General features: G+C 38.5%; 1 protein-coding gene across 1 annotated transcript; it reads left to right on the forward strand.

Moving 5' to 3' along the window:
• The first annotated feature begins 32,194 nt into the window (after positions 1-32,194).
• LOC121881282 lies at positions 32,195-38,756 on the forward strand. Its single transcript, XM_042388986.1, has 6 exons — positions 32,195-32,831; positions 34,410-34,542; positions 35,768-35,985; positions 36,094-37,173; positions 37,277-37,445; positions 38,116-38,756. Exons 3-6 carry the CDS (start codon positions 35,775-35,777, stop codon positions 38,240-38,242), a joined length of 1,587 nt encoding a protein of 528 aa, XP_042244920.1. The 5' UTR covers positions 32,195-32,831; positions 34,410-34,542; positions 35,768-35,774; the 3' UTR covers positions 38,243-38,756.
• The last annotated feature ends 33,333 nt before the right edge of the window (positions 38,757-72,089 follow it).

Here is a 72,089-nt window from a genome sequence, read left to right on the forward strand (position 1 = left end):
TCATTAATACATTGTTTAAAACTTTTATTTACAATGGCCCAAAACATATTAAGGAAATGCTCTTCAATTTAAAAAATGCTACATATTGTAAACAGCATACAAAAGTGATAAGAAAAACCTGTTTTAATATTTGTTTTGCATTTTGCATTTCTCTTACTGCTGTGTTTTTGTATTTGTGTGCTTTGCGATTTGCAGTAGTTTTGGATTGGGAATGCAAATCTTTAATGTTTATGCTTTTTCATTTGGGAGTACAGATGGAAATTAGCTATTAGCTACATCAGGTACAATAAATGTATTATGTATTATCCCCGTTAAATAAACAATAAAATAAAGACAATAAAAATGTGTTTTGTCCTTAGGGGCCACTATACGTATTAGCTATAAAACAAAAAAAGTATTGCCCACAGTAAGCTTTGGTAGAAAATTAGTTCTTTGATGGATAGGAAGTGTTTTACTTTATTCCATGAGCTGATGTTTTAGCAGCATTGTGTATTGTTCAGAGCTTAAAGGAAAAAGCTAAACATTATGTTTATTGCTTCCCAGGCAATTGTATATAATCATCTGTTTACAGGATGTAATAAAGAGAGGAAGAGGTATTTAACCCACAGTAGGTTGCATTTAGTTACTTTACTAGAGCTACCTTATCAATCCTTTATTTGTTTTAGCCTCGCCTGGATATTAAGGGACAGGTGAAATAGTTACAATAAGTTAAATATCTTTACTCCATAACTGGTATTTTTCAGATTTTCTAATTGGACTACTTTTCAGATTGTTCTATTGTCTCATTGTCTTATTTTCATATTGTCTAAATCTCTCTAATCTTGAGTGTGTTTTTTTATTATTGTTTTTATCATTGTGTGGCTTTTTCTGCATATGAAGATTTAAGTAGTGGAGTTTACCTTGTAGAACACATAATGTTGCAGACTTGAATAATTTCAGAGTAAGGCTTGCCAAATATTTTGTATGAGTATTGTTTTCAAATGATGTTTTTTTTTTTTTTAAACAGATGATTTTATACACCTGGTTTCCCCAGAAGCCATAAATATGATGTCATGCTGTACCCTTTCAATTCTGAAGACAGCTCACTGGTGTAGAAACATCAGTTTATTGAAAAAACTCAACACTGGATCATTCAAAGTGCAGATTTCTCTGCAAGTTATACTCTGCCTATATTCATCAGCAAGTGTTTGCCGTGATTTTATTAGTATAATCCAAGGTAGCAAGGCTTGCATTCATACCACAGCTGGATGGCAAATTCTAATTTAGCTGCATGTATCACCATTTAATATTACAGTAAGTTAACTTCAACATCTCTCCGTTTATACTGTATTTGATGTATATGCTGGCCACTTTCTGATGCAAGAACGCCAACAAAATGTAATCAGCGATGCAGTATACAGTGTAGTGATGAACAGTACTTTAGACCAAGTCAAGTAAATTATTGACCTGAGTTAATACAGTAAATGTAACTCATTATTCTGCAGTAGCCTGTAAGTTCATCTTGTTGCATAATGCAGCGCAATGAGGAAAAAGGAGACCAGCATACTAAACGGTGCTCCTCTGTCTCCATGTGATTCTGATTAACTAACATGGTGAGTGCTATAGTTTCTCTACAACTGCCAGGAATATACTGCAGATTTAGAATATGACTTCATCCAGATTATTCTAAATAGAATATGGCACTCATATTTGCCACCTAATGAATAGACTACTTGTATGGTTATCTTCAATATGAAAGGGTATATTGGTGTGCATTTAAACGTAGCCGAGTATATGAAAAGGACAACTCTTCCTTTCTCTGCTCTTTCTTCAATTCCCTCTTTCCCTCCTTCCTTCTCTTTTGGCTTAATGGGAAGCATCTATCACAATGAAGCCTGCACCTTCTTTTACACACACACACTTACACTCAAAATAGCTCTCTGGTGGTACAGCACAGTGTGAACAATATGCATGTGTAACCCCACTATTTCCTCTGTGTAATGTCTGCTACAGCATGGTTCCCATCTGTAAGTGGTACATTGTGTGTTATAAGCAATGAGCTACAGGGCAAGTTCATTTATAGTGGATCTTCACTCTGTCAATCTGCAAGTCACACACACACAAACACACACAGTATGCACAAAGGCCATCAATAACAATAGTGTGTGTTTTATTGGGTATATTGTGATAAATTAGATGACTTTGTCCATTGTTTGCCCTGTAGGCAACAATTACCTTTAACATGACTCACATGGAGCAACACAAGGATATAGTGGTCTATTAAATCCAGTATATGAGAGGATCTGCATTTAATGAGATACGTTTATTTTATGTGTCTGTGTGTGCCTTGTTAAGTCTAGTTTATATTGTACCTGCATAATTTTTAAAGGAATAGCTTATATTATTTTTTTTGCTGAGCAAACCTTAAGAAGCTACAGGCGAAACATGTTGTTTCATGGTGGCTTCATGGTGATTCTTGGAGATTAAATTTTATTTTTTATACAGATTAAACAAACGTGATATAAAGTCTTAATAACAGTACATTTTGTTAATTTTGGACATGGGCCAGGCTAGCCATTTCCCTCCTGCTTCCAGTTTTTATACTAAGCTAAGGTAAGCTAACTGGCTGCTGGCCATAGCCTTAAGGCTAATTTATGGTTGGTAGCTTGGCACTTTTCATAAGTGTCGCTCGACAGAAATTAAAGAGTGGCTCAATGTTTTCAATTAATACTTCAGCGAAAGATTTCAGTTGTATCCATGGTAACCAGACGCTATCCTCCATCCGGCTTGTTTAGTTACATTATATCATCCCGACCGGTATATAGCTACATAGTATCCTTCTGGCAGCTTGTTTGTTTTGTATCTATATTTGTGCTACTTTGTATCCTTCTGTGTCTTTACATTTTGATAATGGAGAGATTTGATGAAATCAGTGAGTTAAGTGAAGAGGGAGAGATTTTAAATTTACCTCTACTGATAAGTGTGTCCATTGAACCAAACAAGGGAGCTACAGGGCAAATATATTTTGGGTCAACAAATGCTAGACATGGATGAGGAGATGCACTTTCAGTATTTTTGGATGTCTGCCAACTGTTTTGATGATCTGGTCAACTGGATGCTTCCCTGTGTCGCTCACACCAGAACACACAAATCTCCAGTAGATGTGTCAGAGAGGCTAACTGTGATGCTGAGGATCCCGGCCAGTGGAGGCCTGCCACAGAGTATTGCTGCGAGTTACAGGCTCGGATCATCCACAATTTCACTGATTGTGTCCAAGGTTTGCAAAGCTATAGGGCAGGTGTTGCAGTCTGAGTTTGTATGTTTCCCATCAAGGGCTGGATGGACCAACACAGCCAAAGACTTCTGGAGAGTCTGCCCCAACTGTGTTGGTTGTATAGATGGCAAGCACATCCAAATCAAGGCACCACCATCTGCTGGTAGTGACTCCTTTAATTACAAAGGGACCCACTTGGTGGTACTCATGGGAATGTGTGGCACCCAGTATCTACTCACAATGGTGGACATAGGTGCGTATGGCAGACAGAGTGACGGAGGGGTGTTTCAAGACAGCCACTTTGGCCAGAGTCTTCTCCAGGGTCAACTCAATCTACCCCCGCCAGCTGATTTGCCAGGAACCCAATTTCCCATCCCACACGTATTTTTAGTAGATGCTGTGCTGCAGTCCACCTCATTTCAGCACCATGGATAGCACAGCATAGGCCTCCATTTGCACACCCTGCAAAAACAATGTAGCTTATTCTGCTCTGCTGTTTTAAATGTTCTCTTTTTGAAAGCCATTTCACCCATGAACAATATGGTGATGACGGTATATCAGTATTTTGGGCAAAATCCCTCTCACTTAGGGTCTACTAAGCTGTTAAACACAGCCAGCTTCTCTGCTTGTAAGGTAAAATCTTTCTGCATATAATGACAGAGGTGCGACACCGCACGAGTAGTCACAGTTTGGTGCCCTCCTATCTTCAACAACACAAAAGAGTAGAAAGATGGGTCTTAATTCAAATTTAGTCAATGGTTAAACCTGATTTATACTGCCATGTGGAAGGAGATTCATGTTCAATATCTCTTAAAAACAAAATAACACTTATTTTAATGTGGATCATTTCTGTTGCCCCTTGTGTGTAATTTGGGGGCTCGAATGGGTTTTGTGTTAAAGGGATAAAGATATTTCATATAAAGTTAAATTTCTCCTGTGTGTTCATCTTCAATATACAGGTTCCAATTTGGAAGAGCCAGAAAAAAAAATACAATTACAGGCATTCTAGGGCAAGGGGGATGACAGAAAACACCTTTGGGATCATGGCAGCACAGCAGAGGATCCTGGGCCACAAGAAATAACTCAAAGACTTTTTTTATAACACCACAAGGTCAGGTGGCAGGAGGCACACATTAGAAGAGGTCTCCTGCACTGTAAATGTAAATGCTAATGTTGAACTCTAAATTATTGTTATTTTATATTGTAATTGAAAAGTATGATCATATAACTTAATAGTAATGATGTATATAGTAATGTAAATAGTAGTAGTATTTCAGTTGGATAGTTTTTTGTCATTGTTATTTCTAAATGTTAATGCTAGTGTTTATTTTATTATTATTATATTATCATTATTATAGAAATCACAAAAGAATGATGAAATAAATAGTGTATTTAATCAATATATAATAATGTTGTCCTTAAAAACACAAGATTTTTTTTTTTGTGCAAATTGTGCACAGATGAATATGATGATGGCCATGCCATAACAAAATTCTCCAGGTGCACAATATGAAAGGGTTTGGTGACACTTTTTTCTGTGTAAAATTTGTCATTTCTGTCAAGTGACACTTATCAGAAGTGTCAAGCGACCTACCATTAATTAGCATTTAGGTTGCATTTAGCCTGACATTAGTCCTATATGAAAAAGCGCCCTCTCATTCATTCATTCGAATGGGATTCCCATGCAGAGGGCTCTGACAAAAAGGGTAGTCCTTAAAGAAAGTTGAACCCGGCTTAACTTTTGCAGCACTGCAATGTGATGTCATTCTGTAAGGTGCTGCGTTGGCCAATCACATACATGCAAGCACATATTCTTGGTGGATTATTTTGAAATGTGAATTGAGTATTTCAACCGTTAATCTTGTCAATCGTCGTGATAATGCTATGGTAATAAAGTTAAATTATGCCTTTAAATTAACAAATCTTTTACTCAAACTGGACTTCCTAGATTTTATGTCATGTCAAACTGGTACATGAAGCAATGTGGCCCCATCAATGCAGCCCTTGCACTGTTTTAATGCAGGGCAGTTTTCAGTCTGAATGGCCACTTAATACTTAATGTACAGATACAAAATACCCATATATGCATATTTCTCAAAATCAAACAATCCATACTATTTATTTAAGATAAACAGAATTATGTTCCTCCACGTATCTTCATTTTATAGCAAAAAAGAGCATATATATGCGTGTTTGTATTTTTTCCACTCAGGCGTGTGTGCATGTCTGCATATCTCTGTGTGCACTTGTGTTAATATGTGCACATGTGTGTCAGTAATTATATTCTAAAAACTATTAAGAAATGAGCCCCCAGGGAGTAATGTGCCCTGAAAAAGGATAGCAGATTGAAAAACATTCAGACACACACACACACATACATAAGACAAGGCAACAGTAGCAAGAGGTAGAGAGAATAATAAACAAGAGAGAAAGAGAGAGCACTTGACTTGTTTTCATATTAGTAGGGTTGGGTATATTTTTATCAATTCTGCTTCTGACTCCAATTCTGCTTATTAATTCTGGTTCTTACAAATTCTCAGTTTCACTTCCAATATGGTAAAAAAAAAAAAAAAGAGGTCAAATGTTTAGATAAAAATATCTCTTTTAAGTGTTTACTTTGACTTTTATTGTTTCATTAAAATAAGTAAATTCAAAGTCTTTTTAACTGAACATTCACTAATACATACAATAAAAATGTATGATCCACAGTCAGTGCATCATTTTCTTGTGGATGCTGTGGTATTTGACACTCTTTAGTTTTCTCTTTGGTCATCTTTCCCTTTATTGCCAAAAAGAATGGTATGTCACGGCTTGGTATCCCTGGCTCTACTGGAGGTGATAGTGAGGCGCTGGCGCTTGCTGATGACACTCTTGGTTGGAGACTGCAAGACATCAAGCAAGTCCTTCAGATCGACACCATACTGCCTTAAATGTCTGGTCAAATTTGATGTGCAACCTGCCTTGTCATTTTCCACACTTTTGAGTGTTTACTGTGGTCTTTCACTACTGTTGTAATGTTAGCCATGCATGCTCATATCTAAACATAAATCGACATGCTGTTGCGTTGATGCATGACATAGACAGATATATGTAGCCTTTGTTTGCAATAATAAAGGATTATGGTGTTTAGGAACTAATAAGTAGAACCAAAATTCAAGCAATTTTCCACTGTATGCCGACGACACCCTGCTCCTATATGACCCTGCCTGCTGCCACCTACTCCATGCTTACATCTGCCTCGCAGATGTTAAAAACTGGTTGCATAAAAACCTTCCAAAGCCAGTGCAATAAATCTGAAATCATGATTATTGGCCCTAACTCCCTCATGACCCCCCTCCTCGTCTGTAAATTGGAGTTATCCTCAATCCCACTTTGACATTCCTCCCTCATACTTGCCAGATCATCAAAACAGCCTTCTTTCATCTCTGCAAGATCGCCCACCTCTGCTAGACTCTCACACCATGTTCTAACAGCAAGCGAGCGTCCGAGTATCACGTTGCATCACATAACATTGGACGCTTTCTGTTTACAGTGAATCCGTTAAATATGCACTTCTGTTCCGTCATGTAAACAAACCACGTACCTATCAGCTGTGCACTCAAGATCAGAATGGAGATGTAACTACTCAAGTAAAAGATGGGTGAGCGCCTGCTATCTTCCCATGTTTGTACTTTTTAAACAGAAAACATGTTTTATATTGTGATATTTAGATGCTTCTTTACTGGAAATAACATGCAATACAGCGAACAGCAACTTAACCAGAAACTTCCAGCTCCCTGGTGATCTCCCTCCAGCCAGCTGCTACCTTATTTAGGTTTTTGTAGTAAAATGAGGAGGTATCATAGAGATAACTCCTCATTTCAACTAAATGAATCAGCTGTTCATCATTCATGACACCGCATCCTACAGCGCTTTCAACGCAAGCGTCAGGAAGTAAATAGAAACAGGACGTCTGACAAAAGTTCGGCTCAAAATGACACACCGCATCGTGCTGTGCAGTGTGCGCATTACATTCAGTTATGACACGGTGTTACAGAAGCTCCCTCTTTCTGTAAAACATCTAAAAGTGTTACATAAAATAGATTTATTATAATTTACCATCAACATGTACTAGAATTTTATGCTATTAATCATTTCGTAAATAAACATGACATTTTTGGGAGCCTCAAATCACCATTTGTGACTCTGGACTTGATATGCATTAAAACCAGGATGGGGATTGAGAAATGAAATTAAGTCTTGTTGTAATGGTTCTGTTCACAGTCTAACTCTGTGTCCCTACCTGCCATTCTCCACCGGTCTTCCAGAGGCCCTCAGACTTCTCTCCCTTTTGGTTTGGACTGGACTGAGAGGGAGAAAGCTGTTTTGGATTTGTATCCTTAAAGACTTCTGGCATGATATCATTTAAGTTGCCCTTATTAGTTAGACCATGTTCATTGTGTGTCTGGATTTTTGGTTTTCTATTTTTCCTCCTGTGTTCATGTACTCCTCCCACCAGCTTTTCCCTTCACACCTGCCCTGCTCCCTGTGTCTTCCCCAGCCAATCAGCTCACAGCCTGCCCTTGTGTCTTGCCACCTGTTCCTTGTTGTTTCATTAGTTCAGTTCGTATTGAAGTCCTGGTTTTCAGTTCAGTTTTGTTTGATCTTTTGCTCAGTCTGCTCTGTTTATCTGCCCTGTCCAGTTCAGTTTTACTTTGCTTGTACCTGAGCCTAGAATAAAGACATTATTCTTCAGCTTTGCTCTGCCTACAGTCTCCTGTGTAAAACACACACTTAGGCATATCTGTATTGAGCTTCATTGTGAATGTTTGTAGTTATAAATTGAAATATCATAATGAAGCTATTACTTATACTCCCATGTTGGAGAAGGAAAATAGTAATTATTGTAAATTGTATATCATTATCCTGGCAGGATAATGATCAGTGTGGTTGGGCTAGCAGTGTTACATTCATGTTTAACTTCTAGGCGGAGTCCTAGAGGTTGAGTCAAAGTGACCTAATGTTTTGAATCTGGCTTGTGCTGATATCTGCTCTCATTTTAACAAATTCAAACAAGGACATGAATGATCTTTTTCACCAATGGTCTCCCAACATTTCTATTGTACAGCTCAGTTAACACATATACAGATGTCTACAGGAAATGGAGTCCAGGGTTCTGATGTTCTCAAACAGGTGAAAAATACATGAACACCAAGTTGCTGCTTTGAGCTGTCAAAGTGTTCTGTAAGTTATTCCCATACGATGTGAATGCAGCTTTAGTTTCATCAAGTGTAGAAAAACTTTTCCGCTTTAAAAGCAACAGAAACTGAGGATTTTGTGGAAAAGAGAGGATGATATCCATGCTGAAGCACGTAGGTGGCTTTCTTTGGTGATTTTTCCTGGGAGTTTGACAGCTGAGTAAGCATTCAAAAACAAAAGAGAATTGTTTTCTCTGGATCTTGACTGTTGCATTTTAGAATCTTGACTCCTCCAAAAAAATACATTTATGTGTATTTATTTTTTTCTTGTTTCTTTGGAGGACCTGAATAGACTGGTCTGATCCATCAAAATACACACTTTTATCCCACCATTATGGCTAACAACACCACTCATGCATATGTAAAGACAAGTGTGTTGACATAAAAAAGATTTGCTAATCAATGCATTAATTACCTTAGCTAATGACCTTATTAACATAACCAATTACGTTTAATATATCATGGTGATTATGACAGGACATTAAACAGCTCGTTCATGATCATATATTTCAGCACATTAATGTTCATGTATTATTAACACTAGCTGCTACGGCAATGTGTTTTTGTCTAGATTAATGACACAGTAATTTAAATAATTAACCCCACTGTATGTACTGATTACTTTTTCCAAGGACCGGAAGTGGTTTTTCTATTACTACTCTAAATAATACTAAGTACTTTTGATATAAGTGAGAGCTCTAAAGAAGTTTTGCCTTAATTCTAGAACATAAGATCACTGAATGAGCAATGTAATTACGCATCAATAATGTGGCAACTAGTTACATTATAAGGAAATAAGAAAAGTGTTTGACGCTTAAAGGTTGTTACATTTTTCTTTTTACATTAGATGCAAGTCTTAGTCTTCTATAGCACCTTTCCAAATAAGAAACGCTATACTTGAGTCTACATGGACACCAGTTAGTATCTGTCCTTAGTTCTCTGACAAACATCATTTCATATTAATAAACAACTGAAATATGCTGCAGCCCCTGTCACCAATGGCATTCCTCAGGGTTCAGTGCTTGGTCTCCTACTCTTCATTCTGCACATACTACATCCCCTGTACGCTGAGGACATCCAGCTTTACCTTTCCTATATGACCCTCCCTGCTGCCACCTGCTCCATGCTTACCACCTGTCTCATAGATGTTAAAAATGGTTAAAATGAAAAACCCTCCAAAGCCAGTGTTGTAACATTAGTACATTTATTAATATAAAACATAACCTTGTCTAGGCACCAACTCCCTTTTTGGTAAGAATTTTTTAGTGCCAGGAGGAAGCACTAATCTTCATTCAATTTAATCAATGAATCAGTCTCATAACGTAAGTTCTTGTCCCGACAGTGACCTCTGTTTACTGTGCTCAAAGAAATCACATAACTTCTTAGGATAAATGATAACATTTAGCAATAGCTAAACGTCTTGAGAATACAAGATAAAGCATAAGATCAGGAGTGGGGCTGAATCCAAATACATTATTCAGCAATGCACAAATGGTGGGTTTTCTTATGAACATTTATTTCATACAAATATTTTAAAAACTATTTTTTATTTCTGGGAAGAAAAAAAAGCCCATGTCAAATACCAGCGAGTAGGTTGGTTACCTCACTATCTCAGTCTCTGTTCTCTGCTCTGCTGTTATGTGTATCAACAGGTCTAAATGAGGGGAGCTACATCCACCTGCTACATGATGCACAGTCCCTTATTTGGACATCACTCCCGAAGTTGGGGGTGTTCCCCAGACATGTAGATGAGCTACTGACAGGCGCAAAATGCTCTCAAGGGACTCTCCATAACCTGTTGTTCCCTTTCTCCTTTCCACAGAGTTAGGTTGTAAAAAATAGGCAATAAATGAAAAGTGCAAAGCAATAATCGCCTTCCCTAAATGTTACACGCTGTTGTCTCTGTGTTATGGGTGCATAAATAGGTAGAGGTCTGTCTGCACAATTGCAATGAGCAGCAAGGTTTTAGCTCAGTAGTCAGCGCAGTTGTCTGGGAGACTCAAGTTCAAGACCTAGTGTGGTGACCTCCTTCATAGGATAGTTTATTCATAAACATTTATTTTAAACGCACTAATATCCTAAAATTAAAAGTGTAATAAAAACAAATATAGGATTTTTACACCTATTTCCACTTTTATTTGAATGCAAATATAAATAATTTTGCTGCCTAAACAAATATAGATACAAATAAAAATACTGTGCTCTCTGCACATCCTTACATAAGATAATAAATAAAAAGAATAATAAGGCCTATAAATGAAAATAAAATAATAAAGAAAATGGCTAAGAAATAGTGACTCGAGGCTAATATATTGCAACGGAGAATGCTAAGGCAAAGCCATTTTTGTTCAAGTACCTCCTTATTGTGCATCTTGAAACAGCCACATGCAACTTTCAGCTGAAGTTGAATGTGGATTTTTCTTTGCAACCTGAACAATTTTCCTGGAAATTGTGGCTGAAATCTTCGTTGGTTTACTTGGCCGTGGCTTGGTATCAAAAGAACCCTTAATTTTCCACTTCTTTATCAGAGCTTGAACACTACTGATTGGCATTTTCAAATCTTTGGATATCTTTTTATATCTTTTTCCTGATTTATTAAGTTCAACTCCCTTTGCTCGCAGGTCCTTGACAGTTCTTTTGCTTTCCCCATGGCTCAGTATCAAGTAAAGTCAGAGCAGCCCTGGATGAAATGGGCAGGGTCTCTCAAGAGCTAAGAAACTCATTGACTATTTATACACAGACACTAATTACAATCAAACAAGTCTCAGGTGTGGAAACTTACCCTTCATAGCCATTTAAACCAGTGTGTGTCAACTTGTGTGTATATTATCAGGTCAAACATTCAAGGGTATGTAAACTTTTGATTAGGGCCATTTTGGTGATTTCAGTTATCATTATGATTTAAAAAGGGCACCCACAATTATATGAAAATAAATGGCTTCACCTGACCACTATCCCTAAATAAAACAAAAATTTTCAGCATGATCAGTCATATTTTCCAAAAAATGGCTAATATTTCACAAATTCCACCAGGGTATGTAAACTTATGAGCACAACTGTATATTGTAAAACCATTCAGGAAAGCAGTTAAGCAGTATATATTCATTTCAGTACATTCCTCTATCAACATATCAAAATTAATCTTCGTATTAACACATGATCACATGATATCTAGACATCCAACCTTAATTGATTCACCTTTGTCACTACGAGCCTTAGCAAAGGCTAAACAGGCTTAATCTGCTTCGGCTTCCTGCGTGGACGACAACCATGCATTCCACTTCTATGCAGGGTGCGTCTTACTGTGTGAGATCAAACAGTCACTCCAGTTTGGCTTTCCACAGCTTTTATTCCACAGCACTGATTTGCCGATTGTCCTGCACATTTCTCAGCAAAACTCGCTCATCATGAGGTGAAAGCTTATGGCCACAACCTGGACATTTCCATCCTTTTTGAATTTCTGTATCACTTTTGCTACTGTGCTCTGATTTAATAACAATGATTTGCTTATCCGCTTGTACTCTTGTCCTTTTTTGTGCAATGAAATGTAAAAGTAATGAAAGACCAAAGGACTGACTTATCATTTTAATGTGCAGAGATGTGCAAGAATGATTGTTAATGTGTACATGTTCCTGAGAGAAGGTATGTGCCTTAGGAGGCCCACTCCTCTCTATCGATCCTGGCTTAGGCCCAAATAAGATACTATTCTGAATATTAGTATAAGCAAGACATGTTAAGGGGTCCAAGGCCACATATGGCTTGGGCCTCTTCCCTGATTTGTGTCTTTGGGAGATGTGACTCTTATTTAACATACATGTGCATGTAAATGTATATCTCGTGGGTGTTTGCCATTGGCTGTAATCCATAAGTTTGTATGATTTGACCAATCACAGATCATTTCTTTGTTCCTTCTGCTACTATAATAGATTAGGGTTTGCTCTTTGTTTGGTGAGACAAACTGATGCAAATCTTTGTGTGTTCTGTCTCCTTATTGTACAATAATAATTTTTAATCTTCAACCCAGCATTGTTTTGTGTATTATTTCATATGTGTTTTAGAGTTTTCAAACAATTTCCACAATAGAAATAGTTCTCTTTCTCAAGTCTCCAGACAATTCTCTCCTATGTGGTGCCATTGTTGTCAACATTAAGTCTGAGAGTGATTTCATGGGTTAAGTACCACATTAATTGTAAACCAATTACACCTGTCTTAGTGGGATGGTTTGACAGACTCATCTGGTGATCAATTGCCCTTAATGAGCACAAAAAAGAGAAAACATTTCAAGTGTTATTTTGTAACTTTCAGCAGGGTGTACTTATTTTTGCAACATGGCCTTTTACCATTTTGACAAGAAAATAATCTTTTTCCTGTTTAGTATTGACATATCATTGGTAACTGATAAAGGAAATTACTCATTCTGCTGTATACTGTAATTCAGGTCATAATTTAGTTATTGGTCAGAAATGGTCTCTCCAGTCTCCATTTTGTCACAGTGTTTAGCTTTTGGGCAGGATCCTGTTAACAGACACCCTCTTGGCAAAGAGGTCAGTTTGGGGTCCAGGGTGAGGCATTAGAATATGTCTCTGTGGTATGCCATCACCTCCTCAATTTGAAATCAAAGAAAAGCCGTAATGTGTCCTACACTAGTGCAATAAATCTGAAATTATAATCACTCCCTTATGACCTCCCTTCTTGTCTGCAAATTGAAGTTATCCTCGACCACGCCTTGTCATTCCTCCTCCTAGTCACATCATCAAAACAGCCTTCTTTCATCTCTGCAACGTTTCCCACCTCTGCTAGACCCTTACAAAAGCTCCGTCTTTCTGTAAACCATCTAAAAGCATTACATAAAATTGATTTATTACAATAATTTATTATAATAACATTTATTAGAACATGACACTTTTGAGGAGCCTCAAAACACCATTTGTGATTCTGGATTTATATGCATTAAAGCCAAGATGGGGATTGACAAATGAGATGAAGTCTTGCTTTCCAGGTAGGTGGCCATCAACCAGTTGATCCCAGAGATGACTTTAATTGGCCCGTCTAGCTAAAGCTGTAGGTGTTAATTATGTGTGACACTGATTGAGAGGGAGAGTGTGTAAGGTATGAAGTGAAAAGTAAAGGCAACAGAGTAAAACAGGGATGGAAGAGAGGTGGATGTAGAGAGAAGATGGGGTTGAAGAAGAAAGAGAAAAGAGAAACACTGAGTAAGAGGAGGGGAGAAACTGATGGAGGAATTGGAAGGACAGCAAGAAAAGTGAAAAGTGAATGATGGGAGCAGAAAGAGAAAGAGCTAGACGAGAGTTGTGAACCAGCCGTGTTATTGTCATGACAATACAGAATCAGTTGACTGACTGACTGACAGAAACATACATGTGCACACTCACATTCATTTGAGTTGGAGACACTCCTCTTGGATGAAACACACACACACACACAGAGGCGTGCTATTGACAGCTGTGCAGCTACTCTAGCTAAAGTGACAGCATCTCTCTCACACACGCTCACACACACTGTCAGTTAATGCAGTTTAATTGGTTGTGAATGTCTGTTGTGAGTGACAGGTGATCTTTCCTAATGACAGAGCTAGTTAACTGAAGCACCCGGGGGTAGGGATGAGAGTCTATTCCCTGATTGGTTAAGCTGTGGATTGTGTGCCATCAATCAGTCAGTCAGTGAGGCTTCATTTACAGAGAATAAGTTAGTTAGTTAGCATTGATATTTGACAATTCTGCATAAGCTCAAAATCATGTGCAGTCAGAGTGTTTTTTTTAATTTTTTTTATGTCCAAAGTTTTTTTTCCCATCCTTGTTTTCTACAATATCTGTGCATGGCAAGTGCAGTATATTTAAAGTTGTGGGAAAATCCCAGTTATGGCTAATAAACTATGGTTAGATTTAGGCAACTAAAACACATGGTTAACGTTGGGGAAAGATTGTTATGATTAATAGAGAAGCTAATGTTAATTGCAGGATGGGAACTCTGGTCTCCTGCATGAGGGTCAAACTCACTAAAGACCCATAGATCACCATGACCTGCACACCCTTACGAGCTTGCTATATAAAGGGCACATGACTTCCTGCATTGGCACTGAACCTTGCCACTGGACATAAATTGTATGATGCAAAATCACCAAATATGAACATAACCCCTAGAATACTGATATAGTCTCTATATATACTGAAATAGAGACTACATGGAAGAAAATGCATACAAAAGCTGAAAGTCTGGTTCCCTGAAGATGCATATAAATGCCCCCTGTGTGCCTGTGCAGAGAAGGGTTTTATGGGTAACTGCAGTGGCTCGCAGAGGAGCTGATGAGTACATCCTCAACGTGTCATGCAGACCTGCATGTAAGCAAGTTGATTTAATTCCTCTTGGAAGTTGTGTCTGATGCTGAAACTAAAACAAAAGTAAACGTATTAGGAAGGCGCTGTTGGCATTGCTTTTCACTTGGCAGGATATATAAAATGGGATGATGGGACACACCCAATATTGGCAGCTTCCCTCCATTTTGGACTCTCCAGTTTTCTCCATTAACCCAAAGATCAGCATTGTCAATATGATTTTCTATTCGTCAGTGGAATTGATTTGCATGTCACTTGAGGAAAGTTGAACTCAAAAGCAATTTACTTTCACAAATCCACTTATCACTGTGATTTGAAACTGAAATTTCAGAAATTCTAGGGAGACAAGAGAGTGTGACCTCCAAGTGTCAACAGACGCAACTCAAGTCAACATCAGGTATGACTGATCAGCTATACAGATATATGCCATCATTTCAAGGAATAGTTTGACATTTTCTGACATTTGCTTATTTACTTTCTTTGCCAAGAGTTAGATGGACAGATTGATACCACTCTATCTATATGCTAAATATGAAGCTAGAGCCAGGAAATAGTTAGCTTAGCATAAAGATTGGAAGAAGGGTGAAACAGCTACGGTAATAAAATTCACCTATCAATATCTCCAGAACCCACTGAACAACAAATTATATCTCTTTGTGGTTTTACAGGGGGTTATGTGCAGGACTGTGTCTTGGGCGGGAGCAGTAACTTGTGAGGTTGCCAGGAAACCAGCCAAGATTCTAGGAATCAGCTGCTGGCTGTAGCTTCATATATAGTGTACAGGCATGAGATTGGTATCTATCTCATCTAACTCTCTGCTAGAAAGCGAATAAGCTCATTTCCCACAATGTCAAACTATTTCTTTTATCTATTTTACTGAAACACACCTGCTAAACTCTTTCCTCCCTTTAGTTCCATCCCAGAGAGACAGTCTCAGAAATAACTCTTTATTCAGTGGTTAAAGTTTAAAAAAGTGGTGACAATTGATTAGGCTCAGTCTTTGCAATGTTAATTTGGCTATATCATCTAACACTCTAGAAATTAATGCCTGTGGCAGTATTGCATGCTGGATGTAGGATACAAGTTATGCACAAGGACCTGCACAGTAATTACTACAGTATTCAGTACTCTGCAGCACTGACTCAGGTTAAATGCCCCACTGAGGGCCTTTACAAGCATCACAGATAACTTAAAATATACAGGGGTTTGCAAGCACTGCTATAACATCAAGTCATATTAAGCTACATGCTAATTAGCAGCAGCGTCATACAGTGTGGACTGTATGTCTTTTGGTTAATAAAACTAGTGATGTCTTTTTGTTGATGATGATTGTTTAGCAAATGTCCTTGTAAATTTGAGACAACTTCCCTTGACAAGTTGAATAATTTTGATATATTTTAGAAGTACCTACAGTGTTTTATTGTAATTATTATTATTGAAATTCTGCTTTGAAAACTAAACTATTTAAGTATTGATTGTCAGACAACAACTGCTAATTTAACCCACTTCTTCCCCACTGATGCCAGAAGTAGGCTGGCAAGGGGCCATTGACGGTCCAGTAAAGAGACACAGGACCTCCTGCATCTTGTTTGTGTTCATGTCAACCAACAACAGTGAACACATAAGCTATGTGGAGCAGTTTCCAGTGTTTCAGGTTTTCCTTCACATTTCAGCACAGATCGGTCCATAATGAAAAACTGCACAAAACACAAAAGCCTCAGTTTGTGTGTCTAGTCAGCCGAGGTGCAGACACACAGAGCTCTCCACAATCACAAACCAACTTCCATGTATTTTGCTTCTTTGAATTCTCTAGTCTTTTGCATATATAATATAATCTACTGAAATGTTCATCAGAATAGGCTACAGCTATTAATGTGACTCAGACAAGTGTGAAACGTGTTAGATTAATGTCTGAATCTCACAATAATTTTGTACAGGTGTCACTGAATGTATCCAGGATTTTGCAGAAACATCAGTACTGATGTTGTTTGTTGCACGCAGTTAGCTGTGCACCAGATTCTTTCCTTTGAATTTATTATATACCTGCAGCAGCTGAAATGATAAGTATCACCATTGACTGTTTATAAAGAGGTCAGCTGTTACACATAGATTCCAGGTTTATATGGTGGAATTGTTTGGAATAAAGCAGCCCTTATAGATGAATCCTGAGCTCCTTCAGAACTGTCAGGACATTTTTATTTTAAGCCGCTAAAAGTCCATAAACCTAAAACCTCAAAATGTTCAAATTGTGATTGTCCTCAACACATCCTCATAATGAAATGACCAGGTGGCAACCTCTGGGGCTGAAAAATGAAGCCAATGGAGAGGTGCCAAAAACTGCAGTTTCTCGAATGGCCAACTCAGGCTGGCTCCAAAAGTAAGTCAGTCCCTATAGACTCCCATGTTAAAATACCCAACTTCACAGCAGAAATAAACATGTTTACAGCCTGGTACAAAAAAACAGTTTTGGGCTCTATAGCTTTTTTCCCTGTTCATGACAACTGTATGCTATTTCAGTGTGTTTTCAGTTCATGAAAATTAATTGTAACATTTTGGTCACCTAAAAAAGTCTTGTTCAGGGTTTGTTTATACTAAAAGACCCTCTAAGGAGTCGGATGTTCAGTTTTTTCCAGTAAGTACATTTTGTTTTACTGGTTTCAATCCTGTTTTTTGCTAGCAAAAATTAGCATTGGTATGTACCATTCTAACCAAGCTAGCAGCTAGCATTAGGATCAGCTCCACCCTCTTGTCCAAATATGGTCACTTCTGGCTCCAAAAATCCAAGATGACGACAGTCAAAATGCAAACTCAAAGCTTCAAAAAGAGAGTCCACAACCCAATGAGTGACATCATGGTGGCTACGTCCACTATTTTTTACAGTCTGTGGCAATGATCACATAGGTCAATTGTACTTGCATCTCAGAACAACTTATAGGAGCGTTTCCAGAATGACCCATTTTCTAATATGCCGCCTCTATTGTTGGTAATTGTAAAAAAAAAAATATGTTTTACAAAAAAACCACTTGCTTAGATTCAGGGAAAGCTCATAGTTAAAGTTACTTCCATAAAGTAACGCAACCTTTGTCGTCGTGGCAACAGTAAACACCATGACAATCAAAAATTATAATTTTTAATAAAACTGCCTGATTCGTGGTTGGAAACTTGACACTCACGGTTGGAAACAGGAAACGAACAGCAGCCTCCTGCAACTAAGTCCACTTTATGTCATCTATCTATCTAGCCATCCACCCTAACTGCCTCCACCTAATATGAAAATTTGTGTTATATTGACATCTGTACTACATCACCTCCCTGGGTCATAATTACTATGGTTGCTAGATAGCATAAACCTGACTATATGTCGTTTTTGCTGGCCTGAATTTTAGACCTATACTGTTGTTTCTCTTGTGAAGACGGGCTGGACTATATACATGGAAGAAAAACCTCATGTGTCCTTGCCCACTGTGCCATCTGGATGGCCTGTACTTATCTGATAAAACAGGAGGTAACTGTAGCAAAATGACTGGTTCCTCTCATCTCCCACTGTCACCTTCAGGCAAGACACCATGGTACTGCACATGAGTGTATGTGTGTTTGTGTGTGTGTGGGTCCAGGACAGGACACTAATAAGCACTACTTTGTCAGTGTATGTCCTTGTCCTAGTTAAGCAGACACACTGGAAGAGAACAAGGGAGTGAGTTACATAGGAGGAGAGTATGGGAGAGAGAGAAAGAGCCTGGAAACATCATTATGACCTACCACTGAACTTTTAGAACAAGATGTCTCTGATGCAATGTGACAGACGCACACAGATGATTACTGAAGTGTCTGACTTCACTGTTAAAATGTGAAGAAATGTTCATATCAGGTAACATCTATAATGTTCACCTTTCTATTAAAATATGCCCAGCACTGTATAATAAAGTCATCAGTAACCTTACAGTAAGTCACCTACAGCATGATGCTTTCCATTATTTTAGTGCTAGTTATGAAAAGTGAACCATTAACAAAACAAAACGTAACCATTAGTAGTTCAACTGATTTCTTTTTCAAACTTTTTAGGGATTTAGGCTACACTGTGTTTTCTGTGCCTGTTTAAGTACAGTAAGCGGCTGTGGTATTAGCACACAAATGAAGTTTGAGGTATCCTAATAAAACAACGGCTGAGTACATTTACATACAGACATGGAATCAGGTTGCAGGGAGAAATAAGAAAACTCAGGATATTGTACAATGCGTTTCCATGTACTTAAGTTACCTGGTTAATGTAAAATATGTATAAAATTGCAGCAGGTCAGTAATCAGATTTCTATCCCACCCAGAACTTATTCTGAATCCATTTCTTACTTATAAGAAAATTATTATTATAGTGATACAAGACACTGCAGCCTGATTTTTTTTTCTTGTGGTGTGTGTGTTTGGAGAGCTTTGTGCAGTGAGAGGACAGGCTTTGTAGTTTTTCCTTACAGCACATACAGTATGTGTCTGAATTTCACTAATAGTTTCACTGAATCAGCTTCTTACTATGATTAATGGGATTCTACAATGACACAACATCTTCTAGCAAAATTGGAACTTTGCCAGAAAGTTTCTTCTCATTGGTTTGAGGTGGGCAGGGTTCAGTGAGTAAAAGGTGACAAGATTTAGCAATATATACATCTGAATATGATTGACTTTGGCTTTTTGGTCGCTGTAAATCAAATTTTATCAAACCACATCCACACAGTCCTGACATATGAATTTTTTTAAAACTTTGGTTTGGTTGCTTATTTAGTCATTATTTAACGCTAAAGCAGCTAAGACTTAAAGAGATTATTTGTTGTCAGTTTTGGTTCTAGTCTGACTTTCAAATAATGATTGTGTAGTGATCTAATTGTGTTACAGTGATTACTGCATAAAGTCAAGAGTAATTTATTCACTTTGTCACTACCATGTCAACTATTTTCTAGTGTCACGACTCCTTGCAATGCTTTTTGACATACTTAAACTTATGACAAGAATTTTCATCTTAATAAAACTATTCTAGTTCATGTTGCTGTATTTTCAATTAAAAAGTACTATTAGACAAACTTGAGTGGATATGGTGCATTTTCACAAATACTTTCCTGTGCAGTGTCTTAAGTGACTTCCAATATTGAGTGTACTGTAGATATGAGAAAATGAAAAAGGCTGCATCACTCATTGCCTCCTACGCAGCCTGATATAATCCCTCATAGACAGAAAGTGTCACACACACAAACATGACAAACGATGCTCCCACTTAATTAACACGTATAGGTAATTGGATTAATTGCTCTAATTAGGATACTTAATTATGATCTCATGAAAAGAGAGAACTTTAAAAGCTAGCATCTAACAGAGGGACAGAAAAACAAAAGAGAAGGAGTAATGATATGCAGCATTCACACTGTGGAATAAAAATGCCATATCGTTAAATAGCATTCAGTGAAAATCAGCCACAATGTCAAATCGCTGTCTAATTGCTAAGATGCTTTACTATTTTAAGCCATTTTAAATTTACACTGTTCAACAAAGCAGAATCTTACAATGGGACTAAGATCATCTCGGTCTTGAGATGTTTTTGAGACATGGGGCCCAGGCTGTTAGAAGTAATGAAATTTAGTTCAGTTCAGTGATTTAATTCATCGCCAGTGGAACAATTAAATAAACATGTACATCTACATAAAAGACACAGGACAATGTAGAACAATACAGAGTTAAAATGCATAGAAGTATAAAGTGAACAGTACCAGCTAAAGTCCTACATGCTGCAGCAGTGAGAGTTGACAGTTCTCCAAGGTCAGAGAGGGGCCAGGAGTTCAAAAAGATGTCACTTGAAGACTCCACTTGAAGGCCTGGAACAGAATGTGTGTGGGCTCATGGAGGATTTTACCAATCTTCTAAAGGATGCACTGGCTGCCAGAGACCTTAGAGTGATGATTCTCAACTGGGGTAAACTGTATCCCAGGGGGTACTTCTGCAGTTACCAGGAGGTATATGGAAAGATTGTGAAGCAGCTCATCAAGTGAAAAGAGGCTCTGATAGGTAATCAGGACTGTGCAAAAGGTTTAGGTTCTTATCCATAACGCAACACCGTCAGTGAGACCTCTGATTGGTCTCCAGCATGATAATGTCCCCAAACATCCAGCCAGAGTCATAAAGAACTATCTTCATCAACAAGAAGAACAAGGAGTCCTGCAACAGATGGTATGGCCCCTGCAGAGCCCTGAACTCAACATCAACTTGTCAGTCTGGGATTACATGAAGAAACAGAAGCAGCTGAGGCAGCATCTTCACGTTACTTTCAGCGCCTAAAACCTTTATATATCTACATACTTATGTTTGGGAAGAAAATCAGCACACAAATTGGTGCTTTACTGATCTGTAGTACAATCATTGTCACAATAATAAGTAACATTCCAGCTACTGTATGATAGATGGACTGCACAGTGCACGCCTCTGTTTCCCAACAACCTGAGTAAGTTGAAACTGACCAGCTACTGCCCCTCCAGTTGTAGTTGTATGAAAGTAAGGGTGGGAATCTTCAGGAATCTCAGTATTTGAAACCCATTGTTAGCCAAAACGCTATACAGGTGCAGGGCTTTAGAGTTGAGACTGACTGTGGACTGTGTTATTTCCTTCACCTGACGGACTTGGTTTAACTTTTGTAAACTGCTGCAGTGTGTGTTCATCAGTCAACTTGTTTGTTAGTGCTGGAAGTTTAGTGCTCCGCTAACTTAGACCCTGGGTGATGATGTATGAGGTATTCACAAAATACTTCACCTTTGTCTCACAAAGCTAATTATAAAGCTATTAAATTCTGAAATTGCACCAAAACATTTACCTTTTTTGTTACATCAACATAATGTTATTAACAAAATAGAAAATTGATTTTTGGAATCCAGGAATGATTCAGAATTGTAGAGGATATTTGCAGAGCCATCCTAGCTACAGATGTTTTTTGTGGTGAATAATTTTAAGAAAAGAAGAGGAATATGTGCTAACAACATTCTGTACGCTCTTCTTATTCTGGATAATGAATGACTGGTTGAAAATGTAATCACTATGAGACAATTTTAGAAAGCTTACATGATAATAAAAGAAAGGTAAAATACTTCCATACTTCCACTATGGCCTGTTATTCATTTATTTATAATGGTGTTGTATCTGGACTACTTGACTGCCACAAAGAAAAAGTCTACACTTTATCTTCAGTGGAAGAAAACAGGTGGACACCAAGCACAATTTCCCTCTGACGATGAAGCCATCCACCTTTTGACCAATCAGTGATAAATAAACCTCCAGACACAATATTCATGTACCTTTGAAGCTGTCAAAATGGAACAATAAAGTACAGAAACAGCAATAAAATTGAGGGTGACAGATTATACAGAGTATATTCTAATGACCATTAATGCATCTTAAGAAGAAAATGGTGATGATCAGCTGAGACAGAATGAGTTTTTAGAAAACAAAAGGAGTCTAATGAAAAACAAGGAGGACAGGATAGGAGAAAGAGAAGGAGAGACAACTGGGGAGCATGCATTTGCAGCGATATGTTATGTTGCTGCTTTCTGGCACGCAATGGGCTTTTACGGAAGGTGTCATGTTTGAAGAAGTGGACAGTTGAATGATATGACACACACACACATATATATGTCCACCCACACCCACACACACACACACACACACACACACACACACTCACAGCAAAATTAGAATCTCCCTCTTCAACACAGGATTCCTATTGCCTGTGCCCTGATGAATATATCATCGGTCTATTTTTGGTGAACAACATGACGGTTCCCACACGCTATGCGGATCTGCCCTATCACTTTCACTTAGATGAACATGGGGTTAGGGCAAGACTGGTGGAGAATTTAAATACCATGCGTGAGATAGGAACGGGAGAGAGAAAGATTGGACGCACAATAAATTACGGAGAGAGGGAGATTGGGTGGTTGGTAAAAAAAAAAAAAAATAGAAGAGAAGAGAGGAGAGAGATGGAGAGAAAACGAAGAGAAGTGCTATCTGTATCTGCCTGATCAGTTTCACTTAAGTTAAAGAGGAGCAATGGTGAATGGGGAATAGCTTGTGTTGCAGAACAATGAATGGAAGGAGAGGTGGGCGAAAGAAAGAAAGAAAGATTTTCATGAAAAATAATCATAAATAACTGATAAATACATTTAGCCAGAGTTAGCTGGGGCTCAGCTCTGGAACATATTAGTCCCTAAACCCTAAGTCGCTTTGTCATGGCTACATCATTTTCTGGCTTGACACGGCTGACAGTTACTGCTCACCGCCCACTCAGATGTGATTGATGATTATCGACAAGAAGAGGATGGCAAGACTGTTGCACAGTGTCAGTCATACGAAGGTGAGCTAAAGCAGAAATGCTCATAAGTTCTTCAATATGAATATACATTGCCCACACAGTATATACATATATGTCAATATAGATGCCAAACTGAGACCAGACTCTCCATTGAAACCTGTTTTAATATTATACAACAAATGATATGATAATGGTATTAGGTGTAAAATGTGATTTTATCAAAATACATGCAGGATATTGGAGTTTATATACATTCTAGCAGCAGAAATAGCTCTACAGCCTACAGGGATTTCTTCCAAAGAGGCCCACCACTGACACTGTATGAGTAAATAGAGTTGTTTTCTGTCTAGCTAATGTAGAAATGGAATAGGAAACAAATGACTCTACCAAACTGACAGTTTGCCAAACCCCTCCCTCAAACAGCATTGTTTCTGGTCGTTCCACAACCAAAAACACAAAAGCAAGTTTAAGGGATAAATTAAACAGTGTTTATCTGCTCTAGTGTAAGCTGCAATCGTTAGCATGTCCATATAGCTTACTACCCACAGTAGTAACCTTCTGTTGCTTCCAAAAAGTAACCAAACTAAACTACATTAGGGTAGTTTGTGATGTTACAGCATACAAAGAAAAGGTTAGAAAAAAAAAAAAACCTTCATAACTAGCACATCACTGTGTAGTATTCCCCCACTGCAGGAAAGCAGGTCGGGCTATTAAATTTAAGAGTAACAGCAGCTCTGTCCTGCTCTGTATTCTATTTGGGGAAATTACACTTGATGCAGAAACCCCAGCCAACATTACCTGAGATAGCATAACGTTTGCCAAAAACAAGTTAGTCCTCATCCTATAAGCCTTCTTGTATCATTAAAAGTGAAAACACATCTTGAAAATACGACAAAGTATTTAAGCTAAGCAGCTGAACAGGATTATGTTAGAACAAAACAGCAGTCTGATCTAACCATACTAATAATACAAGGACTAGCTAGATCTGCCCTGTAATATATAATATCCTTAATACATCCATGGTGTAGTAACAGTAACTATAAGGAGGGTGGAGCTTAGAGAACAGTCAATTATAAATATACATACTCTTAGTTCTTCCAATAATATACTTACTATGCAGCATGTTTTTATTTATTAAGAAATAATATACTAAAGTTGTGTGAAGCACTTAAGGTTCTGGCTTTTCTCTAATTTTTTGCTTTTCTCTTGACAAATATGTGAAAATGAATCTCTTCAGGCATCTAATAATCCTTCAACTGAAACAATCTACTAACACCTCAGGTTCACACTAAGACCATGAACTTTGATTAGGAGTCACAAGTATATATCATCAAGGTGTCACAAGCAAAAAGGGCTTATGCTGGCACAAGCTATGCCCATTTTACTGGTATGCTTCATACCCTTATAAATTAATATAATTTAAATCATATTTTCCATGTATGTATGTATATATTCATATACATTCTTGTTATAGTTTTTTCTAAAGGAGGTCCATTTCTTCAGCATTGATTTACCCACATTCACTCCTCTTGCCTCTTGAGCTGATTTTTCCTTTCAGTCCATGGAGCCATAACAACTTTCCAGTTATTAGCCTGCTGCTCTAGCCATAGAGCTCCCCCACTACAGTATTAAGTTTGAGAGTGTTCAAGTACACTATATGCATATTTCCATATGCTAGCTCTAAACGTCTCTTACTTTTCTCAGTGAGGGTCTGTAAGCAGAAGTGTGCCACGTTGGATAACGATACAAATTTGTTGTAAATTGCTCATCTAAACTTCATCTATGCCACCTGTAAATGAGCAGTTGCTTGTTGTGATAATTGATCATTAACATGATTAATGCCCTCAAACTGCTATGATATAATGTTACTTATTCCACTTCATTTGTGGGCAAGTGTTATTCACAAAAAATGGCACCCAAGGGTAAAAAGAAGAGCTTTCAGAAAGAGGATTGCTGCTACATCCAATGCCAGTTTTTTGTCAGTGGCTCAAGAGCAATGTGTGTGCCCAACCAAGCTGGCAGAACACACACACACTGTCAAAGCAAGCCGGCGGTGATGATACATGTTTTTGAACCCAGTCTCTGCAGTGATTGATGGGTGCTTTGCCCCTGCGACACCTGTGTACTGTACACAGTTTTTGTTGTTTAATAAAGTTAGCCGCTCGAGGTCTACCCAGTAGCATGAGAGAGACAGCTGTTAGACCGGAGCAGACACACACATCTGTACAGACACAAACACATCTTACTGTAAGTACTGATCATCCGCCATGTTATTCTGTATGGAGACACACATGCAGTGACTCCAACACACTCACACACACCATGCAACCTGGTTCTCATCAAGACAGTAACTAACACACACAAACACGCCACCTGGCACACTCACACACATTCTGTACCTCATGAATTTACTGCATCAGCATGCATTCACACACTCATCATGCCACAACACAGTTTTTAATGGCTCTTTAGTGAGCGAGAGAGAGACACCTGATGTGCTGACAGGCACATTAACACGAAGACGCGCCCCCACACTGACATGCTGTCTCACTGTCGCAGCAGCTCTATACACACACACATTCATGGAAAGGTAGAGAAACGTGGACATGCTTCTTGAAAAGAATTCATGAGAGGTGGCAGGACACCCTGCATGTATTCACACACCATGCTATTTCTTATACACACACATGACCTGTCATATACAGTAAACACACACAGTTTTAACACTTAGCAGCACATGCTCTCAGCATGCATTTATCAAGTTGACAAGAAACTCAGACATATCAGTCGTGGCAATTTTGCAATTCCACTCTGACAAAGAGGAACCAGACAAAGATCTCTTACAATATTGTCACACTTTTACTAAAGCTCAAAGCATCACATGTGCACACGGGCTCAGTGTCTGCGTTAGACAAAGAGCGAAGAGGCAGAGTGAAACAAACGATATATAGCCACCTGGTATGAAATCTACAAAGCATGTCGACACTCTCAGAAGTAATTAAAAATCAACAGCTGGTCCATTGTCTGTAATTTATCATGTTTCTCTTTCCTGGGGAGCTTCTTGCAGCTGCTGAGAGGCATTTGATACATTTTGCATCTGCTGGGAACAGCAGACTGGACACCTTCTCACACTTATCTGCACCTTTAGCCTTGGCTTTTCTGAATCAGTTATTCTTTGTTCACTCTCAGAGACTAAGACATCTTTCGCATCAGATGCTCTCTCACACACATACACATTGTAATGATTAATGCAATCAACACACTCTGGGGTGTGTGTGTGTGTGTGTGCGTATGTGCATGTAGAGGGATCACTTGAAATCCACCGTTCTTGCTGATAAGACTTTGCGTGCAGGTATGAAAAGCAAGGCAGCAAATGACAAGCTCCATTTTTCATTGCTGTTACTTCAGAGACAGTAAGAACAGATGCCCTATTGGGACTTTGATAAGCACACACACGTGAGCAGACGTCAACACACTCATTCACACAAACACATGCACACACAAAACAGTGCTGGAATCGTGGTACTGACCCTGTTAAATTTCTCAATTAAAATCACTTTCCCACATATTTGCATGAGCATCATGCTACTTACCCTATTCAATTTCACTTGAAATCATGAGAGTAGACATGCACATAGACACACACAAGCAAACTTACACAAATCAGACAGTTTTTCAGGGAGACTCCAGGTTTTAATGTCTCAGCTGTTTCTTCATGGTGTCTTTTCCACAATTTTTTATCTTGTACTGTCATCAAAAATTGCTCATGTTTATTAAATTGTAAATATGTAGTTGCTGTAACTTCTGAAAGGGAAACTCCACCAAGTGTCATCAAGGATATATACTCAAAAAAGCTCCTTCAGAGCCACAGGAGACATTATACTAGTGTTTTCACAGGCTGAGTAAACTGATCTTCATGTGTTAAGTAGGAGTTCCCCTTTAATGTTCTGTACACTAAACATTTAATGTCTATGGTTGCATTCTTAGTTCAGCAATTCTAGGAAGTATTTTACATTTGTTTAATTAAATAACTACTTATTAGGAATTAAACCTGCAGTGCGGAACTGTTACATATAAATGAACATCTGTTACATTCAAGCCCTTGCCAAACGAGTTCACACAATGCTGATTAAGCCTATCACTGCCAGATAAATCTCTCTGTATTTCACAATATGCAGAGTTTTTAATCTGGTGTCAGGTTTGACATTCCCACATTGGCCATATGAATGCATACTGTGCATGCTCTATGGGCAAAGCATGCACTCCAGCCTTAATGTGTGTTGTTACCTTTGGTATGGGAATTTTTTTTAATAGTTTGGGCTGGGCTTCTCAGCATTAACTGAAGGAAATCTTATTGCTACAGCATATAGTGACATTTTAGACAACAGTGTGCTTCCAGGTAGAAAATCATGCAGCTAGATTCTAAAATATTGTGGGAACCAGGGCAGTGGAGGCTTCTACAGCAGCACATTCATGCCTCATGTTTTTTGGAAGGAAATGTTATACAATTACAAAGGATTATTTATGTTCCGGTGTCCACATTCTGGCCATGTATAGGTCAAAGGTATGTATACAAAATGATATACAAAAGTGCGAAAACATTTAGGTTCATTCATTTTGACATTTGTGGTGCACTGGGCACAAAATATCAATAGAAGAAAGCGAGAGTATTTGCATTTTACTATACATTAAGAAAACAAAACAGTAGTGTAGTGGATGTGATTATACATTTGCTGTCTACACTACCAACCCAAATTTATTCTGAACTTGATTTTTTTCCCTTTTTAGTAAGTATTTCAGTTCTACATTACATTATTGCCAACAATTTCCAAAGGTTTTAATTGCCTGTGTGAAGTTAGATGTAACCTTCACGAAAATTGTTTTTGCAGCCAACCAGCGTGTAGGATTTAGTAGCATCTAGCGGTGAGGCTACAGATTGGAACTAACTGAATAGCCCTCCCCTCACCCTCCCCTTCCAGGCATGTAGGAGAAACCTATGGCGGCCGCAAAACTCGCAAAAAAACATGAAAGGCCCTCTCTAGAGCCAGTGTTTGGTTTGTCCATTCTGGGCTACTATGGAAACACGGCAGTGCAACATGGCGGGCTCCATGGAAGAGGACCAGGGATATATTATAAGAGCTGGATAGGGCTCTGCTGCTCAGCCTTGCAGACAATTTTTCCAAGTGGCCACTCATGGTTTTGCAGCGAAAAATCCTCCTACAGCCCAAAAAGCATTTTCCCCACAGACCACCACTGTAAAAGAGACATCTGTAAAACTGTTGACAGGACACCTCGAACTACAAACAATATCAATTATGACTATTTCTATTATGAAATTTTGATCCATGGAGATTTTATATTTGTAAAACTTTCCTTGAGCCTTCACAATGTAAAGTCTATGGGCAGGACCTCGAGTAGGACCTTGTGGGCGGGACTAGAGGGGGAAACGCTACTACGCCTATTCAGTGGGCCGCACAACTCAGAAGCAAACCCAGAAGCTGGAAACTTTTTTCGGCATATGCGCCAACCGAGCAGTTCTTATTGGACTGAATGGGCGCCATTTATAGTCTGGTATCCAGCTCTTATAATACATCCATGAAGAGGACCCACCCCCTATGTAGATATAAAGGGCTCATTCTAAGGTAATGAAAACACAACAATTCTTATTTTCCTAGGATTATACACTAATGAAAACAAATATTATATTCCATTTCTGCCAATAGATCCCCATAAGTCTTACACACTGGTTCTTTAAGCTAGCATTTTCACACTGTGAGCGGCCATGTTGTTGTCACATTATGAAATAATAACAATGTGGCTACAGAACAACAGAGCCTTCAGTCCTTCATCCAGCTCTACATCCAGTTTCATTTCAGTGATCAAGGCATGGTGTTAAACTGCTCAGATAAAAACAGAATGCCTGTCAAGATGTATTTCCACTTGTTACAGCAACACCCCCCTCTAACCCCAGTCCCCTGTCCAAATATCAAAATAGTGTTAATTGTGCTGATGCTATGACTATGATCCAGATTGCTAATTGGCCCTCAGTCTAACCTGCAGCTATTTTGACACAGTAAGTTATCCGATGCTGTCACCCAAAGCTGTGCTGTCAGACTGTGACTAAACGCAATGTGAAAACAGCCCCACCCTTCAGCCATATGTCTTTGTGAGAAATGAGAAAATGTTACTATTTTTATTTTCTAACTATTTTGCCATTTCATCCAAAATACTGCTTACTGTCTGCAATATGCTTTGTTGTCTGCTAGTGTTAGGGTTAGCAAGGGATGCAAGAGGTTGTGGTGGTGTGTGTATTTGTGTGACAGAGGTATTGGACTGGTGGTTAAATGCCAGACTCAACTCACAAGGTCAGGGTGCACAGTGCAACATCTGGCTAAGCTCATGGAGACATTCCAAGCACTACAGTGATGAACTCTCATCAAATCTGTTTTCTGGTAATATAAGGGATTTAAAGCACTTCGGACATACAGACTGAAGATAATTAACTCTACAATTATACACACACCCAAACTCAAGAGACCTACTCACCCCTCCTCCCAGCAAACACACATACAGTATACAAGGTGTGAAAATCATGACTTCAACACCTGCAGTTTGTGTGATAAACAACAAATTACCTTTCACGCTCATGTGAGCCAGCCAGCCACGCATTCAGTTTGTTCACCCATACAGTATATATCACAAGAGTCCAATTAAGACTTCATTTTAAGCGGGGGTGCAGTGCTATTTGTGTAAGTGTGAGGTGGTGGTGGTGGGGGGGGGGGGGGGGGGGGGGGGTGCATGTAAGCCCCAAGATGCCACTGCCGCCACCAAATCAATTTAAATAAAACTAGCAATACTAGGAAGCATACAGTGAGCAGAGTTGCCAGATTATGCAGTTTTCTGACCAGTTGAGCTACTTTTTATTTGATTGGGAGGGCAAAGGTGGTTTTTGCTGGTTTGTGATCATTTGGGCTACTTTTTGTACCATTTAGGCAGTTTCCTGTAATGAAAAGTTACAGGTTACATTACACTGAATCAGACCTTATTCTGTATTCAGTTTTCTGAACTTAAGTAAAAGGAGAAGAGACTGACAGAGCACTGCGTTGGGTAGGCTCAACTGTAGAAACTCGGTGACAGAGGAGATTTGTTGGACAGAAAATCCGAAGCAAGAAAAACAACAAAAAACGCTATAAAGCTATATGTATTGCAGTGTCGGTCTGTTGGTTGGTCGGCCCACCACTTTAGTCCAGACTGAAATATCTCAACAACCATTGGAGAATTGCCATGACATTAATGGTTCCAAGAGGACAACCCCATCTCCTAGAAATGACACTCATATGCTACGAAATTACAACAGCAAATACGTTTTGTTTGAAATATGAGAAAATGTTGTTAACATATTTGACAATGTAGATCTTTTTATTCTCTCCAAAATATCCGATCTTGCAGTACAATATCCGCTAGAAACTACAGCATTATCAAACTTTTTATGGTTATCTTTAAGCACTGCCAGCCTTTGGCTAAGGCTGGGAAAAGATTTAGTCTTGGTTTAATACAGAAAAAAAGTCTACAATGATGAAATGTCATTAACATTAGCAATTCATAGGCATAACTACAGCATTGTATTTGCCCACTGTGTCTGAATTCTGACTCCGCAGGTATGCTATGCCTTCATGACACCATGGAGGCCACCACTATGGAACACTGGGCCTTTTTATTTTCTAAATTTCTCACGGACATGTTTGCAACTTTATGTCAAAATGATTTTACGGTAAGCATCCAGCTGTGTTTTTATTCAGTCTAGTGTCACCCTGCAGCTTCATAATTCTGTCTTTGATGAAGTTGCTTTCCACTCCTTCTAGCAAAGATCTCCAGCTGGATATTTGCCCACAGCCCCCATCCTCTTACCTGGCAGGAATCACTTTCTGCATGATTTCTCTACCACCATTGACAAAACAACAGGGACTCCTGCCCAGACTGCCCAGAAACTTGGACTAATTCTAGACAGCCAGCTGTTGTGTGAGGCTCACACTGCAGCCAAATCCTGATCCTGCAGGTATGCTTTCTGCAAAAGCTGTCAGATCGGACACTTTCTCACCATGAGCACTGACCAGCTCAAGCTTTAAGGTTGCACTCACGCCATTTCATTTTGTTGAAATTTCCAGCTCCTTCTTTTTTTGTGTATCGCAGTCGATGGGGAGCAGCTTCATGATGGACAGGAACCAACTGCTTTCAAATCCACACTGCCCTTTGAGGGATCACATGGACGAGCCTTAAAGAGCAGTTTAGCAGTTCAGGATAAAAAAAATAACCTGAAAGGAAATAGCGGAAGAAATGGTGCAAAAGTGGCTTCTTGTATGAAGTTGTAATTGTTTAAGAGTTGTACATAAGTACTGTTTGTTGAGTGAGTTGGATTGAAACAAAGCAGCTTTTCATCAGCAGCACAAAATGCAGTTGAAGCAGAGCTTTTACTGCAATAAAAAGCAGAATAGTGTGAATTTGTGCCCTTAGACATCTCCCATCTGGTCTACTTAATTTCCCTCACTGTGTTACTCATAAGCCCCACACTGCACAGCTCATTCATGGTGCTTGTGTTGAATTCCAAACCCTGGTATTTGCATATGAGGTTGAAATATCCTTTTTAATGAAATGCACATCAGACGAAGTAATTAGAAAAGTGGATGGTTGTCTCGGTCACTTCATTGCAGTTGGGATTTTCTTAAAACTAGTAGCATCTACACTGTAAAAAATGACTGTGAAATTTACATAAAAACTATGTAAAATCCCTACAGAAAAGTATTGTAAACTCAAAAACATATATTTTTTGTTTAAAGTACAGTGAATTTTTGGAAACTATTAAACAGAATGTTTTTGTTATATTTACAACAACAATATGTGATTACAATCAAATTTATTTGTTAAAACTACAAATATTGGTAACAAAAACAGAGAAATACTGTAATACTCATAACAAAACAATTTAGTTAATTTCACATGCAAATATTGTAAAAACTATAGTTTTAGTCAGTTGTTTTAAAAAATACAAATATATGTAAGTCACTTTACAAGTTTATGCTGTAATTTTAACATGATTGATAAAATGATGCAAATTGACGTAGGCCTATTTAAAATGTTTTCACAAAAAAGTTTTATTGTGAACCTGAGAGGTTACCTATCTATTTAAATATAAAAAATATACAATTTTAATAACATTGCATTTATAATTTAGGCTATTTGTAGCATATTGTAGAGTGTGTGTATAAGACATTCAAATTATTGATATATGCAAAGTAACACTGTTCAGTCCTAATCCTTGTATGCTTTATGTTTCTTTTAGTCTTTATCATTATCATTTTCACAGGCTAAACAACCTAACAGTGCCACCTCTAACCACTTGTACTTTTACTCTCTCATTGTGCACTGAGTCCTCCTAATTTTGAAATTTAAAAGTGCGCAGCTGAAGTTCGTCTCTGATTGGATAATGACGTGAGGGCGGGAGAAGCGCGAACCATTAGCCGTTAGCGTCACTAAGGAGCCAGTGTGCAGTCTGCAGAGCAGAGAACGGAGCAGAAATCTTCGGACCACTTCATTTTAAAAGATTTTAGGACAAATCTACAAGTTTTTTGGAGGGTCTGTGGCTGTTCAATTGGAAGGTAAGCTTCATATTTAGGCTACTCTTTTTTCGAGACCAGACGAAAATGTGTGCTGAAAGCTAGCTAGCTAGCACCAGTCCATATTTAAGACCAGTAACGTTAGCTCAATGTGTGATAACTTAATTCAGCTGAAAAGCACAGGCAAACATTTGAAATCCTAAAAATGATCACCTGCGTCTTTTGTAAAAGCAAATTTGTTACATTAAGAGGCTATGTACTGCATTGCAGAGTACATAGGAATGAGCCTCATTGTCTTTTCAAATGTGCTGGCGCCAACTGTAGTCAAACATTTACCACTTACTCAGCTTTCAAGGGCCATTTTTATCGTGTGCACAATGCACCTGCACCGCAAGCTGCTCCTAAAGCTGTTGTTGCGGATTTAAAATGCGCAGTTTCATTATGTGCCCGCAATTTACACACGGTGAAAGAGCTAGTGTCTCACTTAAATGATCATTTTGGAGAGGGCAGGTCTGTGTCATGTCCAGTAAGTGGTTGTAAGCATGTGTTTACAAAAAAGTCATCATTTACTTCTCACATGTGTAGGAAGCATAAAGCATGCTCCCCTGATGGTATTGATGACATGTACAAGGAAACTCGCCTTCAGCCCCCAAATGTCATTGCCAGTACAGATGATTCAGAAAGCACACATGAAGCCATGCCAACAGCTAGTGCAGCCAGTGATATGCCAGAGAATGATAGTCAGTCTTATCTCAGAAACATGTGTCTCTTTTACCTTAAACTGCAAGGACAGCTGCTTATTCCTGCCTCTACTATACAGACTATTGTTGAGGAGATGCAAAATGTGCACGAGTTAGGTCAAGCCTACACAATAACTAAAGTAAGTTCTTTATTAAAAAATGATATGAGCCTATCAGATGAAGCAGTCACTAAAATATGTGACTGCATTAAAGAGTCAGATTTGTTCTCTGCCTGTCATCAGGGACAATTAAGAACAACATACACCAGAAATCAGACATTCACAAAAATGTTTAAGTACACGGAACCCCAAAAAGTGCTATTGGGAATGGATGAAAACATGACACAAAAATTTGCGTACTACATACCAGTGGCAGAAACTCTGAAGAGCTTTTTGCACTCCCAGTTATGGAGGAATGCACAGCCACAACAGTTTGGAGATCCTGATGTAGAGGTTTTTACGGATTTATATGATGGAAAAATTTTCAAATGTCACCAGTTCTTTAATGAAAACCCTGAAAGCCTCAAACTGATTTTGTATCAAGATTCATTTGAAATTGTGAATCCCCTGGGTTCTGCTAAAAAGACACACAAAGTTCTTGCAGTTTATCTTTCATTAGCAAATTTACCCATTCATTTGCGTTCAAATACTGATAATATGTTTTTAGTCTTGTTGTGTGTTGAGAATGACTTAAAGCGTTTTGGAATAGCCAAAGTTTTCTCAGAGTTGTTGGCAGATCTGAAATCCTTGGAGACAGATGGAATAAATGTAGATGGAAAAACAGTAAAAGGGGGTCTCTACTGCATTGCTGGGGATAACCTTGGTTCTCATTGCATAGGTGGGTTTACAGAGAACTTCAGCCGCTCTCAATATTTTTGCAGGTACTGTGACATCACGAGAAGTGAGTTTGAGGCTGATCCAAATGCCTGTGGTCCTCCACGCACCCCAGAGACGTATGACACAGCTGTTGCTGATCTCCAGGCTGAAAACATCCAAGACGTCAGAGGAATAAAGGTAAACTCTATCTTTAATACCCTTGAGTCTTTTCACGTATCCCAACCTGGTCTCCCGCCTTGTTTAGGTCATGACCTCTTTGAAGGAGTCTTGTCATATGATCTAGCACTGTACTTGAAGAACATTATAAAAATGAAAAAATGGTTCACATACTCACTCTTAAACAGGCGCATCAAACAGTTTAAGTACAAAGGATCTGAAGCACTCACAAAGCCATGTGCTGTCAAACCTGACGGAGCCAAGTTATCAGGGCAAGCCATTCAAAACTGGAACCTTCCGAGATTGCTACCAGTTTTGATTGGTGACAAAGTGCAAAATCATGAGGATGAAGTATGGCAGTTAGCTCTCCAGCTAAAAGACATTGTGGATCTTATTTGTGCTCAGAACATTTCCTTGTCCCAGATAGCATATCTTGACATTTTGATCCAAGAATATTTGGAGTTGAGAAAGATGATGTTTCCTGAAATTCAACTCAAACCCAAGCACCACTATTTGCGCCATTATTCAGCACTGTCGTTGAAATTTGGTCCATTGAGGAGATTATGGACGCTTAGGTTTGAAAGTAAACACAGTTATTTTAAAAGATGTGCCAGACACTTGAAAAACTTCAAAAATATTTGTCAAACATTGTCAGAGCGTCATCAGATGTATCAGGCATATCTTTTAGCTGGGCAAGAATGCAGTAAACTACTGCAAGTGAAGGACAGCTGTGCGTTTTATCCCAACCTCTACAGTGACGCTATTAAACATGCAGTCAGGGAGTTAGCCTTTTCAGAAAGCAATACCACAGTTGCCACAGATATTCAGTACAAGGGCACTGCATATAAAAAAGGACAGTTTCTTGTGTACAGAAATGATGAGTATATGGAGTTTGGTGAACTTCTACTCATCTTGATTCAAAATGACACATCTGTGTATGTTTTGATGGATATCCACAAAGGCATCTTCCTCTCAGAATACCATCTGTATTCTGTGACAAAGGACAGTCTTGGGTTACAATGTATCAACATTAATGACCTGCCTGATTTCTATCCTTTGGTATCATATATTCTTAATGGATTCCAAGTCATTCCACTAAAACACAGTATTGTGGCAAAATAAAGTCCAATTAAAGCTGTTAATTGGACTGTTAGTTTGACATTAATATAAGTGTTACCTGATGCATGTCCCTGTTCTGTTAAGTGTATGTACTGTATATTTTTTCTGTTCTGCATTTCTTCTTCAGTGTAAATATGAGTGACTCAGGGCGAACCTTCCTAGATGTCGCCATCATGGAAGCCCTACCAGAACTTCAAGTAGTAAACAAAAACATCCTGGAAGAGCACTTGCAGTCCATTGGAGTCGAGACGTATGATGATCTACGCTTCGTAACGGAGGCTGATTTGATGACAGTATTAAGACCTGTACAAGCCAGAAAGCTTCTTTCTGTTTGGAAACAGAAATGTAAGTAAAAACACCACAACACACAGCTATTCAACAGCAAAAGCAGACATGGACATTGTGTAATATTGTACAATGTGAATCATAATCTTATTTTTTTGTCATTTAAAGACCAAACTCCCGAGAACAGCTCACTATCATCTGTGGAAGCCTCACCTACCCAACTGCTGTCATCGCTCTCTGTTTCACCCCAAAGTTCATCGTCAACCTCCTCCAGCAGCCTAGGACTTGACACACAGTGGGAAGACAACTTTGAAATTCCATGGAGTAAATTTCCTGAGGAAGTGATGGATTCTTTGGAGAGGGGAAAAAGGCCAGGCCCAAAACTGAGGAGGCAAATGGTCCGGATTGTTGTGACTGAGATGATGGAAAAATGCCCCCATGTAGGTAAAAAGCATTCAACTGATGTTGCAAAGCAAATGGTGGCAAAATATCCCAATTCTCTGCAAGATGTAATAGAGGGCGATATTGTTGGAACAGGCTACCATTCCCTTGTAAAACAGCTGCAAAACAGAATCGAAAATGTGAGGCGCACTTCAACACCCAAAATAAGAAAAAGAAAACATCAGGCTGATGACTCAGACCACACAGATGAGATCCCATTAGAAGAGAGAGCAGCAATGCAGGACACTTACGGATGCATTAAATGGAATGTGAAATTTCTGCCCCGTGAAGAAACTCAAGAGAGCCAGCACCAAAAGAAGGAAAAACTCAAGGAGATGTTCCAACAATCTGATGCCAATCCAGAGGAGGTAAAATGTCTAATGAAGTCCACTTTTTACACACAGCGTCAACATGTCAACCAGGGAAAAAGTATCAAAAGCCTTCGAGAGGAGTGGCCATTTTGGTTTGACGAACTTGGCATGTCGGTCCACTTCAAGGAACTCACTGGGATTGACCTCAAAGAGACATTCACGCGAAATTTGGATTTGAAGGGAAAAAGGCTTCTCAACTACATGACCACAGTTTATGTCACCAAGAGTAATAAGTTCCTTCAGACTTATGCAAGGCTTCAGAGGATGCGGGGACAGCAGAGTGGCTGCTCAGATGATGTGAAAGAGATGGTCCTGCTTCTGCTCAGCTACTTTGATGAGAAGGAGGAGTCCATGTTCTTCCATGTAGAAGATACCTGTCTGGCAGAAGAGGTCCAACTGGAGCAAGTGCCTCTGACACCTGCTGTTATTGTCTGTGGTAAGTCTGTTTCATATCTCTTTTTTTTAATTGCACTGTTTATAGAATCTGTCATGTGAGTGCAGCGCTTATTAATATAACCTGTTAAATAATTTGTTCATAGGACAGTCCTGCTATTCCTCAACAAGGTACATGCTGAGTCTGGATCGGAACCTCATCAACACAAACATCTCCTCCTTCATTTCTGCATTGTGCCTCATGTTCGGGAGCTACTTCTGTTTCAACATCCATTATCCATCTGAGCTGGCTTCAACTCTGGAGTTTCTTCAAAGGTGAGTAAACATGGCATGGCATTTCTCAGACCTGTACTTTAATTAAGCCTAAAATGGCTAAGCTACACAAAAACTGCCTTAATAGTTCCTAGGGCCAAAAACTGCCCCATTGAAACCCATTAAAACCACTATTTTTGATCCCACGTTTATCTTGACAAAAACTAATGCATTCCTTTATGTTAAGATTTCGGTTTGGACCACAGGCTTTCAATTTGTAGTTTTTATATTTGTCCATCAGGTGGCACCACTTTTACCCATTCAAAGCATGCCGCAAAGTTTCACACTTTTTATTGTTTTCTGGAAGAAAAGTGTGTGTGCTATTGATGTCGGATAATGTTGTGTATGTGTACTCACTAAATGCATTTAATGGAAATTATTTAGTTTTTTTTGTATAAAAACAGCATTATGTAGAGTTATGTAAACATACTGGCATTGAAAGGGTTAAAAAGCTAAAAATATAATTAATATTTGATATGTATATTTCAGACTCTAAAAGAGTGACATGTTTAAAGTAGAAAAAAATATCAAAATATACTATTTTTATAGCAGTTCATGGGAACAAGCCACGTTTTGGCTTTAAAAACATCCACGAAGTAAATAAGTTAAGAACACATGAAGTTTTTTTTTTTAACTGATCAATTAAAATGCTTAATATGCTTTTATTCTACAGGTGTTTTTTCTCGATAAACCCAGAAAAAGGAACTAAGGTGGAGAATAAAAACTCGAAGCGTCGTCTCAATCTGAACCCTCGAGTCCTCACCCTGATCCAGGACCTCTCCGATCACGAGTGGCGTTAAGCCTAAATATGGACTCCTTCTGTGCACTCTGACTGTTTGTTTGAGAAGAGGTACTGTTACTTTTCGCTTTGTTCAATCCACAATGTGTATTATGGTAATTAAGGCACAACGTAATTTTTGTTATTTTGCAAAAATACCTTAACAAACGTGCATTCTTATTTTGAGGGGGTACGCCTCTCCACAGATCTGACCTGTAACTTGGCCTGTTGGCATCACGTGATTGTCTCCATGGAGATAGATAAGTTTTATGCCATACTGTGGAACATTCAGAATGTAAACAAAATTTTGATTGAATTGGGTTGTTGTTGTGTGCCTGACACTTAAACTTTGTTTGTTAAAGTTTGTTAAAAATGTCCAGATTTAAAGAGGCTAATCTTCTGGAGTATCTCAACTTGGATTCAGTCATAGTTCAAGAACCATTATATGTAGCTTCTTTGCATGTTGTATCTGTTGAAAAAAATGCATCCAGTTGTTTACAACTATTATTGCTGTTAAATAAATTTCCCAAAAGTGATATTTTTCTCTCGTCTTTTCTCAAGATGTATTTTTGCAGGTTTATACGTAAATTTTACATTATAACTTGATTATTAAAACATAAAAACACAGCATATTTTGAAGAGATTTTATATATAATATACAGAACCATTCCATTTAAAATGCAGAGTTTTACTGTTGTTCTACCGGTTTAAATTAGTTTTTGTTTGATATTTCCCTGTTAATTTTATCATTTATTGATGCACAATTAGCAGTTATTACATGTAAAAAATACAGGAAATGGTCTATTTATATACAACACCGTTATGTGAAATTAACAAAAAAAAAATTGTAGACTTAACAGTTTTTTAATGTGATTCAGCCGTGATTTCATTCACTGTAAATCAATTTACATATTTCGTCTGTAAAGTTGTCTACTGTGCTGCTGTATTTTTTACAGGAATTCTCTGGTAACCACAGCTGCCAGCGTTTTCCTGTAAAAACAACAGTTTTTTTTTTACAGTGTAGTAGCCATTACTGCAGCTTAAAAGGTACAGTTCAACATTTTGGAAAATATCCTTATTTGCTTTCTTTCCAAGAGTGAGATGAAAAGATCTATATCAATTTTGAATTTGTGCATTAAGTAAGTAAATATCTGATGTAAGGATATATTTAGCCTGGCTTAGCATAAAAACTGGAAGCAGGGGGAAAGAGATAGCCTACAGTTCTGAGCAAGGTTCAATTAAACACCTACAAACACCTCTAAATATTATTATTATTAAGCTTTATTTATTCAGGTAATCTCATTAAGATCATCATATTTCGCAAGAGAGACCTGTAAGCAGGTTACATACACACAAGATCACAATAAGACTGCTCGTTCACATCACAATCACAAAACAATCGTCGTACATGCAGTAGGACTAATTATAATGTTGTAATTTGTATGTTTAACCTGCACAGGAAGACAGAAACTGTAATTTGTGGTTTTAGAGAGATTCATTCTTCCCAGTGGATGAATGCTACTGACTTTTGAGCCCCTGATATTTCCCCTAGCACCACCGTGAGGCACAGAGAGGCAGCCGTCATTAATTAGGCCCCAAACTCTGGAACAGTCTCTAAATCTGCTGACACATTTAAATGAAATCTGAAATCTTTAATTCAATTTTATTTAGTTTAATTTCTGTGTTTTATCATAAAAGTTATGATTCTCTGCTTTTATGTTAAACACATTGTGTTGCACTTCATGCATGAATTATGCTATATACTGTAAATAAAGTTTATTATTATATTATTTTACTGAAATGTCTCGTCAACTATTGGGTGAATTGCCATGAAATTAGATATTATAATATACAGATATTCATTGCCCCCACAGGATTAATCCTAAAGACTTGGTGATGCATGGACTTTTCATCATACACCACCAGCAGGTTGATATTTAAAATATCTCTACAGCTATTAGATGGATCAGCACAAAGTTTTGTATAGAAATTCACTATCTGCATATTATTCTTGTCATTATGAGCCTGTTAGGATGTTCAGCATTAATACAGCAGAGTCGCTAGCATGGCTGCAGACTCTTTTTCTTGTATGAGTTAGTTACAGCTTTTTGATGTCGTCTTTTGGTGCTTTGGAATCCATGTAAAAAGCATTTGCAGCTGCTTTGTTGGATAGAAATCAACAGGAAAAAAAACTCAAACTAGTATAACAATTTTTCTACAACACATTTACGATGATGGGTACCCTATAAATTATTCATTATTTGCCACATATCCTTTTGAACCCACTCTGAACACTAATTTGCTAAAGCTCTTCACCTGTGCATTCAGAATCTGGCAACCCTTGCTTTGTCCACAGAAGTACTGAGCAGATGGGTTGTTCAACAAGAAATTGGTTAGAATAACACCTAACCTCTTATACAATCACAATATGTCCTTTTTACATTTGTTTTATATGAGTTAAACAGACAAGAAATGTGTTGATAGGCATGACAGAGCCAGGCTAGCTTCCCCCTGCCTATAGTCTTTATGCTAAGCTATAGTACACACGTCCTGACTCCAGCTCAAACTTATGATGTTGTAATCATTTTCCTCATTTCCCATTTGGAAAGAAAGCAAATAAGTATATTTCCCAAAATGTTGAACCATCCTTTAAGGACTCCTCTGCATTCAGCTTTACTGTTTGCCACTTTGCTAACCTCTGTTTATTGAGGCAAGGTGTTAAGTTTGACACAGTCTGAAACTTTTGACTCTGCATGGTATACTGTTAAAGATTGCTGGTGTGAGAAACTCTTAGTGTTTGCAGGATGACCCTATTGTAAACAACACTTTTTGTCTGTGTGTAGTTTTGGAGTGCTGCCTATTGATTCACTCACTTGGAAAAACTAGCTTAAATGAGAGTTACAATTTCCAGTCCTGTCTGCTGGGAATTATTTTCCACTCTGCAGTGTCATGGAAGGTCCTGATAACGAGGAGATGCCTTCTAAACACAAGCAGATAATTGGCTATGACTTGTGTTACAGTAGCAAGTGTGTAGCTTATGTTTGGACAAGACTATCCTCTTGTGAGTTTGTGTGTGTACATTTTTGCTGCACGTGCACAAGCTTGGCTATGCATTTAACTGCAGAGGGTATGTGTATGTGTGTGTGTGTGTGTGTGTGTGTAGAGATGGTGTCAGTCTCAAGGTCAGACAGCCACATCGTCTAGGTATCTGAGGAGGCAAACTCTCAGCAACAGTGAGAATTCAATGCTATATTAACCATACAAGTAAGTAAATCACAAAATAAATGTAAATGTAATCTGTTAGTTACTGAGAGAAAACATGTAATTAAATTACAGTAACTAATCAAAATGTTGGTGATTACAAAGGGTTTACATCCAAATACATTCCTTTCAGTAAAATGCTTTGCATCTTCTTGCTGTGCAGGAATACCTTCTTTTGTCATATTTCCAGACAACGCAGGTGAGCAAAGCTCTTGGGACAAATTTGAGTGCAACACCATCAAGGGCAGGATGGCTTACAAGGAGCTGTCTCTACGTCTACAGGCCCCATTCATTTGGCAGTATTTGCTAAAATTTTAAGCATTGTTTTTGATTGGTTCTCATGTTTGAAGTTGCACCACCTCTCTGCCAATCAAATCAATGCACATTGCTCTAAGCAACCTGATGTCTGCCATGCCTGCGACCAGCCCACCACATCAAGGCGGGTGGCCATGCTGTCGGACAAGAACGTTTAAGTGCTGGAAATGAGGTCAACAGTGAAGTTTACACCGCCTGGTTTAAATGTATGTTTTTAGGACTTTTCAGCTTTATTGCCCAGTTTAAAACATCTGTTAGAAAAGTAATGAAATGTAAGAAGTTACATAACTTTGATGAAGTAATTAAAATAGTTACATTACTTATTACATTTTTAACAAGGTAACTAGTTATCTGTAACCTAATACATTTCAAACGTAACCTTCTCAACACTGTTAACCAAGCATGTGTTTATGTGTGGGAGAGAGTGTGAGAGTAATTGTGTTTGAGAGAGGGAGGGAGAGAGATGGAGTGAGACAGTTTGACAGAGAGGGATTGTGTGTGTATGTGTGTGTAAAACTAATACTGTATTAATTAACTTTCAAGAGGGAGTCAGAGACCCCCACATGAAAAAAAACACCACTAAATAAAAACTGACATGATAAATGCCAGACATTCAGGGTCACTAAAGAGGGTCATGAATAAAACACACATTGACTGCAGCAGAGTAAACCACACTAAGTAAAAATAAATCAGGTGGATTTAGTCACTGAACATGTTTCACCATAAGATACATTCATGCTCTCCACACAGTAAGCATTAATCTGCACAGCTAGAATCATAAGACACTAATAACAGGTAGAAAATGCAATGTAGTGGTTCAATTTTTTACTCCCCCTCATTTGTGATGTCATCGTATATCTTCAAAGAGGTAGCTCAATGTGATTCTTTATTGGACCTTCAAGGGGAGCTTTACGGAGGCAGCATTAGCTATATTTTTGCCAAATGATGACATTTTTTATGATATGCAGTCTATACAGATGGGAATTAGTGAAGTGGATAATGCTGTAGCAGTCTGTTGAGAAGTTTCTGTGGTACCTTTCATTTCACAAACAGGAAAGGGATGTTTAATGCCAAAAATGTTTCATCCTGCAATAACTGAGTTTTGGGGTTTTTTTGGTCACTTGGGGGGTAGCAGAAATAAGTTGTGAACATTGACATATCAAATTTTAAGTTGACATGATGAACATAAAAACATTCTCTTTTTCTATACCTAATTGTCTAAGTTCATTACTACAAGCGACACCTCTCACATTACACATTGTTGCAATACATTGTTATTATAAAAGTACAGGTTATAGCCACTTTTAGTAGATGTCTATAATGGGCTATAAAGTGAGCCAGATAGCATTTTGTTGCACTTTACTGCTTTACTTTTAAGGTGAAAAACATTGTAAATACACTTATATTAGTGTCTTTTTGTTTTGAGAAATAAACTTTACCAAAACAATCATTCTTATACTCTTGCTGTTTAATCATTGTATCATGCTTGGACCACTGTAATGCTCACTTGCAAGTATCTTTAGTAGCATAACAGCAAAATTTTGTTTAACTGAAAGCTGCACTAATGAATATTTTTACATTAACAATCGATCAAATTGATATGTTTGTGTGAAAGGAGTCACTTGTAGTGATGAACCTACAGAGAGATATCAGCCGACTTTTCAGTCACACTATGACTCTACAGACCATTTTAGTGTCCTTCAGTTTGTTGTTTTGGCTTTTACGGTGCACAACTTTACCTTTTTGGATCACCCTCACCACTCTCATCAAGATGCAGTACTTTATGTTAAAAAGCTCCAAAAACTGATTGCATGCTACACACAGTGTTGGTGTCTAGCTTGTAGACACTGTGGAGCTTGTAGCAGCTAAAGAGTTGAATATTTCCCTCAGGAGTTGCTAGAGACCAAAACAAATCATAACAACTTTGATAATATGTCAATGTTGTGTTTACAGCTTGTTCTGCTGCCCTCAGGAGCCCCCCAAAAATTGGTTAATACCTCTTTATGATAAGGAATGTATGTATGTCCTACTGTATGTCTGTCAGGAGTGTGAGTGTGTAGGAGAGAAAGAAAGATAGTAAAACTTGGTAATAAGCATGCTGTGGTTACCTCTCTCCTCCTCTCCCTCCCACCACCTCCCCGTGACCTGGTTATACAACCAGAGGTTATTCTTCTCTCCCAGCTGTTATTGTGTCTCTGTTGAGAAGAGGGAGGAAGGAAGAAGAGGAGAGAAGCAAGTAAAGGAAATGAGACAAATGAGGAAAGAGGGAGTGTACGAAAGAAAGCAGGAGGAAGAGAAAAGCCAGGAGGGAGAGAAACAAAAGGAAATGGAATGGAAAGAACTGAAAAATGAAAGGAGGGAAGGGAAATAAGAAGAAAAAGGGTGGAGGGATGACAGATGAAAAAGAATGAAGCAAACAGAGAGAGAGGGAATACAGAAAGAAGGTAAGAAAGAAAAAAATAAGGGAATGAGGTATCAGTAGGACTGTAGCCATGTGTAACTGCCCTGTGCTGGTCAGTGAAGCTGCAGAGAAATGATGATATTTAGAGCACACACACACACACACACACACACATACCACTATTTAATCAGGTTGCCTTAATACAAGCATAAGAGTTATTGCCCAATAGTAAATACATGCAAACACACACACTTACTGGCTTAACCTTCATCCAAATAGGACACACACACACACACACACACACACGTAGTAAACAGGGAAAGGGCAGATTGGCTGATAGCAACTACAGCAGGCTGAAGCCAAGCCATTAAACACATGGACCAGACAACCAGCATTGTGCTCCGCTGACATGTGTGTCAATAAAAGGTTTAACAAATGGAAAGTCACCAGGCTCTTCAGACTGTTTCTAGTCCAGATTGATAAAAGTGTGTGTGTGAGTGTGAGACTTTCCACCTGAAAGGGCCTTCAGGACATTGCTTTGCATTGATTTTGTCTTTTATGTATTGTTTTCCAGGTATGCCATTGTAGAGGAACCTGTCTCACATACGGCATGTGGTGCCAAAACGAAACTGATCATCAACTGTATCTTCAGCTGAGTATTGGAACTCTTCCTGCTACAAAAAGGTAAAGCCCGGAATTGTCTGAGTGTGCTCATCTCAAAAGTATCATTTAATCCTCTATCTGTGACAGATAGAGTGGAGGCTACAGGTTGAAATAATATCTCATCCAACAATGTTAGCTCCCTTCTAGCTGAGGTATATTGTGGAAAGTTGTTTTGCAGCCTGTATAGACATTCAAGACGTATTTCACCCTAAAACTAATTTCTGTATCAATTACAGTATCCATCTGAGTAGAGAGCTTCCAAAAGTGGACCCATTTAAGCAAATGCAAAACATTGTCAAAATGTCTGTTTCTCAAACTATTTGTGTAGCACATTCTCAGGCTTCCAATCATATTCTTAGTACATGCCAAAAAAACATGCTTTTTCTGCTAAAATGTCGCTACATACACTCATCGGACATCATGTTTTAAAGTGATTCTTGAAACAGTGGACTTATATCTGCTAATTCAGTTTTATAAAGATATTTCCCAAGTAGGCCACTCCTGCAAGCCACAGCTTGTTATGAAAATGGTTTGTATGGTTTGATCATCTTTCAGTTCAATGGCTGCCTTTTTTTCTGATTTAATACGACATTGGTAACAAAGACTTTTGCTATTATAAATACTGGCTGGGAGGACTAAATCAGCTGAGTGAGCTTGGTCTGTTATGCCCAGTGGGCCCAAAAGATGCACCAGCGAGGAAATATCGAAAGCAGTGCGACAGGAAGTGGAAGCGGGGAAAGCATGGAGGAGTGCAAGCTAGGCTAACTGCTAACCCATACAAACCGACAGTTCCAGCAAGCATGCTGGATAATGTTTGTTCTCTGAACAGCAAAATGGATTATATATCTCCCCCATCAGTGCTGGTCACTTGTTGACATGCACCATGCTGTCAACACTGAGCTGAGACATGTACTTTCCCCCTAAATGCACTTTTCCTGTTCAGATTTATGTTTTTGTTGTTTTTAAGGGAATTTTTAGACATATGTCTTTATCCTTTCTGTTGTTGTTGCACTGCTGTGAGCTAGGAGGGACAGCATTTTGGGTTTTTTTGTGTATGCAAGTACACAAGAAAATGACAACAAACTAAATCTTGAACCTTGAATCTTGAAATCAACAATGCCCCTTCAGATCATAGAGATTTCTAGCTAAGTGTGTTAAGGTATATTCAGACAAAACGCGAAGCGATTTTTTTAGAAGCAGTGTTATTCCATGCAGAGGCAAGTGGATGCAAACAGTCATAAGTTTGCCCAGGATGGTGTGAATTGAAGCGAAGACTCGTCCATGTGAGTTTCAACATGAGCATTAACATACAGAGATGAGAGGACTTGTGTATTTATCTAGCTGGCTACAGTTTGGGCAAGTCTGAACACATCTTTAGACTTGTCTTTGTTCTTAATTAACACATGCAGAAATACATAATTATGAGCATCAATCCAGAACTTAACTCTCTATTGGCTAAATCAGCAATCCTTTTCATTGGTCTAACCCTAGTGCTTATACTGCCTTTACTACTGATTTACAGAAACTGTTTGAAAGTCTGTTTATACATTCAGTATAAATTGACTTTAAGCCAACTTGTTTGACTTTTACTGGCGCATAAATACAGACATTACAGCAGAGATCACTGGCTGAGATCATTTATTCATTCATTTAAGGACCTTATGTGTGGCTGTTGAATAAACAAGGGTGCCTCTTAATCTACAGACACGCACACAGTTCAATTACACCACTTCAGCTGTCAGAGACTCATCGAGGTGAAGAGAGGAGTTATTTATGGTTTATTTATGGTGTGTGTATCTGTGAGAAAGAGGAGAGAGTGTTTGTCTGAAGACATTTCTCACAATTATAATCTATTTTGAATTACCCAGGGGACCCATGTAGTCGCTGGTTTCGTGCTTGCCTCTTTTTAACACATCGTTCTCTCTCTGACACACACACAGAAACTTTCTCAACAGTACAAAAACATACCTTCAAATCACTTTCTGTTATCATCAAAGTCAGCACTTGAAAATATAGCGTGTTCAAACCTCTGTCCGTGTGAACTCATTTCCCTTCTCTGTTCTTTCTCTGCCATCTCTCTCCGACATCTGCTCTCTGCGCCACTTCAACTATACTTCCTGAGTTGGAAATCAATAGTTTTTATATGCTGCTTCATCAACAAAGAGAAGATGACGTCAACACATTTCTGAGAAATTCAAAAACCTGTTAGTGGCACAACAGAATTTGCCTGTGGGAAACTAATTTAAAGGCGACCTATTATGTTCATTTCTAACTCTATATTTTTATTCTGGGACTCCACTAGAGTTGCTTTGCATGATTCACTCTTCAAAAACTCCATGATGTTTGATGAAGAGCTGCAGACGACTACGGAGGTACTTTTGTGTCCTTATTATGCAATCAAACAGAATAGCTTTGCAATCAAAAATTAGATTTGAGAGCATAATAAAGACGCAAAGGTACCTCCATAACGACCAGCTCACCTCCAACAGTCAAACAACTTATTTTAGTCGCTGCATAATGGAAAAACACTCACAGTGTACCAGCTCGACTCAAGTCATGGCTTGGCATGGCTATCCCCAAAACAATGAGAAAATGCCATATTGTTAACAGAACAGAGCAGTGAACTCATGTGCTTTGTGTGGAGCAGACGACCATATAAAGAAATCTGTCACGAGTTGATGTCTGCTGAAAAAAACGTTGGAAAATGAGCGTTCAGAGCAGTCTGAAGCTAGTGCTTTTTGCTCACAGGGATTACTTCTACATATGTTTAACTCATTATTTGACACTTTGGCCACATTTAATATGAATATCCGACATCGTAATATTATATATATGACTGAAAATAAGGAAAAGCATAATAAGTCCCCATTAAGGTTTAAAAGGTGTTGTTAGACGTTTAGGGAGTTAGGTGAGAAGATTGATACAACTCATGTCTATATGATAAATATGTAGTATGTATGTGGAAAGTGGGGGGGGGGGGGGGGGGGGGACGGCTATCCTGGCTCTGTACAAAGGTAACAAAATCCTACCAGCACCTCTAAAGTTGACTAATTAACACATTATTAATAACATTCACAATCACCTTGTTAATCCGTACACAAACCAAAAAGTGAAAACAGTGATTGCTGGACCCTCTGCTGGTTTTCTAACAAGCACACAGTGACTGTGCCCCTGTTAAGAAATAACACATAACCCCCATAAAACCACAATGTGTCATCTTTACACTTCAGTTTTTTTAGTGGCATCTAATGCAATCTGATACAACAGCTCTGCATGTGTTCCAAATATTGTGTCCACCTCATTAACATACATGAGGGGGGACAAAATATTATTACACTTGATAATCATGATAAACATGATATATCAAACTGTAGCTAACATGCTCATAATCTAAATACATACTGTAACAAACACCCTATATTCAAAACATGATTAGAATCATAATGCGTTTACAGCCCAACCCTAATCATTTCAACACATCTTAGGGATCCTTAGATGACATTTGTATAAATCAGTCAATACTACTTCATGGTATGGTTCCATAGAAGTAGAATTTCTAAAAAAAATAACATGATCGTTTAAACCTTCATGTGAGTTAGAAAAAAAGCGGTTAACTTAATGTTAGAACCATTATTTCTCTTGTAAAAGCGTCATCTACTCTGAATTATCCCCAGGTTTTCCCATTTTCTTACATGCTGCTGCAGTGAAATGTCTTCCACCTTCATTAGTTGAAATAAATTCAAAGTAAAAACTAGTTGTTTCAGAATAGCACATTTGTTTTTTTGTTTGTTTTTTTGCATGTGGAGTTTTTAACATGTAAACACACAAATTATCTTCAACTTTCTTGTGTACCAGCTTATTTTGGCAAAAATCTATCTTTTTCTCAGAAGACAATTTGTCACAGCAGGAGAAGCAGGTGTAAACAAAATCATAAATGCCGACTAAATTCCATTTAGCTGCTTCAGTTTCAGGGTATTCTGGTAGTGAGCATGCTGGCTCACTGTCACGCTGTCATGTCTTACTGAGACACTTGAATATAATGGAGCCATCGTTAATGTTATTAGTAACACCTGTGCTTTTCCTACTATGACAAGTCAAAATGACTGCTGTGAAAAAGACTTATACAGGAGCAACATTTTTACCCCATTTACACCTGGTATTAACATGTGATTTTTATCTGGATATATATGTATATATATATATATATATATGATAGGGAATAATACATTTTGATGCAAGGTGTAAATGCAAGCAAAACATTGCATTCCTAATGTTGTCGGATTGGAAACCACATCTGGCGGTAACCTATTAATACCAAGTGTAAATGCAAAAGCTGTATGATCAGATATTGTTATCCAGATCACATCCTCATACAAGGTCTATTGGAGTCTTTTTTCCCCCCCTTTTGTGACCTTCAATAAGAAAACCTCAAATAGAATACTTGAGTTTGATTATGTTGTGTTTCTTTTTTTCTGTTGCTGTTATTTTACTTCATTTACACTTGACAAACTTAACTGAGAAATGGCCACTTGCTTTCCATTTCCCAATCCCTGTATTTTTCATTTTCTCTGCCTCTTTACTTTCGCTCTCTCTCGCTCCCTCTTCCTCTTTCTCATTCTACATTGCTCACACACTTTTGAATAATTAAGATGCAATAAATCCCACTGTCACATCAGTTTTTCAGACTCAATCCTCTTTCCTTTGTGTGTGTGTGTGTGTGTGCAGACTTTATATATCACTGTGGGCTGTGAGACTGCAAGAGAAGAAGCAGACTGAGACTATGTGTATGTGTGCGTGCGACAGAAATAGCAAGATGATCCAAGGGGGGCACTTTAACATTGAGAGAGGCCTACTTTATTGATTGTCACCCTTTCCAGAAATGCCACGCTCTTATGCCAAACTAAAATCCATGATACGCCACTTTGTCGACTGTTGTTGGAAATGTTAGCAGAATTCTTGTGAAGCCGCGGGAAAAAGCAGCAGAATGCAAACAGCTGCTGGATCAAAGCACCAAAATCCGCTCAAAACGCTTCAGTCCAGCTTTTCTTTGGCTGTTGCAGGTGATTTTGTTTGGCCTTCACATTCTTTACACTTGAACACAGTCCCAGGGCACACCTGAGCACACACACACTGAGCTGAGCTCACACACTCCAACATAAATGCCCAGGTTTTTTTGGGAAGGGGGGGGGGGGGCGTACAAACCCCATAACTGCTAATGCAACTAATCTTCATTTCACGCAAACACACACACATACACACGCAAAGTGTGTCTGTGCTAGAGAGATAACCCAGAAAGGATTAGCTATAACATGTTGAGCTGAAAAAAAAAAACACCTTGGCTGAGTGTGTGTGAGAGAAAGCGAGGGAAATAGTTTCAGGGGAAAGACACAGCGAGTGTAGGCCAGCAGCACTTCCACACACATCTGCTAGTTAACCAAGAGCTACTCATATTGTCTTTTTCAAATGAATGAAGCAGAATGAATAGGCTAAACACTTAAAATGCCATCCAAAGGTCTTTTCTATTACCATCAAGCCGCAGAGAAAAACTGAGGGTATAATTCTCAGACCTGTCCAGTGTGATGTGTGCTGTGTCTGTGTCTAATGCTGCATTCACAGAAGGCCTAAAAGAACAGTTAGCATTTTTAACAGTGGCTGCATAACATTTCAATCAAGCACCATCAAGCACATGTTAAATGTTTGTTGGGTTGGCAGAACTCGTAAACAGTGATTCCCAGTATAAATGAATAGTGGATGAAGCCAAGAAAAGAATGGGAAGAGTTCAGCCAAAACACAATCTGAAAGTTTTTTCTTTTTTCTGCCAGTAAAGTTTTTCAGTGACAGTCACAAGACAAAAGCTGTTAATTATTTAGTATTTTAGATCATTTTTACAGGGTGGAGTGGGTATGTTAATTTTTTTTTTCTTACTTTATCATCTCATTTTGTTAAGGGCAGTTTGCCATCATTCTACTGAAAATAATCACCATCAAGTTTGCTGCATAATCACCATATTGCAGAAGTTTGAAACTTTGAGGTCAGAGCTTCATGGGGTTTGCAGACAAGACTGGAAGTGATTTCCTTAAAACTGATGTATTCATCACATTTGTTTTACACATTTTTAGTGTCATACTTAGATTTAATTGCTGGGATCACTGGAATTGTGCAACCAAAAAAGCAAGTTCATTGGCCAGAGGAGCATTAGAAACCCTGTTGTAATGTGATTCATGCATTAGAAAAGATTACTGAGCTGCACGCAATTCTGGGACCTGTTTCACCATATTTTGCAACATGAGGTAATTTCTTTTTGCATTCAATTTCAAACATACCAAACTTGCAACACATGCATGAAAGATTTGTGTAGGACTCGTAGGAATTTATCTGCAATTTGTGAACGACGATCATACTGTATGTGAGACGTGACATTGCTACGATTTATCCAGAGAGGTCAAACCATTTGCAACTGGATTTCTGACTGACTGGGGAGTCTCAGGCATTTAATCTCTGCAGGGTTGGTAAGATCTTGAGGGTGGTTGAGGTCACATGTGGGTTGTTAGTCCACCTGGCTTTCATGTGAGATAGTTAGGGTCACATGAGTCAAGGTGTGAATGGGTGTTAAAGATCTGCTAACATTTGCGTGTAAGCAGTGCTCCCACTGCTTACACTGCTGAAACTGGCCCCTGATCACAAGGACTCAGCTGCCTCAGTGGTTCCCAAACCTTTAATCCACAGCACTCCTTCATATAGTTTGTAATTTTTTTCCCCTCCTCCATGATAATGCTCTCACCAACACACAAGCATACATGTGCACCCTTTTCAGCTAAAACTGACATAATAGATTTCTGTTTTAAGAATTTATTTTAACAGCTAAACAAATAACTGGTAAATATAGCCTCATGGAATATATGATCTAATATCAATATCAATGTTACTTTGCAGATAAATATTGAACTTAAACTACACAATGCCTAAAACTACTTTGCTAACTGGTTACATGTATTTCTTTCATTTTGTTCCAACTAATTTTCAAAACAACTGCACTCAAGGTATGTGTCAGGTGAGGAGCACACAGGGGAAACAATCAGAATTCAAAAAAACATTTGCACTCTGAAAGATGTCTCTTCCGGGACAGATTGCGAAAGCTTTTTTGCCCTCTTTAATTTTGTTCCTTAATAAAATTTGCTTACAATTAGGTTTCACACACAAAAAAACATTTACCTCTCTTAGTTACATGTACTCAATATCGTCGCAGGCTGAAGAGAAGTGTTTGACATTACTTGACATAATTGCTGCATCTGATGTGCTTTTTTTCCCCCATTTGATATGTTTGAAAAGTAAATATTAAAATGTAGTTAAAATAAATGCCGCCTCTTTTTTAATGTGGTGAAACTTACTATTTCTATGCTCACTATTTAATATGTGCTGTAAAAAAAAGTTGGATTAAATCTTGCGGCACCCCTGGCATGTCCTTAAGCTACCCACTTAGGGAACCACTTATCTATCTGTCCAACACAACCCATTAAAAATGTGGAATGTTAAAAAGGAAAATTTGTGAAACTGAAAGGAACTAAAGCAAATCCATGTAAATTAAACAACTCAATGACCCCATTATAGAGTGCATAGAATACTGTTGCAATTATGGAAATGTAGTGTTTCATTAACCTGTCAATGGCTAAGAGCAACTAATGTAAGATAATGTTGAGGGAATATTAAAAATGAATAACAGCACATATTGTGAGTTATGTATGGGAGGGGTGAACGCCATCAGTGTTGTCAGACTTTATCTGGCCGCTTCTGCTTTCCCTGCTGTCTCTGGGTGTCTACACTGTGTGCAAACACAGGCGTGAAGAAGATAATTCATCTCCTAAGCCGTGAAATATCCTCAAGGCATCTTCACAGACCTGCAGAAATACTGTCACACTTAAACTTTCTCTCTGTCACACACACACACACACACACACACAGCAACCACACAAAGGCCCTTGAAATAACAGTGAAAAGTCTTCAAATCCTCCCAAATGCAATGTTTGTAGGTATATGTGTGTGTGTGTGTGTGTAGATATACATATATTTATACAGTATGGGTACCAGAATGTGGGCTTGCAAGTGGTATGTGTATATAAAAATGTATATCTGCTTTAATAGATTCAGTGCATGAGCTGACCAAAGCAATTTGCTACCTTCACCTAAACCACTAACACCTTTTGCCAACGGCTGTATCAGTGCGTGTCAATGCCTTTGTGCGTATTTGTGTATGTGCATTGCAGTTTCAGTGCCTGTACTAACTGCAAAACAAGTTATTCAGCTTCACTAAAGCATAAACTAAAACTATTTAGGGTCCCTGCATCTAGATATTATTCGATGCAGTAAGTCAAAAGTGGTAGTAAAAAATAAGATAAGGACAGTTAAAAGAATGCAAAGAATACCCAGATAATACCGAATAATAAAAATCATGAAATGCCCATTGCTAAAAAATAACAACTTAAAAACACATGAATAATAAACTGTGATAATATATATATATATATATATATATATATATATATATACCCTACAGTCATATATGGTAAATTTGTGTAACATGGCAGTGCTTTATGTAAAGGGTTTAATCCATTCTGATTTTTTCCGAGAGTATAGGGTTTGTGAATAGGGATGCGGACTGGGATGTTAAAGTGGAAAAGTCCATTAAGGCGTTAGTGTACATTGTCAGTACACTTCAAATGGACAGCATCTGAGAGGGGACCAGGATGGTAACATCAGTCTGGCCATTCTGGCTGGAACGCCACAAAACCTCTTCCAGATGCATGTGATGGCAGATGGAAATCTTGCTGTCTAATGGCCTATTTTTGTGAGTCAGTTGGCCAAGTCCACCTCTACACAGAGAAACTGGAACATTACACAGGGGAAGAGACCAAGAAGGTGAGGTTGATAATATGTACTCATGAACATTTCATGGACCACAGCCTTATAGTTTTTTACCTGCTAGTTGTCCAAAAGAATAGGAAATGGCAAGGCTGAGAATACATAAAAGGGCACTGTCAAAAATTATAACTAAACTAGCATTAAACAACATTTCCCACTTAACCATATGATTAACCAATGTTCAGTCGCAATGATGTACTATACAGATTTCATGTTTCCTTTGAAGTGAATCTGTGCAAGCTCAGGGACAAAAACTCCGATTGGTGCCAGTAGAAAGGCAGGCTGCTGCTGATGACTTGTGAATTAATGGGTCTTTTCTTCCACATCCCATCTTGAAATCCACTATAATGCCAGAAACTTAATCCTTGTGCTGACAATGAGTGGCACACATGATTGCGTTTTTCAACACACATGCAGCAGCAAAATCTCGTCCCCTCACAACACAAAACACCCTCAGCTTCCTCTGCTCCCTCCTTCTACTGTTGTGGAAAGAGATGTCTTGACAGGCTAGTAGAATTTATTCAGCTTGCACAAATACAATAGTTCACCAAGATGAAAACACTGAAACTGGCAAAAAAAAAATGACTGACTCACGACTGCCTGGTACTGTGGAGTGCTCTGTGGCAGGGTCAGCAAAGTCCAGTCATCTGGCTCCCAAGCAAGGTGTGTCACTGGTAAAATGTGAAAATAAAAAACATGGTGTGGGGAATGTCTCAAAATGCCCACTTTCAACCTGCACCTTGCTCTTAAATTTTACCAGTACCTTTCATTGCTTATAGCCTACTACCATAACCCAAGTGTCAGATTTTCTTTACTAGTTTCCATGTAAGAGTGTACGATTGAATCTTGAATTTAATGACTCACAGAGAAATATTATTGCAGTCTATCTCACTAAGTGAATCCTATGACTTCAGTTCCCCAGGCTTCCCATTCATCAGTCCCATCCCTTCGCACTTCAGGCTCCTTTCTTATTAACTTAAGGCTCTCATGTCCCAATGTGATACCTATTCCTGTATTCCCACTGGCATCAAAAACAATTTTCAGGGACACTATTAGTTTAAATGGTATAATCTTTCTTTGCAAAAGATCTTAAAGTGTTTAATGAACATTTTCATAGTGTTACAGTTAGGGATGTAGGCTTATTTTGGTTAATATTTTCACGGTGAATAAAAATGTCAGTCAGTTCTGCCCATTTCTATGGTCCAGACTGAAATATCTCATTAACTATTGGATGGATTGCCATGAAATTTGGTACAGGCAATCATGGAGTCCTTAGGACAAAGCCGAATGACTTTGGAGACCCCCAGGCTTTTCCTCTGCCATCACCATGTGGTTGACATTTGTTTTTCATAAAATGTCTCAATTATAGAATGGATTACCGAAAGTTGGTGCATTCCTGTCCCCTTCAGGATGAATTGTAATCACTGTGGCGCGGCGTAGCATGTTAGCATCGTCATTGTGAGCTGTAGGCATGTTGATGTTAGCATTTAGCTCAGCGCATAGCTGTGCCTAGATACAGCTTCATAGAGCCACTAGCAAGGCTGTAGACACTGGGTCCATCCCAACACCCACACTTGCAGTATTCGCAAGTAGTCAAGTAGCTATTTGTGTGACGTATTTCCTAGGGGGTATGCCCAAATACAAATACATTATTTGGCGAGTGGGTTTTTTTTTTTTACAAATATTTGTTTCATACAAATATTTTAAAAATGAATTGTTTTTGGGGAGAACCATGTCAAATACCAGTGTGCAGGTCAGTTACATCGCTGTCTCAGTCTCTGTCCTCTGCTCGACAGGTCTCAATGAGGTCACATCCACCTGCTACATGACGTACATTTCCTTATTTGGACATCACTCCCGGAGTTGGGGTTGTTCCTCAGAGATGAAGCTGAGCTACTGACACATGCAAAGTGCTCCCAAGGGACACTCCATAACTGGTTGTTCCCCTTCGCCTTTCACTCCAGTGTTAGTGGAGCAGAGCAGTGAACTTGCATGCTGTGCTTGGGGCAGATGACCATATAAAGAAATCCATCACAAGTTGACATCAGCTCAGGCTGAAAGTGGTAAAAAATGTTGGAAACTGAGCATTCAGAGCAGTCTGAAGCCAATGTTTTTCGCTCACAGGGATTACTTCTACATATGTTTGGCATCTGCATAGCAACTAGGCTTTCCACTAAATCCAATGTTAACCCATCCGTGGCAGTACTAGATACTCAGAGCAACTGCTCTGGCCTTCTGTTGATTTTGATGTTAACGCAACCGTGGTGCTATATGATACTGTGAGCATCAGTCCCATTGGAGAACCAAGGACCCACTGTCCAGAAGTATTTTCCTCACTGTCAAATCCCATGCTAAGGTTTTTTTTTTAAAATAATATCAACATTTCTCAACATAAAAACACAAAAGTCTCCTTGATAATTCCACAATATGACAGGCTAATGTTATGGCCATCAGTTTTAATTATTTCTCCTTCGATACTGAGAAATCAAGTTTTTTGGTAATTTTTGGATAGCAAAAGGCTACATTACTCATGATCCTCAGCCACCATTACTATGGATACAAAGACAATCCGCTTTGGGTTACCCATAACAAAACCATAATTACAGAATTTCTTCCAAACTAATTACGATTTTGTGTGTGTTCATGGAGTCCCCCCGCTTCACGCACACACACACACACACACACACAACCTTGGAGTGCTTTATTGGATGACATAGCTGAATATTAATCGAGGAAGATTCTATATTTTAAGAATGATGATTTCATATTATCATCTGGATTTGGGTTGCAGCCGACTGGCGGCAATTTGAAATGGAATAAAGCCCACCCACGGCAGACAACCCAAAATAGTAGTCAAGTCCACTCACAACACAATGCTATTCCTTAACCCTGGCCCTAGCAGCATTTGAGAACAGGTTGGTACGTGTGTGCACTCTCAACTATAACTCTATGAACTAGAGTCAATTCAAGCAAACCATAGTGACAGTGGCAGTGAGAGGCGCAGTGTAAGTGAGGCAGCTAATAATATTGGGGTTGATGCTGCCTGTATAATTGCCTGTAACTAACATCACTATTATCTCAGTTCTCTCAGGTCCACTTAACTCAAAACAGCAGCAGACTGTCCTTACAGCTTTCACATTGTCCAGTCTCAGTAGGCATGTTTTTATTACACTGTCCCCCTGCTGCTTTTAATGTAGTTTCTGCAATATAAAGTTTTTTTCAGCTTTAGTTTGCTAGTCACCAACATCAATATGGACTGATGGTCTAAGTGGTCTCAGACTTGCAACAAAACATCTTTTTGAATGGGATATTTTGGGTATATTGTATTTGGCCCTCTTCTGCAGGGTTTTTAAAATAAGGTCTCTTAAAGTTGACTTTAAAAGAAGTCTTTGTTGACACAGCTTTATCTGGAGCAGTAACATTTAGTTATTGGTTTTGTTCTAGCTGGAAATAAACATACAATTTCACTTTACAGCAAGAAAAAAATTCTCTTCATCCTATCCCCTCTTGACTAAAGTAGTTATCCAGATGAGGGCTTTGTTGGTGACAGTGCAAGCAGAGCAGCACAGATATCTTCCTCCCCAATAACTTCCTACTGTTGCTCCTGGGGGATCATTTGGTGAACTCAGCTGTTCAATTTACTCCTTCCAATGTGTGCCCTCCCAGGTGGCCACAAGTTTCTTGGCTCTGAATGACCTTGTCACACAGAGTGAGGCCAGCCATCCCTTGGAGAGGAGTGTTTTAGCTGTTTGTTTCAGGGATTTCAATCTCATGGTCAAAGAAATGGCCAAACAAAAACCAAGAGCTTTGCTTTGTGGCTCAGTGCCCATGGTACTGCAGCCCATAGCACCTAACAGGTGCTGTATGTAATGAGCTGTATTTTACAAAGAGCTACAATGTACATCAGAGTAAGGGAATGTCATCATCTGCAAATAGTTGAAGCTCTGCCATGACATCACATATGAACTAATCAGAGCAACATCTCATTGAAGAGAGTCACAAATATATACAGACATTATGGATTTTGGTGAAGACAGTTACAATAAAATCAAGTATATACTCTGATTTTACATTTTTAGGGCCTAAATTAATAAATGTGAGATATAACATTGAGATATCTTGACAGCCATGGCAATTACATGTTGGATTACCTCTATGCATCCATTTGGCATTTCCTTCAGCCCAGTGTGAGTATTAGTCCTTTATAAGCTAGCACCTGACTTATGATCTTTTGAGCTGTTTTTTGGTTAATCCTTTCTTTCTCTAAGGTTTATCCATTAAGATTTGTATTGAGCTTCCTCATAGAGATGGCCCTTGTTTTAGGCTTTGGGAAAGGGCTGAAATCTATGGGATGGGAGTATTCAAATGATGATATTCCTGCTGGTGCAACTCTCTCAAGGAAGTGAACCTTCCTATGTTAGGCCATTAGTGCATGCATTCCACATTGTAATGCACTATTACATTTTTCTGCTTAAGTTTAAATGTATGATCCTTAGGATGGATGAGATTAAACAATAACAAAATCCAGCGGGAACATCAGAACAAAGTGCCAGTATGCACAGTGACATGATTTTAAAGCTTTCCTTAGGCTTATTCTTTCGGCTCAGTCGTATTGAGCACATTCTCAGCCCGGTGGTGAAGGACTGTAATAAACCCCTAGTTTTGGTGGGTGAAGAGAGTGAAAAAGCAAATGCTGATTGGACCATTGGAGCTGATTTTCTTGTGAAATGCTGACCATGAGCTTCGGTAAGGCTCCGTCCTTATCTACCTATATCCTGCAGTTTATTACCTTTTTTCTTGTACCTGCTGTTGGGATCCTGCTCAGTTTTTTCAATATTGCTGATGAGTGCAGTCACAGAAGATGGTTGTCTGATCTGTTTAATGTCCCTTTTATCCTCTGGCAAGAGGAGGATGACTTCTTCTTCCACAACCTTGTTGCTTAATATACTAATGCTTGCTTTAATATATTCATGATTTTGCCAAATATTGAAGTAGACACGTACATGTTGTCTGGATTATGTTCACTTGCAACATTTTTTCATTCCAGGAAGTGGTAGTCTTGTACCTCAGAGAAGTTGTAGGGAGATGATGTGGGGGAGTGATGGGTGTATAAAGCACTGAACTGTGACATCACAGACCTTGGTTAGCTTTAGGCTACAGAAACACTAGGTTAGGGAAAGATTGTAGCTTAGGTTATATACTAAAAATGTAAATATGTTATGTTCGGTGCTTCTAGTCAGTTGACTTCCTTAATATTTTACCAAGATCACAAACTTCCCCTGCCCTTAATAATTAGCTTTGAGTTGCCTTTACATAACAATAGAAATGTTAATCATCCTTTAGTTGCCACAAGCAGATATTGTAGGGAATGTAAATGAAATTTGGTGTAAGTGAATGTCTTGCAGATACTTTCAATATTAACATTTTGAGACTTGGAAGATTTGTTCATTTAAAATGCCCCTTCTTTCAAAATATATTACTGTTGCAAGTTAACTGTATGTAAATGTAAGTTTTAGAAGACAGTGTTACCTCCCAAGCAGTTTCCAAACAGTTCACATTTTAATGTTCACATGTATCTCTGATGCATCCAACAACTCACATAACTTCAATAACCTTCATGTCCCATGAGGATATTTGAATGCTTAATAGCAGCCCACCGGTCAGTAGAACTGACGAAGCCTCTTAGATAAGTGGTAAAATGTCTTCAAGACCAAAACAACAAATTTACTTGCCTTTAGAATTTACATATCCTATGCGCTTTCAACTTTTCAAGCAGCTCTTGCTGTTTAAAATGACATGACTTCTATTAAAAAAAAACAGACTTTTACATTCAGTTTTATGTACTGTATGTCAGAAGACCTTTACTTATTTCTCATAAAAACACTTTTCAGAATTGTTTCCTAAAAAATTTTCTTTGTTTATCTGGCAGACTGTAGAGGTGTGTTTGTCTCTTCTCTCTCTCTCTCTCTCTCTCTCTCTCTCTCTCTCTCTCTCCGTGGTCCATGTATCTCCCTGCGGGCAATGAAGGAAGCTTGATGAAACTTCACCAGGCAAAGAGACCCGTAATTGTTTATCGATCTATATCAATAAGCACAAAGCTCATCTGTGAACAACAACTTATTCCAATAAAGCCAAACAAAGAAAGTGGCAACCAGGGTGTTGATGACTCCATTAGTAATGCACATACACACACACACACAAACACACAAGCTAATCTTATTGGCATTGGCATGTTTATGTAGCCTTCACTCTTTCTTTGTGCACACTTAAATATTCATGGACAAAACATGCACAAAGAGACTGAGGAATGTAGTAAAAGGGAATAAAATAGTGACTCCAGACTAAAAAAATTAGCATTAGAGTTTAATTTTAATGGCCAATGAGGCCTAAAAAATGAATATATATCAATTTTTCTGGATTTAATTTTTCCAGCAAATACATAACTACAATAGCTGTGAGATAAAACTCTGATTCAAAATGGCAGGAATTCACCTTGCTGAAGACCTCTTGATGCTGAACCCTAACAGTTCAAGTGTTACTGCAGTGCAGTCTGACCTTTGACCTCCCTGTGATGGTAGAAAAAAAAGACAATATTTCATAACTGTTTGAGCTGAGGAACATTTTTCTCACTGACTAATATAAGATCTGGATCTCTGTGTTCTTATTCAGTTTGTTGTGTTCGTATTTTGTCACTGGAGGTGTTAACATGTAAAACAGTCAGACATACAGACACACCCACAAGGAGATACAATTCATACAAGATAAGTGTAATCCCTTTCAAAAAAAAGGTAAAAGGGGGAGGCAGTTGCTATGGTAGCACTGGGTGTCGTCATAGGTAATAACTGCTGAATGAAAAAAGTTGAAAATGCATTGCAAGTCCCTGTGTGTCAGTAAAGAGATTTTTATGAGCTTTCAGGATGACAGGGAATTTGTGATGTGAATGCAAGAGAGGTGGTGTGCTGTGCATATATGTGCGTGTGTGTGTGTGTGTAGACACGTGTCCATGCGTGTGTGTGTGTTTTGCACTTTGCATTTGTCAGCATGTAGGATGAATAGGACACTGAAAAAATATGTTTACACACATCAACTTCCCAATATTACAATTACAATCAGTAGTTTTTCCAGGGCAAATCATAATGCACTCAGTCAGAGAGGGTAAAGTGAAATAGCAAATATCAATTACAGAAAACAATCAACATCAGAAAATGTTTGCTCTAACTTTGTTTATGGTGTAAGCTCAAGTCGTTGACTCAATACCAGTAATTGGATTGGAGATAGACAACCAATCAGAAATCACCCACTCCAGTTGGCTGAAATTGTAGTGACTGTAACACTCTCAAGTTGAGTGAGTGTGGTGGCAAACTGGAGTGCAAAAAGAGCAGGGACATTAAGAGAGAGAGAGAGAGAGAGAGAGAGGACAAAAATGGAAACATGAGTGAGAGAAGTAATTATTGCACTTATAGGGATAACAGCAAACAGATGTATTGGTGACAAAACAGATTTTTGTTTGCTTAAGTTAAATTATGCTTTGCATGATAGTAGTCTCTCTACAAAATTTAATTTGTGTGCTTGGAAAATATCTGTGCTCATAATGTCCCATAGCACACTCAAGATTTAGACACAAATACAACAATAATGGCTGTCATTTGTTAGAGTCATTAAATGAGACCAAGGGAGTTTTTAATCCACCTCAAGAGATTACCAGACCATTCACTACATTGATGTATATTTACAATTATTTATTTATTGCATTATATCCCAAAATGCATATCCTTTTATCACATGACTGTCTTTTGAAATGAAACCTGAGACAGTTGGAAAGCTAACCTGTATATTTACAGCAGCACACACTCAATCACACATACATACTTGATACAGCTAGCCTAGCAGGTAGCCACTGGGAATAGAGGTGATGTTGCCAATAACCATTGGGTTACAGTTTCAAAAGGTTGCCTGGCCAAAGAAAACAGGGACAGAGCTGAGACACAGATTTCAAACACACCAAAGTTCACACAGTCAAACACACACACAAACGCAAACACCAGGAGAGATGTTGGCACAAAGTTGAGGTTAAACGTCACAGCTTCCATTTTGCCCTGAAGCAAGAACACTGATGAATGCCAAACTGCACAATGTTTTGTCTCTGACTGAGCCTGGATATACAGAGGTACAGTAGATATACTGAGGAAAAGAGATAGTAGATAATGGGGTGTTCATGAATTAGATGCACAGTTTAATCGAACTCTGGGGTATTTAAAAGTGATATAATTGCATTGATGATTGTCAAGTCTAAAACACATTTCCCTAAATCACCTGAGTCAGATGTCAGGAGAATGTGTGCAGACATTTCCTGCAATTCATAAACAATGTATTAAGTGCTCATCTGTCTCCATCAGTAACCATTAATCTTTTGAGTTGCTAAGTTTTGTGATACACAGCAAGTACTCTCTTTTCTGTCTCTCAGTTTACAGACTCCCTTAAGCCTGACAACAATTTCAGTACTGATTACTCTCAACTCCTTACCCATATTGCTCTTCATTTTGACAGCATTTTGACTCTTAGTGACTTCAATATCTACATTTGTTGCCAGTTAAATCATTTCACCTGCTGCAATCTCTCAATGGCTGAACCATGAAGAAGGCCAGACTCTCAAGTGCTGTCTAATGGTTTATTCCTGTGGAACCTATCTTGACAAATGATACAGTGCCTCTCTGACCATTTGGCCGTCGTTTTTGACATAACGGGGCTCTACTCTGCTCAGAGACCCCAGCACTCGAAACATCGCCCACTCATTTGAGCAAAGATAACCTTGTCTCACTTTTAACAGTATCTGTCTGGCCACTCTTTTGCTCCCTTAGTACCATAACCATAACACCACCCTGAGGCTGTCTCACTGCTGCTGTCTGGAGGTTTTGCTAGTTCATGCTGATCCTGATGCTGAGGTTGTGGGGGGGCACACCGGGCTGTCCCTTACCAAAGCTGCAGGGCACTCTCTGGGCTCTCCTTACATGACACTAAAGCTGTGGGGTGCATGGTGGCGTCACCCTCATATGTAATGCTAATGGATTCTTCCTGTCGATTGCTGTTTTTACAATCAGTTAGGCCTGTTTCATACTACATTCATCAGTGTTGTTTCCAACAGCAGCAGGTAGCTGTTTCCAGTGAAAAAGCATGGGTAAACCCACCGTATGCTACTTGCCCAAGAGCAGTGTGAACTTAGTGGAGCATTTAGCAGCTAAAGAGCCATAGAGTTGCTGGAGAGCAAAACAAAGCTAAAAGGGGTGTGAACTTTTGATTAAGATTCAGCAGGTGGCCTGAAAAACGACTTGAAATGAATGCTAATGGTTGTCCTTTTTGCTGGATGAGTAAATAAGAAAGTGCTAGCATGTTCGCCGCATCAACTTTGGGTGGTAATATGTGAACATTACATTATGTTTACAGCTTGTTGCTCTGCCTCCTGGCGGCCAAGAAGGTCGATTAATGCAGGTTTTAGTATCAGCTGTTAAAATGCTACAGCTAAACACTTTTCTGGTGTTGTTTTAATTGTGGATTCAGGTTCATTTTGTCTACTTTATACCTACACTAACAGATGCCAGAAGGTCCTACATGTCCTGTCAAAATATATTTGTCAAGAACTAATGCTACCCCAAATGCTTAGCAATAAATCCACCTCCCATGCTGCACTGTACTCAGGTACAACAAATGGAAATGTCCTGCTCTCTTGACACAATCCCTAGCAACATTTTGACATTAGGACAATTAGCCATAGCATTAAGTCAATCACTAACAGCTCCTGAGAACCTGCCATTTTCCTTGATCCTTAAATGTTTTGGAGTCAAGTCTATACTCAAAAACCAAGATCCAACAGTTTACTACAACTACACAGCCTTTTGAGCCTACAGAGATTTGTAGGATCACAGCAGGACTTTGTTTAAGCTAGGAGAAATTAGCCATCTACAGCCCACAATCTGTTCTTAATGAAGCCAACCGTTGTTACTCTTCCTGTGGATGTGCACTCGAAGGAAAAGATTTTTCTTCAAACAGTTTCTCACACAGATCATTAGTGTATACTGAGCTTTCAATTTAACAGGTAAGACATCCTTGATCTCTATATATTCTCATACTTACTTATCCTTTCTAATGCACAAGGAAATTATTTTATTTATTTTAAATAAACCACTTTGGTAAGAAAAAATATATTCAATGAGCTAAGTTGTGGGAGAATGGTAAGTTTTAAAGACTTTTAAAGATAGCAGTGTTTCCCTCAGGCAGCAGTTCGTGCTGAGTGACTTGTCAAGAGGCTGGTAGATCAACTGTGATCAGGTATCTGAGATATCAAAAAGCTATGAATGTCAAGAGGACAGAGGGCCCTAACTACAGCTTCTGTGAGAACTGGCTGTAACTAGCATTTGTCCCTGTGCTGGAACATTTTGGCTCTTTCCAGTTTTCTGTAGGACATTTATGCTTTGTGTTCTATACTGACATTATGCAGTATGGGCCTCCAACTCAAGGGAATGGGGCTCAATATGCAATTTGACATGGTAGCTGTGAGAAATGTGTTTATTTATGTCTCAGTAGATCATAGATCTCTGTATCTTGAACAAACTTTTTTAAAAAGCACACAATCTCAGTTCTTTTTACATGAATTCTGTCAAAATAAGTGCCAGGAAAGTGTCAGGAAACAATGCCAAATAAAGAAGATGAGTCACTCACCATGAGAATGAGAAAACCATGAAATTACTTGATTTACAGTACAAAAAATATAATTATTTCATCCCAGTTTACATTTCCTGATCTACATTTATATAATATTTGAAAAATGTAATTTGCTACATTAAATGGCTTGCGCACACACACACACACACACACACACACAAAAGCAAACCACAAGCTGAACAATTTCACCCAGTGGACAGTTAGCTGCCAGCGATCCAGTCACTCATTTTCTTTGTGTTGCTATGACAACCCAATCAGAACTACAGGCGACCTCTATAGTAATTATGTGTGTTTGTGTGTGTAGGTGTGAGAGAGAAAGAGAGATGGATAGAAGAAAGAGCAAGCGTAGTACCTGGTTGCTTACAACACTGACACAAATGCATTGCCAAAGGCTGCAATTAAACCTGGTCACCCTTTTCACTGCAATAAAGTCAATTCCGTGTGCAATCACATTGTATGTCAGTATCCTCCAGTTAAATCCCACAAAACTCTTGCAAAGTTCACAATAGTTCACTAATTATTAACTCTATTATGTAATTTTAAGACAATTATTCATTAACATTTGCTGTGTAAAAAAGACAGTGACAATGCCACCTACAGTACTGTGTTCTTGAATTATTGGTACTGACTGTCAATTTCAATACTGGTTGGTGTAATATCTGTGTGGGCACTAAAACACTAAAAATAATAGTGTGACTTCCCCTATGGTACCACTTAACATTGTAGTTTAAACCATGCTGCAACTCCAGTCACAGAGGTACTGTAAGGAGTGTAGCGTTTACATGGCCTTGTTGGGGTAAGTTTTCACCGTCATTTCCATAAGTTTGTTCAAAAACAGTTTAATTGTATATCTTACACAAAAAGTGAGGAGAATATAGATCTCAAATTCAAGTAAATTGTGCCTAATCATGACCAAGGAGACTCTGCATATGATGTATGGCCTTGAGTGCCACATATTAGAGACAGCTGAATTAGCTCCAACAGCAATAAGCCATTGCCCTTGAAAGTGAGTCGGAATTTACAGTTCATATCCGTACTAAAAATATCAAAAAATCATAAAATAGATTAGGACAAGGTCACCAAAAAGACAGAAGCACACTGATACATAAAGAGAATATGACTGCACCATACCATATTACCATAATACAAATCATTACAGTGCATTTACATGATGATATCCCAATCATTAAAATATGACCAGCTTTCATCTATACGGGACTAGAGGCAGGTGATGACAACTCCCTGCTGTGCTACATAATGAGATTTTGTCCTTATAAAGTATCGCATGTTTCAGAGGGCCAAGTGTGTTACAGAATGAAAGTTTGATGCCTGTGTGGCAAAGAGGACACCTTATATTTTATGGCAACACTTCCCAGCCTGCAGGTCAAGGACACCCTGGGGGAGCCAGGAGATGACACATGGGACATCAGAAAGTACAGATCCTGTTAGAGATACCAATTACTCACAGCCAGTTAAGTTGAACAAAAGCTGATGCCCTCAAATCCTGATTTGGCAGTCTTTTGTTGTGTAAGGGTGTGTGAACATGCAGGTGTGCATCAGCTGTTCTCCTCTCATGGCAACATCTGCTGCACGGTAATTGCGGTGTGGAGGTGTATACTGTTTGTGTGTATGTGTGTGCGAGAGACAGACACACTCAAACAGAGAATGGTTTAGAGAACACACTGTGGATAAAATTGGATTTCTTTTATTTTGCAGACAGAGGACAATTTAAGCACCTGTGTAAAGTATTGTGTTGTATGTAAAGCGACATCAAACGTCTACGCATCCTTTCAAATTTTCTTCCGTTATTGCCTTGAGGCCTGTAATGAAAACCTGGTAAATCACATTTATTTTTACTTTCATTTGGATAAACTGTAGTAACAGGCAGAAGCATGGGGACACAACAAAAAACTGATCATTTCGGGCTCTGTATTAAAAAGGAAATAGAAAAACACAACACAAATAGAAAACAGGGGAGAAATGCTCCTGCTTGTTGTTTTAAACACACAATACTGTGCAACATGGAAAACCTACCGTGAAATGCAGTGTGGGGATGAAAATGGCACTTTGACTAGACTCTCTCTTCCAGTTAGGCTATGGATGACTGCAGCATATTCTTTGAGATTTATTGTCAGTTGAAAGGTGCTAAAGTTTGGTATAAGTGGTCAAGATGAACCACAGGTGTTTAATCTCCTGTCTTAATGTACCATTCAGATTAGGCCATTTGCTTAGAAGAACAATAGTAGAATTTATACAGGCTGTACTTGAAATGACACCTCAAGCAGTCACAACGGTTCTCATTCATAGATTTTTATGAAGCTACATAGGCAGGGACGTGCAGAGACTGTTAGAGCGGCAGGGGCCCAAATTCATAAAAGACAATTTTTACAAATAATTAAATAAATAACTGCCTGGAATGACTACTTTTGCAACATTGTTAAAGGGATATTAAAATGTAAATATTTAAAACAAACCCATGTCTGAGGTTGGTTCAAACACTGCTACATGACAGTTAATGACACATGCAAAGAAATGAAGTGTATTTCAGTGAATTCTCCTCACATGTTAACCAGCCCAACTCTTACCTACTGTAGCCCTCTGACTGACATCCTCACTCACAGAAGCTCAGTTTAATACTGCTGACAAAGATGCACTTCCTCTGGCTGCTTCTCTCACCTCCATATTTGTCTCTTACCACCTCTCCATAGAAGGCATAATTGCTTCAGTAATAATGGGCAATAAGAAGATGCAGATATTGTATGGCTAAGATAATATTACTTTGTGCCAACAAATGAGTTTCATATAATTCACATATCATATCATAATACTGTGGCTTGGAAGACATCATGCATTTAAGCCACAATTGTAAAAAGCAACATATAAGCTTTAGATAAGGTGTATTAGACACTGGTTTATAAAAGATTTGAACACTTAACATTCCTTCATCTCTTCCCTCCCTCCCTCCAAAAATACTGAAAAAAGTGCCTGAACTTAACTATTTGACTAAATATATAATGACATTTAGTAAACAGTTAACATTTAAAATTCATGTAAATGTTTCTCCATTCACAGTCCTTATATACACATATTCACTTGACAAAATAAGTCCAATATTCACTCTCCTTTTAACTTTGGTTTGGTTACCACCAACTCCAAATATCTGTCTCTTAAGCATCTAAATGCTTCACTATGTTCAGCAGCTAGTCAGTTAGTGTATAGTGGAGTTATCAGAGATTTTGTCCTGAAAACAGCTGCCCACTGTTGCTGGAAGGTGTTTGATGAGAGCATTAAGAGTTAAAGAAATAGTAAAGTTGCAAGCCATAAAACCGAAAGAATGAGCTGAAAGATGCTAAATTGCATAATTGGTTTTATCTTCATTATGTGTCTACCCATCATCATCGGAGCAAACATTGTAAACAATTGAGGAAAATGTGGAGAGGATAAACAACAATTAAGATCCTGACCACACAGACAAGCAAGACCATCTCTCCATCCATCTCAACATCAGAGGAAGCACCGGGGAAAACATGGAGGGATTAAATACTGGTTGCATTCTTTTCCACACAGATCTTCTCTTCCAAGCGTCCTGCTATCCAGTGTACAGGCTGGTTAATAAACTGGATGATCTCTGCGCCCGCATACGTTTCCAGTGGGATATCAGGAACTGTAATGTCCTTTGTTTCACCAAAACTTGACTAAATCCTGGAATACCAGATAGTGTCATTCAACCAGATGACTCTTTTTTCTGTATATTGATTCGACAGGACAGAGGACAAGAAAAAAGGAGGAGTGTGTTTTATGGTGAATAAGGACTGGTGTTGCAGTGGGAATATTAAAGTGCTATCCCATTCCTGCTCACCTGATCTGGAGTTATTGTCAATCAAATGCAGACCATACTTCATCTAGCAAGGGAATTTACATCAGTCATTATCCCAGCAGTGTACATCCCACCACAGGCGAATACAGAGGCTGCCCTGTCGGATCTTTGCAAAGACATGAGCTGCTCGCAGATCGTTAATCCTGATGCTGCACTCATTGTAGCTAGAGACTTCAATCAGGCTACCCTTAAGAAGGTTATGCCTGAGTTCCATCAAATATTGACTATGCCACAAGGGGAATAAACACTCTGGATCACTGTCACATGCCGTTCAAAAACAGTTACATAGCAGCATCACTACCTGCATTTGGGAAGAGTGACAATGCAGCCATCTCGCTGAGGTCAAAGTAGGTAAAAACAAACTAAGACACATGCCCCCAGTGATACGAGAGGTCAGGAAATGGTCAGGCCAATCAGTGGCCGCCCTACAGTCTGCACTACATGATGCAGTCCGGAGCACATTCCAGGACACCACCGTCAATGTCACAGATGACATAAATTGATTCACTGAGTCCATGATGGATTTAATTTGTGAAACAACAGAAGCAACTGTACCCAAAACTACAGTCAAATCATTCCACAGTCAGAGACCATGGATGGTTTGTTCAGCTGAACTTCCAAAGGCAGCGCTCTACCCTGCCTAAAGGATATTTACACCAGGCACTGCAAGACACATACACATATTATTACTATTTTTTTAATTATTACTAATCATTACTTATTTAAACTATTTTTATTGCACAAATTGAAGGAACTGACAGCATTACATTTCACTGTGATTGTACCTGAATGATTACACATGACAAAAACATGTGATTGATTGTTGATTGACTGAAATCATGTTGCTCAAGGTTGTGGACGTCAAAAATACCTATATCTATTTATATTAAGTTCCCAAAAATTGACTGATTTGACTGGTACATGTTAAAAAATATTAGAAATACAAGTTGTTTTTTGGATGACGATCAATCTGTCAAGTGTGATTAAGTATCCTGCTTGATGCTACTTAGTCGATGAGATACTGTACCAGCAGTCTTGTCTGGAGAAACATAAATGAATCATTAATGGAGAAACGGTGAAGTTAGCTTTGATTGTCATCACATACACAACAAGGTGAGAAACTGTTATGAACCAGTCCGTCCGCTCTCACCCTGAGTTCTCTCTATATGTATTCATGTCCATCTATGTTTCTGTCTCTGTCACTTACTGCGTTTGTATCTTTTTATGTCTCTTTTCTTCCCTGCTGCCACTCTCTCTGTGTGCTTCCCCACAAACACACCTGCCTGCTTTCACAGGGAATTTCTGACCTGGTGTGTTTGTTTTTCGCTGCCACGGGGGACTGCTGTCGCTGTTTGATCATAACAGCACATGAAAGAGGCAGACAACACAGGAGCTGGAAGCTGCTGGCTAAAGTGAGCCCACCCTGTCAGGAGCATCTCAGCTGGCTGGCAGGTTCACCAAGTGACTGACTGACAAGTTGAGTAGTTTTGTGGCTCAGTAGTTAATGATGACTTTCTATAGTATTTTGAAAGCTAACAAATTTTACACACACATTTGAGACATTTCCATCACCTGTGTCCAAGCTAATATTTATTGATAATTGTTCTTTAATATAAGTCTTTTAAAGTTATTTAAAATGTAATATGTTCATTCACAGATTGTCAGATACCTCCTTTACTCACTACTTCCTTTTTTAATGCCGCAGAGGCTGAAGTATATGGGATGACTTGCATTTTAGTTTAAATTGACTGTAATAACCTTGACACACTCTGACACACGCACACAATCACACACACAGACACACACAGACAGCCGTGCAGGCCATCTGCAGACAGTAAATTATCTGGTTAGCAGATAATGCAGTTGAGCGGCAGAGAGAGCCAAGGGGTGGCAGGGACAGAGAGAGAGAGAGAGAGGTGTGTATCGAGACACACACACAGTAATACACAGAATGTTTTCACTTATCTGTGTATTGAGTGTATTGTTGGACACACCGTAACCATTCTAACTGCACCACCATGCTGCAGATTGCATATTTGCCCTTCAGAGTTCTGCAGTTAGATTGCATAAAAAACACACCAACCGCCAGAAAACAAAAACATGGGGTGAATTAAAACCCAAAAAAACATGTTCTGAATCGTGCCTCATACTAATTTTTATGATAGAAAATGTATCCACAAACAGTCATTGAGTTTCTGTTAATATGGATATACAGTAGTAAACGACTAGATGCATTTCGGCTTAATTGGAACTGAGAACAAATTTGAAACTGGTTTTACTGTATGTGTTTGCAGCTGTGATGAATGATGAATAATAATGCTCATTTCATGTTACTGTTACTTCTGGTTTGAGAGTCTGGTTTGAAATTAAAAGGGTTAGTTCACCCAAAATATTAAAAAAAAGTGCCTGTGTAAATTGTTGACAGATCTGTGGATTATCTAAAGTAACCACAAAGTGACTACAGATGATAATTAATTCTTCAGAAATCTTACAGCCATCTCAAAACCTTTGCAAATAAAGCAATTATTTACAAAACTATCTGCCTGGATACCATTAGAGAGATGTTTTTTGAGCATTTCACTTAAATGATATAATGTGTATGAATCTTACTCACAACACAAAGCCTACTACTATTATTATTTTTACTTGATGCCGTCTTGGAGAATGGATTTTGTCAGTCAGTCCTGACGCAGTGGAAGTGGTTGTTTTTAGCAACAGCAAAACAATGTCAGAAAATGTCTGTCAAGAATTCTCAAACTATTTGTGTGGGGTAGTCCAAGTTGCAGGCATTCACTCCACCTCAGCACTTTCCAAACATATATTTACTCTGTTAGTATTGCTACAGTCAATAAACACGAGGTTCTTATACAGGTATTTGTGCAAACTGTATTGCATTACACCATTCAGTGACCACTGCCTGCTCTGCACAGTGTAAGGAGAGGCAGTGACTATGTAACATATTTATCTATATTTGTTCTATATTTAGTTGTCTTTACTTACAGTATGTGTATCTTTTTCAAAATTTTCTTAATTAACATACTTATAATGCAAATCTAGAGCAACATATTTTGGCAATAATGTATTCAATTACAGTCCCGCCAATACACCTTTTGTATCTTTCTTACTAGTCATAGCAGTAAAAGCATAGATGTATCTAATAACATTAACAATGGCTCCATTCCATCCAAGTGTCCCAGGTAGCCATGACAGTGAGCCAGCATGTATGACAGTAGGGTACAGGAACTGAAACCTTAATGGGATGCTGCCATTGTTAAGGTTATCAATTACACCTGCATTTTCCCTACTATGACATATTTTTTAAAAAGCAAAAATAACTATAAAGCTAATTTGAATTTCATATGATATCTGGTATGATATATGTATTGAATATGTAATATTAGATTTTATGAGGGGTGAGTTAGGGGTCACTATGGGGAGAAATAGTCCTATAACATCTAACTACCAAACATACACCTTGACTACAAACATCATTTGTTTGATAGATAACACACATACACCCACAGCACACAGTGAGTGTTTAGTAATGATAGGGATGATGAATGAACACATCACAGCACCTATTATAATTGGCATATTAAAGCATGCATACAGTAAGCACAAACAAACACACAGAGCACATTGTGATGTGTCATTTATCAGCCACCTAATTATCAAACACATTAATCGTGTGTACGTGTGTTAAAAAAAAAACAACAAAAA

Source organism: Thunnus maccoyii, chromosome 16 (assembly GCF_910596095.1).
Source record: "Thunnus maccoyii chromosome 16, fThuMac1.1, whole genome shotgun sequence".
In the NCBI taxonomy this organism is placed as follows: domain Eukaryota; kingdom Metazoa; phylum Chordata; class Actinopteri; order Scombriformes; family Scombridae; genus Thunnus; species Thunnus maccoyii.

Bases quoted from the DNA above. Each gene is read 5' to 3' on its own strand.
- LOC121881282 (XM_042388986.1), top strand. From the start codon at position 35,775: ATGAGTGACTCAGGGCGAACCTTCCTAGATGTCGCCATCATGGAAGCC. The intron at 35,986-36,093 runs GTAAGTAAAAAC...TGTCATTTAAAG, and splicing joins TTCTGTTTGGAAACAGAAAT to ACCAAACTCCCGAGAACAGC. The intron at 37,446-38,115 runs GTGAGTAAACAT...TTTATTCTACAG, and splicing joins ACTCTGGAGTTTCTTCAAAG to GTGTTTTTTCTCGATAAACC.